Source organism: Zootoca vivipara, chromosome 8 (assembly GCF_963506605.1).
Source record: "Zootoca vivipara chromosome 8, rZooViv1.1, whole genome shotgun sequence".
NCBI lineage: Eukaryota > Metazoa > Chordata > Lepidosauria > Squamata > Lacertidae > Zootoca > Zootoca vivipara.
The window spans coordinates 56,815,610-56,870,224 of record NC_083283.1 but is presented as its reverse complement, the minus strand read 5'-3'; the positions used below and the strand labels follow the sequence as shown (position 1 = coordinate 56,870,224).

General features: G+C 41.5%; 1 protein-coding gene across 1 annotated transcript; it reads right to left on the bottom strand.

The window, feature by feature from the left end:
• Window positions 1-1,655: 1,655 nt before the first annotated feature.
• Window positions 1,656-50,380, bottom strand: KCNG2 (potassium voltage-gated channel modifier subfamily G member 2). The gene is made up of 3 exons (XM_035125801.2): window positions 50,191-50,380; window positions 11,450-12,282; window positions 1,656-3,696 (listed from the first exon to the last, which is right to left on the bottom strand). The coding sequence occupies exons 2-3, from the start codon at window positions 12,203-12,205 to the stop codon at window positions 2,872-2,874; spliced, it is 1,581 nt and encodes a 526-aa protein (XP_034981692.1). The 5' UTR covers window positions 12,206-12,282; window positions 50,191-50,380; the 3' UTR covers window positions 1,656-2,871.
• Between the last annotated feature and the right edge of the window lie 4,235 nt (window positions 50,381-54,615).

Below are 54,615 nucleotides of genomic sequence, written 5' to 3'. Positions count from 1 at the left end.
AAAACATCATGTCTGGAGGTATCCTTACTGTTGAATGTGGAGATGAGACCAGCTGGAGCGAGACTCTAATCTTTTATTATTCTAGACACCATGGTATTTAGTAGAGCCCAGTTCATGGAACAACTTAGGCTGCATATAGGTGCATTTCACAAGATGTGGGATTTTCTATTACAGGGTGAAGTCTGCACCTCTAGTGTTTGCCTTTCTGCTACATACACCTGGTTCCAGCTCCAGCAGATTCTTGTCCCTCCTACACCCCCCATGCTTTGTGCAGGCTTTTGGCCGATTCCCTCCCAGCCCAGCTTAAACGTCTTTGGTTTGTTTAGAATTAACATACAGTGGTACCTCTACTTACGAATTTAATGCGTTCCGAACGCACATTCGTAAGTCGAAAAAAATTGTAAGTCAAATCCCATAGGAACGCATTGGGAGATTGGCTTTCACCCAGTACTTAGGATATGCAGAACTGTCTTGCACATTAAATAAAGAGCCTATAGTTGCATCTATAGTTCAGGACAAGAAATTGGGAGTTTGGTTTATGCACGATATAGATTGGCTTTCGTAAGTAAAAGAAGAAAGCACAATTAGATGGGGGTGCTTCAAAAGTATTTTATTTTCAAATATCTTGGAACAAGTGGTAATGAGAAACAGGAAATATTAATTCAAAGCTATGTTTAAAATTGATTATTATTTACTAAGGACAGAAGCATTTTGAAAAACAGCAGCTATTTTGTTAGTAAAAAAACCCCCTGAAATCAATAGACTTCCATGGTCCTGAATATGATCTGGAATGTCATTTTTCTCACAACCTTGCTGACCACAAATTAACTCATCTGAAGAGAAGCTAACAGCCTTACTAGTTACTACTTTCCTCCACTAGAAACTTAAAAAAAAAAAACCCAAGGCTGATGATGTTCTTTTTTTTTTTGCTCAGATCTGAAGCACTTCCTTTTGTAGGGTGATGGGGTGAGGCTTATGGCAACTAAGAAGTGTACCCAACTGCTGCTTGACTGTAGTAGGAAAATAGCAGTGCCGACTCCTATTGCCACTGCTCACTTTGTGTAGGACAGCCATGAAGAAATTGTTTGCATGCTCCACATGTAACCAAGCCTGTGGTGAGAAAGGAGTATTGTTGATTTTGTGGCTGGGTGTGTGTGTGTGTGTGTGTGTGTGTGTGTGAGAGAGAGAGAGAGAGAGAGAGAGAGAGAGAGAGAGAGAGAGAGAGAGAGAGAGATTTCTCAATCCTACCACAGCATAACTTCTTTCAGAGACTTTGTTCTACATCGTAACAGCAGCTGCTGCATATTAAGCCTTGTGCTTCTTCTCTGCATTTTCACAATGTTGAAAGTTCAGCTTTTTCATACGCTGTCCTCTGCACCATGAGAACTGTGTGCCCTTTTCAATAGTGGCTCCTCACTTGTGGAATGCTCTCCCCAGGAAGACTCACCTGGGACCATCATTACATGTCTTTAGGCACCAGGCAAAAACAATCCTTTTTCATTACGCCTTTGGCTTTTAATTACCTGCAGCGTTTATCTACTTTGAAAAAAAAAACAACCAGAAAGGATTTTTAGATTTATTAATTTAATGTTTGTTTTTTGCTTAAAATTGTTGCTTTGAGTTGCCGTGGCAAGAAAGCTACTAATAAATTACATCCCTTACCCTCTATTCACATCCACATACCGTACCTAATATCTCTCCCCTCCTGCCTCATCCTCCTCGTGTTCTCCCACCAGATGCCCCCCATCCTGGTGGGGCAATTAGGCATTGGAAAAATAGCTCTCATACACACAAATGGGAGTTTTTGGCATGCTACCTACCCCAGGGGCAGGGGGAATTATGGGTTGCACCCAAATGCACTACAAACCACCCCTGCTATACAGTATGTATTATCACCTCTCTGTTCTTTTTCCTACCTCCTCACCTATGTTCACAAACTGTTTGTACTGGGGGGGACGGGACGCCATCCTGCCCTTTAGTTATTCGTGGATAATGGGAGGGAACTAAATGTCCTCCAACCAGACACTGACCTTTCTTAGATATGTTTTCTTCAGTTTTGAAAATCTTGGCACCAATGGGCGCCACATCCTGAGAAGTGCAATAAGATAGCAAACGTTGGAAGTAAACAGCATCATTTTAAAACGATATACATTCAAATCTGAGCAAAAAGGAACATATTGTATACATCTGCCATCCAAGCTAGGATGCAAAAGCTTACTGCATGTTTTATTAAATAATGCATAAAGAGCTAAAGCACACGTCAGACCTGTCAGCAGGCAGCCAGAATTGTGGTTATTGATTTTCATTCTATTGAAGAAAAAAATTAAACAGAGAGGTAAACTAGGGGTAGCTTTCGTCAGAAATGGCCCTTTGTCCCCATACTTTCAAATTTACCTTTAACCCTTTCTGTGCAATACTCCATGACTTTTTACAAAACCATGAAACCACCTGTGGTACAGGGTTTAGGAAAAAAAATGTTCTTGTGCAATCTATCTCTTGCCCCCAGTCCTATGGCACATGTACTTTACCCTGAATTTGGGGTGCTTATTTAAAAACATACACACAACTGTTTTAGCAGTGTTATTCCCCGCTATGTGCACAGTGGAAACCTGTCTTTTAAACTGCTGTTCCTTCAAAATCACTCATGAGTGCTGAAAAGTATCTTGTGTTCTAAGGATGCTGCAGATGAATTGTCTTCAGTATTATTTTAAGAAACAGCATTGGTCCAATGCTTAAAAGGGCAGTCTTTCTCCAACACTGTGTTTGGCTGAGTGCCCTGATATGGGCAGTTCAGGGGCTGTTTCAGATATGACAAATATCCACTTGCCCTTGTTCCCAAGAAGTTCCTACAATACTTTAGTTTCACTAGAGTCAGCAACTCTTAGTTCCCTGTTCAGTCTCTGCGTGAACCACCTCCGCATCAACCTCTTGTGAACATGTGGCATCTCCTTCATGGGAACTGTCCTCATTCAGAGTTCTGGTGCTTTCTTCCACCTGATGGAACTGTCTGCTAGCAGCTCTCTGCTGTTGCTCTTTAAGCTCGATGTACGAGCGGGAAAAAGTGTGGAATATGGACGTGACAGGGAAAGCCATTAGCAAAATGCCACTCAAGATGCTGCTCAGGGCGACCACCTGCCCGGGAATGCTACGAGGTACCATGTCGCCATAGCCAACAGTTGTCATGGATATGACAGCCCACCAGTAACTGCTGGGGACGCTGGTGAATTCATGCTTGGCTCCCAGTTCACTCTCCGCCAGGAAAACCAGTGGGGAGAAGAGTGCCATAGCGACACAAAGGAAGAGGACCAGGAGCCCAAATTCCCGCGTGCAACGGCGTACAGTAAGCCCCAGGGTCTGCAGCCCCAGTGAATGCCTGGCCAACCGCATGACGTACAGGATACGGAGGGCTCGCAAGGTGCGCAGGACAAGGCCCACTCTCTCCAAGTACTTGTTTCCAACGCCGCTGCCTCCGCCACTACCCCCAGGTTTGTCAGTGTTTTTGGTAGAGGCTGTATCTATAATCAAAGAGATGTAGAAAGGCAAGATGGCCAAGATGTCTATAATGTTGAGCGGAGTCTTCAAGAAGGCGCATTTGCTCTCGGCCTGGATGGAGCGCAAGACGAACTCAAAGGAAAACCAAGCCACGCAGACCGTCTCCAGAACAAAGATGTCATGGCACTTCTGGGAACATTCACCCTGTGGAGAAGACAGAAAATTAAAGAGTCACGTAGCACGGCAGCAACATTTCCAATTCTATTTTATTACGTTTCAACGTTTTTAACGTATACAGTCAAAACACAATTTCGTGATTTTTGTCGAAGTCCCACCCCATTTCCCATGGAGTTATTGTTTCTCCCCTTCTGCTGCAGCCTATCTTCTATCTATCAAATCATAACCACAATAATATAACTGAATTACTTGTTACTCATAGTTCAAATCCTGCTCACAAGTACATCATACTATAGTATTTCTTTAAACACTCCAATAAAGGCATCCATTCTTCCATAAAACACTCATCATTAGAGTCTGTTAATTTTACCAGTTCTGCATAGTCCATTATTATGCATTTATCCATTCTTCTTTGGTTGGAACTACTTCTTCCTTCCATTTCTGCGCATATAGAATCCTAGCTAGCAACATTATTTGTCGGTTGCTACATTCACAGAGAAGCCCATGCTATGCCAGTGCATATGCATGTTTTTTGAATGTTATACACAAGTAATTTCCTGTAGAATTAAAACTGTAATTAGAAAGCCAAGTGCATCTTGAATATGCATGCAATGACCTCGTCCCTAAAGTGATGCTCCATATTCTTTATTGCAAGCCCAACATTTTCAGGATTTAGTCTTGGTGGTAATGCTTTAGTTTAGAAAAGTTCTACCTGCCCCCATTGGGGGGGGGAAGCAGGTGATGTTCTAACCCTTAGTGTTGATAAGACCCCCTGCTGAATCCTTACATATCTTTATAGCAGCTATTTCCACAGGTCAAAATCCCACAGATGAGTGTTAAAGCATTGTCAAAAGTAGCACACAGAAATAGTGAGTTTCATGTCCAGGCAAGAGACAGAGCACAGTTCATGCATGAGTCCTGACCCTCTGCAAAAAAAGCTGAGAACAACTCTATCCTCTACTAAAAAGTGCTGCTGTACTAAAGAGTGCTTTTCTATGAGAACAAAACGTAAGTTCTGTTTTACAGAACAATTTCCCCTCCAATATATAAATTAAAACTAATCACTGCTATTTTAGTTACAGGAATCACAAAACAGAGAAAGCAGTAGGAGAACACTTATGGACATAAATCTGACATCAGGAATCACAAGACAGAGAAACCAGTAGGAGAACACTTAAATCTCCCAGGACATTCTATACAAGATCTCAAAGTAGCTGTCTTATAACAGAAAAAAATCAGAAACAGACTAGAAAGAGAAGTTTCTGAATTGCAACTCATTACCAAGCTTAAAACCATGGAGAGACCTGGTCTGAATAAGGACATTGGATACATGATAAAGCTTTCTTTAGCCATCTCACCCATTGCTTTTTCCTGCAAGACCAATTGTAGTCGTTAACAGTCGTCAACAGTTACAGGTAGGTAGCCGTGTTGGTCTGACGTAGTCGAAACAAAAAAATTCCTTCCAGTAGCACCTTAGAGACCAACTAAGTTTGTCATAGGTATCAGCTGTCATAGGTATCTGAAGAAGTGTGCATGCACACGAAAGCTCATACCTTTGACAAACTTTAGTTGTCAACAGGTTTACCACTCCCATCAGCCTATCACCTATTCCCACCACCCTTCTGAATAATACCCCTCCCCACCCTCTGACTATACATAAGGGTCTGATGACTTCTGTTTCAGTGTATCTGAAGAAGTGTGTGCGACGAACCCCCTCGCCGACGCTGCCAATAGATTATGAGACGAAAGGGTACAGGGGTAAAGCAATCCCCACTCAATTCCTTACGCCTTAAAATAAACCCCTCAATTCTGGGCTTCTCAGTAAAGAGAGTCTAATTCCAGCTTTCGTGGCCCGATCTCACAAACATTCAGGGCTATTTGAATGAACAACCTCTTGCCTACAGAACAGGGACTCCATCAATTCAGATCCCCACTGTATCAGTCTGCCATATCACCCTGGCAAACTTGTGGCACTCTAGGTTTTCACCATACTGCTCTTCCTGTGTGACTCTAGGACACAAACTATCCCCTTTTCCTTAGGTAAGTTTTGCGCTTCTCTAAGTCTCCACCTAAGGGACCCAGGTGGCTCTGTGGGTTAAACCACTGAGCCTAGGGCTTGCTGATCAGAAGGTCAGCGGTTCGAATCCCTGTGGCGGGGTGAGCTCCCGTTGCTCGGTCCCAGCTCCTGCCAACCTAGCAGTTCGAAAGCACATCAAAATGCAAGTAGATAAATAGGAACCGCTATAGCGGGAAGGTAAACGGCGTTTCCGTGTGCTGCTCTGGTTTGCCAGAAGTGGCTTTGTCATGCTGGCCACATGATCTGGAAACTATACGCCGGCTCCCTCGGCCAATAATGCGAGATGAGCGCGCAACCCCAGAGTCGGTCACGACTGGACCTAATGGTCAGGGGTCCCTTTACCTTTACCTTTAAGTCTCCACCTCTGAGTTTTAATACACTGCTGGAATAACCAAGACGATACTCTTTGGCACGAAAAGAAGATAAATTTTATTTACTTGAGAACATAGGTTTTTCTTTTCTTAATGATGCATAAGTTTACAAGCTTAGTTACAGTTATACATTAACTCTGTCAGACTTTAACTTCAAGTTATCCTAAGCCTATCCTAAACCACCACTATCCTGGCCCCACAACCTTCTTCTTCTCTCTTCGTCACTACTCTCCCCCTCTTCCAACTGCCAAAACGGTTATTCCCTCCTTTTTTAAACCGGGCACCATCCCGCCTCCTAAAGATGCGCTGTCAGTTAAGCTGGAGGTGGATTAATGCTGTCTAATCCAGGGTGTAATAAATCTTCCATCCTGGGGCTAATCCATTACAGTGTGCATGCACACGAAAGCTCATACCTATGACAAACTTAGTTGGTCTCTAAGGTGCTACTGGAGGGAATTTCTTTATTTTTTGTTTCCACTGCTATTTTATTTTATCTCCGGAGCAAAACCTTGCTTGAATGAGTGATTATCAGTTCCTTACTAGAAGACGAACAATGCCCTCATTCGAAACGCAACAAACAAACTCAGCTTCACAGCACTTAAGCACCAATGAAGAATAAGAACGATGATTTTTTTTCTGTGATTGCTCTTCCACTTCCAAATATAGCTGCAATTCACTGTTAGCTTTTTTTGCTATTAACTTCCCTAGGAGTGTTAATCACCTCCAGAAAGTAAATAGATTGTATGACAGATACAGTTTATTAGGATGATAAGCATGAGTTGTTTTCACTTACAAATTTCACATAATATATTGTTCTTCTGCCTCAGGTGAAGAGAGATGCATGTATTTTAAGAATATAAAATGAGCCCTGCTGGATTGGATGAAATACTGCCTACTTTCATCCTACTTTCACTGCAGCTGACCCTGGGAAGCCCATCAGCAGGGCATAAGGTCAAGAGCAGTCTCAACTCATGGTACCCAGCAATTGGTGTTCAGAGGCATATTACCTTGGATGCTGGAGGTTGTACAGCTCTACTGTATATAGGCGTTCTTATATAACTAAAGCACTTGTCAGAGAACACCTCCACATTTTTTTTGCCTTTGCTTTCTCCCAACCACTATGTTTAATCCAACTCAGAATGCTTTAAGCCACTTGATATTTTTTTCCCATTTAAACAGCAACACAAGAGCCAATAATATAATGACTGGATACAGCGGTTAAAAAAAAATCCCCTTAATCCATTCAGAGTAAAACACCTGGTCCTCAATAAAGGTGATAATGAGAGCTGAACAGAGCTCATATACACACTAAAAGCCACCAGTAAAATCCTGAAATACGAAGTTTTCTGATTTCTTTCACAGTAAGTAGAACAGCAGCTGATACAGGAACAAAGAAGATTCTATAGTGGAGTCTTGTCACCACTCCTCTTTCTCCCTCAAACTAATTGCAGCAATTCTATGATTCTGCGGTCAGCCTGCATAGGTCTCCGCATCAGAAGATGATAATCTGCTCCTGATAACACACAAGGAGGGACAGAATCACTACAGCACCCTGTGATTTGCCACTATTTGTGCTCCACTTTTTTTGCACGAAACCATGCACCTTTTCAAGAAGTACTACCTGTTTGTGGGATTCAGGTCGCTCAATAGCACTATGCAGGCATTCCTGCTGGTAAGGAGAGCAGGGGCGCATGGGTCATCCCATTTCCAACATCCCCACACATGGCAGCAGCACCCGCTCCAGCACACACGCATGGGGAATTGTAACCTGACCCTGCTCCTCCTACACAGTTGTTTTTTTTGTAACCATTGTCCCTTCTTCATTATATGATTTTTGTAAAAAATAATAATGGCAGGCTTGTACAACTCCCCAGATATTCTAGGCAACTGCAGTATTTGGATGCTTTTGAATTATGGTGCTGGAGGAGACTCTTGAGAGTCCCATGGACTGCTACAAGATCCAACCTATCCATCCTGAAGGAAATAAGCCCTGAGTGCTCACTGGAAGGACAGATCATGAAGCTGAGGCTCCATTACTTTGGCCACCTCATGAGAAGAGAAGACTCCCTGGAAAAGACCCTGATGTTGGGAAAGATGGAGGGCACTAGGAGAAGGGGACGACAGAGGATGAGATGGTTGGACAGTGTTCTCGAAGCTACGAACATGAGTTTGACCAAACTGTGGAAGGCAGTGGAAGACAGGAGTGCCTGGCGTGCTCTGGTCCATGGGGTCATGAAGAGTCAGACACGACTAAACAACTAAACGACAACAATAAGTTCAGAACATGACAGCCCCACGATTCCGAAGTCTTATCATCTCTTCTCAAGCCACAATGACTTCCAATCTCCAACTCCATTTTTTTCCAGTCAAAGAAAGATGTATATACATCATTTTCACAATTCATGTTTAAAGATTATACTGTGCCATTTCGTATGTGTTATGAGAAGCATGCAAAAGGAGGGACTCATCGCCACACTAAGGTGACCCTTCTGACAGAGCAAATGTTTTGGCTTGCCTATCAGAACAATCTCCCACCTCCCTTCCGTGTGTGTCATTCTGGCGGTTCTTCAAACGCTCCTAGAGTTGATTTTGGGAAGCACATGGGGGAGGACAAGCGGGGAAAGCCCTGTTGAGCAATCAGGAGTCCTTGTGCATCGGTTCTGCCCGACAAGACTCATTAGTTGAGTCCTGCTCAAAGATTATATCTGGTCCTGCGAAACTGTGACAAGTGTTGATGAGGGCACATACCGGTAATTATGTTCATAGTTAAAGGCTTGGACTGAGAAGGAGAATTAGAAAATGGAGGTGAACACAAGATGGAACTACTGTGAGCATGGTCAACAAACCCATATCAAAAAACATTTGCTCTCATTTAGTTCTGTACATTTAGTTCTGTACAGTAAAACCAGTGAAGTGTCCATTTTGCTTTACGCTGATGTCCTCGTCCTGCTCTCTTTGAACAAAACTGGACTCAGAAGGATGCTGGTCAAATTTGGCCAACTGTGTAAAAAAGAACACCTAAAAGTTAAATATGCCAAAACTAAGGTTGCCATATTCGGTAAGAGGGTTACCGAGTCCAAGTGGACATTAGATGGTCATACACTCGAGCAAGTACATAGATTTAAATACCTAGGATTACTTATTGACGAAAAGCTTTCAAGGAAACCCCATCTGGATGCAATTAAGCTATTATCTGTCCCCTCTACTGGACAGTTATACAGGTTCTTCCACTCGAGAGGGGAGAACTTAATCAATCCAGCCATCAAGATCTACATGTCAAAAACCATCACACAAATGCTTTGTGGGGCTGAGATGTGGGGAAGCGGTATCAAATCAGTAAAACCACACTCCTGCAATATCTCCAATTTCAAGATGGCGAAGTGTCCTCAATATTTGTGGTACCCTCTGTAGTTTAATTTGTATCCTGGAGTGTTTGCTGAAGCCGGAAGGATGAGGCTCTAAGCCATGCTTCCTGCCAGTGAACTAGAAGCCTAACATTTCCTCTTAGAAACAGTCTGTTTCAAGTGAGTCATCTGGCTCATGAGTGACCTACTGCATGAAACTAAGCAGCAACCAATCATTTTGACTGAAAACATACAACTGGAGCGAGCTTTGGCTTTGGCTCGCTCTTCTGTGCCAATACTGGCAAAGGCATTCCCTCCACCCTGCTCTTCTGTTAGTCCCAGCGCTACTATTTAAAAGACACAAATTGACAGAAGCTTTCTCAACAAAGGTTATGAAGCAACCAATTGCCTAAATGTTAGGCTGTCATTTTCTTTGCAAGGTTGCAGTTTGACAAGAGCTGCTTCCACACTGTGGCAATTGCTAAATGCATATTAGCCTGGGTATAGTATTCTCACAAGTCCTTATAGCACTATGTCCCAGCTATTAGTTGTGGTAAAGGGTACTTTTATATGCCTGTTGTCTTTGTCCATGGAGTTTGGACAGTGCTCTTGAAGCTACGAACATGAGTTTGACCAAACTGCGGGAGGCAGTGCAAGACAGGAGTGCCTGGCGTGCTCTGGTCCATGGGGTCACGAAGAGTTGGACACGACTAAATGACTAAACAACAACAACAACAAAGGGTACTTTAGCACTTCCTATTATTTTTGTAGGTATGGTTTACCAAAACAGATGAAGACGGTTGGGATGCACAAATATGTCAACTTTAGTTTCTCATTTTTTTAACCCTAGGTTCAGTTCTTCACATTTCCACATTAGTCTGAGATTTTTTTTAAGTCCTCATGAAAATTAACCAGCATTTGCATGAGAATTTATCCCAACATACACGTTTGTATGCAATTTCCCCTAAGATAATACCTTTTTGAATTTTATTTTCACTAATATACACATTCTTATGGACACTTCACCCCAGTATATGCAGTTTTGTACACATTGAGTGGCTAGAGAACTGCATTAGAGAGCCGAGTCCAGGTATACATGAGTCAACTGTTTGACTTAGTTAAAGGCAGTTTCACATATTCTTATGACTTACCAGGGCACAGATTTCTGACTTCTTGGATCCTAAAATTATAGCCTAAACTGCTTCACTTAGTTACAGTAGATTATATATCAAAATGATATATAAACAACAGAAACCATTTTAGTAAAATTGCCAGTTGGGTGTGAAACAAGGTTTGTGCTTGTTTTATGAAGTAAGGCTTCTAGTTCCCAGTTCTTAAAACAAGGTACTTGTTTTCATATGCATCTCCTACCATGGCTGTTGCAGAAAACAGGAAAACAAGAAGTGTAATAAAGTATGTGTAATATAATGCAAAAATAAAAATAAAAAATAAAAAATCCGACAGTATCAAGTTCTCTGTATGAGTTATAATGCTTAATACCTACAAATCTTCCTCCTCTAACACGGTGTCCAATTCAAGACTACTGAACCACATATTCCTATTAAAATTTCATTAATTGCAACAGTTTTTCACTTGTAAGTTGAGAAAAAAAAAGAGAGAATCTAGCAGCGAGGCTCCTTTACACAGATGATACTTAAACAGCAATGTTCCTATTATAATAAACGTTGATATGGGCACACAGTACCTTTCTCTGCATAATAGGCCAGCTAGGCAGTTTTTTCTTTCTTTCTTTTTTTGGCCTTAGTTTGGGGGAGGAAGTTTCTTTTGTTAACCAAATTTCTTTCTCTCCAATATTCAGAAATTTAGTATCTCCATAATAATGTACTAGGTTTCACCTATAGAAAACATAAGCTGATGCACCAAACATGGACTTATCAGGATGTATGCTGGGGATGAGGTGGAAACGTCACCAACACTGTTATTTTCAGCATCATTACTTTTTATAAAATGCATTTCTGTTCACTTACCCGATCTTCTTCTTCTCTGAGATCTGGCATGGTGCTAATACAGAGACTAACTGCAGTGATGGCAACAAAGGAAACGGATATGCAAGCAAAGATCTTTCCAGGGATCCCCGAGTGAGGATTTTCTACCATATCCCTGAGCTTTCTCATGCAGAACTGCAAACGGCTACTGTCCTCAAAGGCACATTGCGGCTCTTCACTAGCTAGCATTTCCTCTTCAAACAGTGCAGCCTCCACCATCTCTTCCTCTTTTTGTCGCAACCTTTTCTTACAGCACCACTCCAGGTGTTCCTCTTCTATCCCCCAGTAAACCAGCTCATCTTGGAAAGAGAGGGCACACATTTCTCTCAGGAGCCTGAGCTTCCCAGCCGTCACAAAAGTCATGATGGTCCTGAAGGCACACGGGTTGCGGTCAAAGAAAAACTCGTTGCAATTGACATCATAGTCATCACAGATATCCATGATCTCTTCGTAGTTGTTGCACGATTTTAATTTTCCAAGCCTGGTCAAGGGGCAATTCTCTAATGTGGTCCATGGGATTCTGTATTTGATGCCACCTACATTGATGATCACATACCCAGTTTGGTCCTCTCGGTGGGCAAAGCAACACAAGTCTTCCCCAGGATGCAGAAGTGTGGCTTTTTTGTAGAAGAATCCTTTCTTTGCCTGCACTTCGCAAAGTGTCTCCAAGTTGTTGTAAGAATATGAGGTGAATTCGGGATCTGTGGGCCCAGGGAGCAGTGCCATTTCCTGATACATTTGTTACGTTCATGGGGGTGCCTAGCCTATTCGAAGAAATGGTAGATTCTTGACTGGTGGGGACAGAAAAGGCCAGTCTAAAAATAAAGCAAGAGTGGCAGAGTTAGCATTTTTATATGACCAAACAAATCTCATCTGCATTTCTTAAAACTTTGAGCAACTCTGCTGGGATCATTCCAACTTCCTATTGTCCTTAGAGAAAAGGAAAACAGGATTTTTGAACATCTGAATGTAGCACATAAAATAAGCAATGACACATCATTTGCAAGAGAAGCTTGCGGGATCAGGCGCAGGAGACCTGCGGCCAGCAAGGTCCAAAGCATGGGATGATACAATAGACACACTGGACAAACATCTTGGGTTCAAATAGACCACAACTTTATTGATTACAGATGTAAGTAGGCTTTGACATAGGCAGTGGGTATGTACAGTGGTACATCGGGTTACAAATACCTCAGGTTACAAACACTTTGGGTTACAGACTCCGCTAACCTGGAAGTAGTACCTCGGGTTAAGAACTTTACCTCAGGATGAGAACAGAAATCTTGTGGTGGCAGTGGGAGGCCCCATTAGCTAAAGTGGTGCCTCAGGTTAAGAACAGTTTCAGGTTAAGAACAGACCTCCGGAACGAATTAAGTTCATAACCAAAGGTACCACTGTATGCTGAATCATTCAGCCCGACTGCTGGTTTAATACTTTGCAAAGTCTGTCCTGGGTTAAGAATCTCTATGTGGCATACATCCAATAGGGGTGATCCCTCTAAGACCATCATTCAGCTTGGGGGGTGTTTCTATGGCCCATCGGCCTCCTTTTGGACATCTAGAGAGCACCTCCACCTGGACCCCTTTAATGGGTTAACCTCAATTGCCTGAAGCAGGAGTGGGTGGGCTCCCAGCTCCCCTACCCACTCCTAGATAGATTAAGGATCCAGCCAAAGCTCAATTTGCCTGCAGACAAATTTCTCCCTGGTTCTGAATATGCAACCAACTATTTCTAAAGCAAGGTCTTATGAAGGACCTTCCTGCTCACCTTCAGGCAGGACCATAGGATGGAAGGGTAGGGAATCCAGGTCCAACTGAGCTATTGAGTCTGGGACGCTTCTTTATATGCCTTGTGAGCAGACCCAAGTAAAGACTAGGGGCTGAAGTCTTCACTCAGGTCCACAATACAAGCCATGCCCCTTTGCTTGCCCATGATAGGTCCATTTAAATGCATGCACCAGCAACCTGCCTGGCCAGAGGAGAAGGGAGTGTTGTCCCCTCCAAGGCAATGTGGGACCAAAAGTTGTCCCTGGCTCGGACTGCGATCATGCCGGGTTGCGGTCACAACTCGCCATCAGTAAGTGGTCCTTAAAGCTCATCTACAATAAGAAAAGGTACTCTAACCATCCATTAACCAGCGAGATATACTGATGTACATCTGTAGAATATGATTTATTATATTGTGTATTCTTCACTTTAAAAATATTATTTGTACGTGTACTAAAAATGTTTTAAGCATTTAAAGTAATTTAATCAAACTATCTAAACAAGAATGTTAACCTAAACTTGCTTAAACTACACAAGATGAAATAATGTTTAGTCACTGTGACAACATAAATTAATGAAGAGACACAAAGCTGCCCTAGACCAATTAAGCCACACAATGCAGAGCACAAGTGGAGTGGAAACAGCAAGTGTCATAACTGCAAAGTGCATGAAGAACAAACAAGTCCAGACAACTTACATTAGGAAAGGGCACTGTCAACACAATTGCATGCTTCGTCTTAAGATAAAATATTCAGAGCTAAATATGTGGGTGCCATCTTTCCATTGTATTCCTCGCATTGTATCTCAAGAGTTGAGAAGACCAGAACATGATTTCTTTTTTCCATTTCAGCATACTTAGAACAAGTGTTCATGTATCTAAACACCTAAAAGAATCTGGTAAACAATCTTGTTTTGGCATGAATGCTGATGTGTGTATATTTTACTTTACAGGTATGTCTGGCTTGCTACTTCCATTCCACAAACAGTGACAATTATAGTCTTTCATTTGTGTATATAAGCTTAATGACAAAAAATGCATTAGATCTACAGCTGGTTTACATCTTCACTCGACCTCAGGCACTTGATAATTTAATTCCCAATATTTTAAAAACACAGGCATGGAGGAACCACTAAAAAGTTGCTGAAGCACTTGTTGCTGTTATGAATGGAATGTTTCCTGCTCCCAAATATGATTCAGAATATAAAGGTGGGAAGCAAAATTACATCCACTGACCTATGGGAAGGCCCCAACCTATATCTCAAGACAGGGGTAGCCAAGGTAGAGTCCTCCAGATGCTAGCTTACAACTTCCATAATCTTTGACTAGTGTAGCCAATGGTCAGGGAAGATGGAAGTTGCAGTTCAAATCCATCTGGAGGGTACAACATTGGTTCTAAAATACAGGAACTGCTATATCCGTTTAGATAGGGACAGCCAGAGAAGATGGGGAATCTCGGGGAACTCTGGTCCTACAAAACAAGTTTCAGTCTTGGAGTACCTATATCCGAAAAGAACAACAACAATCCATTGCACTGCTAACAGAAAATTGACCAATTTTAACATGTTGATTGCACCCTGAAGATAACTTCTTCATGTTACTTCCCCTTAATCTAGATCAAAAAGAACATCCAAACAGTTCAGTTGGGCTCAGAGGAACTTTGCAATATGAATACTCATAGCTATATTTATCAGCCACATACATGGAAGCCTGCATCCACATACAAATCTCCTTTTGTAGATCAAGGCAAATGTCTGTGAATGAGAGCCATTCTACTTCTAATATGACACTAACCTAAAACTAGCTTGAAAGTAGATACATAAATTGCAGGTTAACATACAAATACTGTACAATTCTTTTTCTAACATCAGAATACAATATTGGCCTGTTCAAGCTTATGAGCAAGAGCACCATGGAACAGAATGCATTTCAAAACACAGTTTATTTTGTTGTGATTTAAAGCCACAAACATGAAACATACATAAAAAACAGAATGTGAGGAGTCCTCTCCAGAGAAATAGGAGAGTTCATTCAGAGTATATGGTAGCCTGAAGTGATTAGTGTCATATAACAGCATCGGCTAGGAAACATTATTACTCACAATAAGCAATTTCTATATCACACAGTTGATTGATTCATGCCCTAGCAGTAGTGAAACATCACAGAAACTACCATACTTTACCGTCTATAAGATTTTTATTTTTTTTTACCTTAAAACAATGCTTAAAATTGGGGTAGTCTTATACGTGGGTAGAGCAGAGGGAAATGATTTCTGTCTTGAGTAATAGATTGTTACTGGTGTTATTGCTGCGACAATGTCCGCTTGTGATTGGTTGCTGCTGCGAGAATGTGCACTGACAATTGGTCGATGCTGATTGGGCTCTGCTGCGGCAATTGGGCATGTGATTGGCATGCGATTGGCAGCGGCTGGTGTCGATTGGAAATGTGATAGGAGGCTTCTGCATTGTGTTCAATTGCAAGCATTTGTAATTTGGGTGAGCTTTTTTCCGGCATTCCTCCCATTCTGGACAATCTCCCCCCATTTTCTTAATATTGAGTCCCGAAAATTAGGGGGCATCTTATCCATGGGGGCATCCTATAGACAGAAAAATACGGTAATTTGAGGACGAACCTTGGGTAGTACTGAAGTTGCATCACTAACCTAAAATGCAAAAGCTTCCAGGTGTATCATATAGGATGCTGCAAATGAAATGGATTACAAGTAGAGGTACCTGTACTAATAACATGCCCAGATCTATGCTAGCAGGACTTATCTTATTTTCTGGCACTACTCCCCAAGATACAGTTGCATCACTACACCAAATACTACCATACAATAATACTATCATGCACCACATACAAGAAAAATAACTTTAGAGGCATTCCTACAGCAAACCTCAAGCACACTGTAGTAATCTGAGCATTAGGACATTAAATTATTTTATTATGGGTTAGAGCAAGTCTCCACTTTTGGACTTCTCTCAGGGAAAACCTTACTGCTTAGTGAGCTGGTCATCTGTATTGGGCCAATACAATTGGGTCATATTAACATCACGGTTTTCCCAGTAGTGATGTATGGAAGTGAGAGCTGGACCACGAAGAAGGCTGATCGCCAAAGAATTGAGGCTTTTGAATTATGGTGCTGGAGGAGACTCTTGAGACTGCAAGAAGATCAAACCTATCCATTCTTAAGGAAATCAGCCCTGAGTGCTCACTGGAAGGACAGATCGTGAAGCTGAGACTCCAATACTTTGGCCACATCATGAGAAGAAAAGACTCCCTGGAAAAGACCCTGATGTTGGGAAAGATGGAGGGCACAAGGAGAAGGGGACGACAGAGGACGAGATGGTTGGACGGTGTTCTCGAAGCCACCAACATGAGTCCGGCCAAACTGCGGGAGGCAGTGCCTGGCATGCGCTGGTCCATGGGGTCATGAAGAGTCGGACACAACTGAACGACTAAACAACATCATCATCATGGAAACTCCAGGACTGGTTGACACTTGACGACTGACAGCTGTGAAGCAGTGTGTCTGAAATACAGACTAGGGTCGCCATCTTTTAACAACAATCTTCTACCTTTTACTGTATAGTGTGGCATACACAAATTAAGCAGGTGAAGCTTTTCCATTAAGTTTATCAATATGCCATGAAAAGCTTCACTTGCTTCATTTGTTAGAAGCACAACATCACGGCCTCTGAGAAGTCACCAACCATAGTAAACATCTCCACATGCTCACCCACTAAACAACTTCCTGAGAGTGAGTCTTGTAGGCATGATCTACTTCGAAGAAGATGCCACATTAAAGAAGAAGAAGAAGAAGAAGAAGAAGAAGAAGAAGAAGAAGAAGAAGAAGAAGAAGAAGAAGAAGAAGAAGAAGAAGAAGAAGAAGAAAGTCTGTGAATGTGAGTTTGTAGAGTGGTTTTACAGCAGTCCTTAAAAGAGCTTTGTAGCATTGCTATGACCAGTGTAATCCCTTTCCAAAAGGCCACATTTCAACTGCTCTGCAACAGTTGCTGGAGTTGGAACCAGAGGCTAATTAATAATTTGTGGTTGTAACAAGTAAGAAGAGGTCATGGCTGTGTTTCTGCAGAACTCCACAGGCCAAAGGCCAAAAGAAAATGCTTCAGGGAGACATAGCTGGGCAAATACCTCATTGCTGCAAATGGCGGTAGAACTTCATTCTAGCAACAACATCAGGGCATAAGTCACCAGCATGTCATATTCTCCAGGGACCCTTGAAATAGGAAGGTTACCTTGTAACTGATGAGTTTATAAACAAATCTTCTGGTTCAAGGAATAATCAGGGCCTTTCACAAAACACAAGCTGATTATTCACATTTCACTTATAATTTTCAAGGCTTCGTTACTAAAGGGGCATGCCCTCTATACAAAGAGCATTCATCTGTTTGGAAATATGTCAAATTGCCTTCCACTTCCAACTTGGAATGCAATAGGATGGAAGAAAACATCATAATTTCTTCTTTAGAAATAACAAACTGAACCCGTTACAGAGGCCCTTTTTTTTGTAAAAATCACTGTGAGTGACAGGGTTTTGTTTCTGTGCATTTATTTTCAGCTGCAAAGGATATGTTGTTTCTCAAAAAGCATATATTGTTCTGCTACACATATTGAAATCACTCTGTGTCAGTTCAAAATGCCCCACTTCATGCTTGCCAAGGTTTTTATTCCTCTCACCCCATCAATGGTGTCGTGTTTGAAAATCCAATTACAATTGGAGGAAAATAATCTGCGCTTTCAATTCCTTCAAACAAAAAAACCAGCCAAGCACCTTATTTTTGAACAGATGTTACTAAGAGATATGGTGTACCATAATGTGAGACCTAGTTCATGATATAAAAAAGAGATGCATTCAGAGGAATCCATACCAAAGGCACACACACATCCATTCAGCAACCATGACCCGGAAAATCTTTAAGTACACAATCTCAAAAATTCTCGTATGTTCTTAAGAGACAGTTCTTCTCCTTCCATGCATGCACATGCATCCGGTGTGGTGTGGTATCTGAATCAAATGTCTGTAGATGGGAGCAATATAGATTGCCCCATCCAATGAATTTTTGAGAAAGGTTTTAGATCACAACATAAATGTGTTCAGCTGACCCTAGTAGCAAGTCAGGCTCTCATGAACCTGAAACAGCCTGCATGCAAATTAGGCTGCATGCACAATCCTATTTACAGTGGGACCACCAATTATGCAAGGGTTCTCTGTCTCCTGAGAAGCAGCAGTGATGCTACTGGCTAGAGGTAAAGTGAGTGGCAGTGCCCCACCATGCTTTTATTGGCTGCCTCACCCCTTTCTCCTTTTGAGGAAGGAAAACTCAGAAAGCTCCTACTTCATACTCCTGATAAGCATCAGTTAATCAGGGAAATAAGCTCTTGAGTTGGAACTAGGGATGGATAAATTGGTCAATTCTGGTTTCTTATTTTTCCAATCTTTAAGATCAGTTCTTCCAAATGTGCACATCAGTATGCATATTTTTTTTAAAAAGTTCTCATGAAAATTCATCAGCACTTTAGGGAGAATTTCTCCTAATATATCCTTTCTGTGTGCAATTTTACCTAATGCAAATATTTTTTCAAAGCAATTTCCCTTAATATAATGCATTTTAATGCTATTTTCACTATGCATTTTTATGCACTTTAGCATAGTATGTATATTTTTGTACACGTTTTTGCCCCTCTTTTCCTTTACCTAAAGAAAACCTAGACTGTCCCTAAAGTAACTTAAACTACAAAAACAATTCTGCAGATTGCCAACAGAGGTGCAGGTTTCTCCCCACCCCACCCCAGTATTTAGCACTGTCTGTCACATATACCTAGGGATGCGGGTGGCTTGCCGATCAGAAGGTCGGCGGTTCGAATCCCCGTGACGGGGTGAGCTCCCATTGCTCGGTCCCAGCGTCTGCCAACCTAACAGTTTGAAAGCACCTCAAAGTGCAAGTAGATAAATAGGTATCGCTACAGCGGGAAGGTAAACGGTGTTTCCGTGTACTGCTCTGGTTCGCCAGAAGCGGCTTGTTCATGCTGGCCACATGACCTGGAAGCTGTACGCCGGCTCCCTTGGCCAATAATGCAAAATGAGCGCTGCAACCCCAGAGTCAGTCACGACTGTACCTAATGGTCAGGGGGGGGGGTCACATATACAGATATCTCCTTGGTGGGCAGAAGTTCATTGGTGTGTCCAAGGTGTAAAGAGATCCTGGAACCCTGGTATCAAGTTTCCATGGCATGGAAAAAGCGGATAGAGAAAATTATCTCTCCGTCTCATAATACCAGAACTTGTAGACATCCAATGAAGTTTAATTCTGCTTAATTCAGGATGAATTAAAGAAAGTACTTATTCATGCTGGGCATAGCTAAACTATGGAACTCGCGCTCACAAAAAGGCAGTGATGGCCACCAACCTGGATGGTTTTAAAAGAGGAATGGGCAAATTCATGGAGGAGAAGGCTATGTTCTACCTCCACTGTCAGAAGCATTATGCCTCTGAATATCAGTTTCTGGGAATTGCAAGTGTTCTGGGTACTGTTGTGCTCATGTCCTGTTTGCAGGCTTCCAAGCAGGCATCTGGTTGGCCACTGTGAAAACAGGATGCTGGACTAGATGAGCCATTGGCTTCACTCAGTTGATTCATTCTTTGGCTGGAGAAGTGCAATGCAAAATTCAGAGAAAGGATGTTAAAGGATGGCTATGTTTTGGAAAGTGTGAATTAGGTAGCGTCACCCCCATCGTTCTGCCTGGACACTGAGGTCCAGCACCGAGGGCCTTCTGGCGGTTCCCTCGTTGCGAGAAGCCAAGCTGCAAGGAACTAGGCAGAGGGTCTTCTCGGTGGTGGCGCCTGCCCTGTGGAACGCCCTCCCATCTGATGTCAAAGAGAACAACAATTACAGTACCAGACTCTTAGAAGACATCTGAAAGCAGCCCTGTTTAGGAGGCTTTTAATGTTTAATAGATTACTGTATTTTGGTTTTTTGTTGGAAGCCGCCCAAAGTGGCTGGGGAAACCCAGCCAGATGGGCGGGGTATAAATAAATTATTATTATTATTATTATTATTATTATTATTATTATTAATGTGAACTGAATCAAATTTCTCCCCCAACTCTAGTTACGGTAGGACAAATATCTAAAAACCTAAACAGCACCTGCAGAAAACCTGCAGCTTTTGCCTAAGGAAAGTAAATTATGATACACTTTTAATCACATTTTTAATAAGAAAATTTTTATCTTACGGTTGTATAGGCTGTTATTTTAAGATTCTGCTTGCCTATGTGTCACATCTATTAGCTTAACCTAAAATCTAAGTCACTGATATGGTGTTAATGAACTTTCCATATGCAACGACAAAAGGAACAAAAGCAGTTAAATGTTGGCCACCCTAATCTTTCACTAAAAGCAGCAGAAAGGAACTCAGAGCCCTGTGTGCTGATTCTATATAGTTAGCAGTGCACATTATGAAGCTAGCTGACATTGTGAAAGCTGAAATGACTTCCTTTTTTTAAAAAAAAAAAGAGGGAGTGATGTGATTGCCTTCCCGTATTTTATGATTCACGAAACTCCTACAGTACGGTAAATTGCTAGCTCTGTGTAGTGCTTATGGGGGCATTTTTGTAGTGGTAAATGATAGCTGCAAGATCTACGAGGGAACCAAAGCGTGAGGAAAATAGTGGATGAAAGTGGATAAGCTTACAGTACAATTATTTCAAAAGGGAGTGGGAAGAAAGAGCATTCCGCTAAACCTCTGGTGGTCAACTAAAGAATGCAAACTGGAAGTTTGACATATTATAATAAGCCAAGATCCTTTAGTGGTTAGCAGTGTACTTACAGAAGCTGTCACTATTAGTGGGAAGGGAAACAACAGACAAGTAATCTTATGAAAAATTCTAGGAAGCATGCATCAGTGAGGAAAGATGATATACATGAAGAATATGTTGTTTGATGGGAAATCAGCAGAGCTTATTTCCTTGTAAAATATATTCATGATTGAGCCATAACAATTAAAGCCTACATCCTATATTGAAGTCAATTGTGAAACTCCAGGGACTGAACCACAACTCTACGAAGATACAGTGGTACCTCGACTTATGAATTTAATTCGTTCCGAACGGACCTTCATAAGTCGAAAAAATCGTAAGTAGAAGCCTATTGGGAAAAATATTTTAAAAATTCGTAAGTCGAAGCAACCCCTATTAAAAATTCGTAAGTCAAAAAAATGCTATTCGTGCCGCATCCAAAATGGCGGATGGAGCTCCGTTCGTAACTCGAAACATTCGTACGTTGAGTCATTCGTAAGTCGAGGTACCACTGTATTTTACAAATTACAACCAACTAGCATTCTTGTGGTTGCCATTTGTCTAATAGATGATATACTCTCCCTCCCAACTCCTCTCAAAGGCGGCTGCCACAGAGAAAGAGATAAGAAGCAGGACATTTCCACTGGCTCTGCTGAGACACTAATGGCCTTTGACTCTACCTCTCACTAAACCATCACCTAGCAGCAGCCATTCCACCAGGTTACAGAAGAGGTGGATGGTAGGGTTATTTCCCCTTGGAAATGCACAAATCGTACGAATCCGCATTTCATAATGCACAAAGCCATATTTAATAAAGTACGATAGCTTGAATTAAAACCCGTTTAACCATACTAAATAAATCTGATTATCTAGACATAAATCCTACACAGGACTGGCTATCAGAATGTTGGTCTTAATCTTAACAGTCCTATGTACTTTCACATAGTTTAAGAGGCACATGTAACCTCGTAAAACGAGGACTGCACTAGGCATGAGAAATGCATTAAATTTTATCTTTTCCATTCCTGTTTTCTAAACCAAGCTGCAGGCTTGTAAATATCATTATTTATTCAGTAAATGCAAAACATAGAGAAGCAAATAAGCAGGCAGGCTCACATTATGTCCAATAGAGAAGATTATCAGTTGCCAACCTTTGGGCCCATTTCCAAACTGGATAAACTCCACAACCTATTCGGTTAGCCACAATCAAATGCTTCTTACAAGCCTTCTTTCCATTTTCAGCAGGGAGAGGGGGGCACCAAGGGTGCAAGAGAAAGCCTCTATAGGCACCCATTGGTACCATGTTGGCAATCCCTAGAGAAGAATATGAATTTGAGACACTTTGGATATCTGACACAAATACCTTTTAAATGCATGAAAATTGCACAGCACCAGACCTTGCAGGACTGAGACTTTTATCTATATACTTTTGGAGAAATTTAAAGGGGTTCCTAGGTTAGATATAGATATATCGGAAAAGTGATTCAGTTAAACGCATTGTAAACCCATACAGGGAAATCGGGTAGAGAAATACGGGACTCCACAGCGCCATCTGGTGTCACAGTGTTATATCACATATAAAATGCATATAAAACACTTTTTCTTTACCAATCTAGCCGAGTCCCTGGATTGGAAGTATCCCTTCACTGGAACCCAAAATAAAGAGATGCATGCTCCAAATGAAAATATAGGCCTTTATTGAAATACAAATGTGCATAGGGTCAGCCTCAAAAATAAGGAGGTGGCTGCAAAGCAATGTTTCTTATACACTCCCAAATTACACCTGTGATTCTAGTCACCAATCAAAGGGTCACAGCAATCTTAGCAGTTGCAACCCAACGTCACCATCCTAAACCTATCAAAACCATTTATCTCTTCAGAGGAACCCTCATCAAAATATCATCTAATCACATATACTCATTTTTCAGTATCTTTACTAAGATTTTGACTAATTTCCTCTTCATTAAATATTTCCCAATATCCTCTTTCATCTGCCTACAAAACAATTCAAGATTAAGCACAATTGCCTTGCCCATACCGCTCAGAAGTCCTGATTTTAGTGGGACAGCCTGAAATTACAGAAGCCAACCCCAGCTTCTAATTGGATCCTGGAATTTCCCATTTTTTGGTCTGGCACTCTGGAACATGTCAGCTGAATGCCAGTCCAGAAAAAGGCCCTTTTTTCAGTCCAGTGCTCCGACACAAGTCACCTGGCTTGTGCCAGAGTGCCGGACAGAAATGTGCTCATTTATTCCTCTTGATTTTTGGCCTTGCTCAGGACCTTCCCAATTTTGGTTCCCAGGTTGCTGGAGGGTATGCATGCCTTGGTGATTTTCTTTTCATGCACTATGGATTCTAACAGTTTAATCTTTTCAGTGTTCCAGAAAAAACATCTGCTAAATACAGTACCCGAAAGTACCCGAAAAAACATCTGCTAAATACAGTACCCGAAAGCAGTTAGTTCTATACTGTAAAAGGTAGGCAGGGGCCTTTCCAATTTAGCTAGGCCATAGGCTCAAAAGAAAATGGAATCATCACAGCAATGCAGTTTTATGAAATTAACATTTTATCCATCCATGCAAATAGATATACCTACAAAATATTACGGAATGGTTTTTTTTTTTGGGGGGGGGTGTCCCTACCTACCTCATAGCTGCCAAGTTATCCCTTTTTTAAAGGGAAATTCCATTATGCTGAATAGGCTTCCTCGCGAGAAAAGGGAAAACTTGGCAGCTATGACCTACCTACAGAACATTCATGTTATTTACTCAGCAGATATTCACATTATTGGGCCCACTTAAAACACTGCACAATCCTAAATCGACACTGAAAATACCAAGGATCTTATCTCAAGTGTGAGAGTTGAATGCAAAGATGGTGTGTCTAGCATCAAGCTCCTAGCTTTCTGCATAGCAGATGCCTCCCATTGGGACGCAGGTAGATCTAAAATGTATTAGGAGGCTAGAACTTTTTAAGAGAATCAACTGAAGCACTCTTAATTTTCCAGCAGTAGCAGCAGCTGAACAATATGACATACTACCGGTAGAAGAATCGAAGTCTTTCAGGCAAAAACTCCAGAAATTGAATCCTAGATAAGAAAGGACAAAACCCCAGACTATACACTATCGATTTTTTAAAAGCAATGTAGTAGATAAAAAATAGTATCAAATAATGCTTAACAAACAGGTGCTTATACCTCTATTGCATGATGCTTGACTAAGAAGAGTAACATTGGCAAACATGCACCATGTTCTGTCAAATCACTACTCACCCATTTAACACAGCGCTCATTCACTTCTACATAAACTGTAACGGAAAGCATATTTTGCTGCAGGGTGTGCATACAAGGGACTGATACTTTCACTGTATCCCGAGTAAGTTGCAGACGTTTTCTTGTTGGAAGGACCATGAATAGAAAAAAAAAGTGTGTTTTGCTGGTATTCACTTAGACCTCGTTCTACATGCCTGTTGCTCAGATACAGCAGAAATATGTTCTATTCAGGCATGCAGTTATCATTATATCTAAAGAAATACAGTTTATCTGAGAAATTCAGATAGGAACGGACAAGCAAACCAAGGACGCAGTGATACAATAGTAGCTGAAATTAGGTAACTCTTAAGTACGAGTGTGTGTCACTCACTATAGGACAATAACTTCCCATTTGAAGGTTACAGCATTTTACATTGTTGGTTTTTTTAACCAACACATTTAATACACACAGCTTAGGTCTAAAATAGCATAAAATTAATTCCCAATTTTCTGATAGCATTAAATATGGGCACTAAGCACTATTAGAGGATGCTCAAGCTTGAGGAAGTCTCTAGGCTGAAGGAGTCTATAGCTGCAGTGCAGTTACTACAAAAACACCTCTCTCTATGTTCTTGCTTTCAGGATTTGGTATTCAGAAGGTAACTTCTAAGAGTGGGCCACCCTGAGCACCATAGCTGCCAAGTTTTCCCTTTTCTTGCGAGGAAGCCTATTCAGCATAAGGGAATTTCCCTTTAAAAAGGGGGGAGAACTGGACAGCTATGCTGAGCACACCATCTCTTTGTTGTTACAAATAAAAAATGGACATTAAAAGAAAATCTGGTGCTCTCCCTGCACTGTCATTCTTATTGTTTTAACAGCACTGCTTATCATTTTGTGAAATTTCCTCTGCTCAGATCCAGTGCTATTATTTCCCCTTTTCTAACATCAAAGTCTTACTAATTTTTGTATTTGTGCCCCTGAGAACAAATATATATATAAACTGAACATGGGCCCTGCGGGCATTCTTATTTACCATCTTAACTTGCCATTAAATATATTTATGTCACATATATATTAGCTGTACAAGTGAAAATGCAACCATTTACAATGAATTATTCCTTACAACAATGAGATGGCAAGGAAGCTACTGTCACATTCAAATGATAAAGGACAATTGTTGCTTACATAATATTATTAATTTCATGCTATGTAAGCACTAAAGTTAAAATTGTCCAAAACCGTAAGTCCACCTCACAGTTCTTTTTGTTTTAGCTTGTTTTTAAAACAAGAAAGTTTTTGATGAGCCTCCATTTCTTCTAAACGTGATGTACTGTATTAATCCACTTATTAATCATCTGGTACCAAGTTTATTAATTATGTAGGCTTATCGATTTTGGTAGGGTTGGTTCCGTCGGAAATAGAGCCACTAACATACCCACGGACTCAGGCTTCTCAGCAGCGGAGGATCGCTGGTTCTAGCGCCATTGAAGTTTTCCCTCTCCCTGCTCATGTCTTGCAAGCAGTGTCAGGGTCCTCTTCTCTGTGCCGCAGCAATTCCTCATCATCTCTGGATACCCTCCCAAGACTTCGAGGTTCACGTAGCCCTGTTCTCCCCTTTTTTGACCCTGCTGCTGAATGCGTACACCCCGACTGCAGCAGCGTGGGGAAAACACGTCCGTTCGTAATGACCCACCGGAAGTCCATCTTTAGATATTTCCAATGAAGTAATGATTTACGATAAATCTGTGGCCCTCCATATATCGATGAATTCCAGTTTCCATCAGCCCTATCCCAGCATGGCTGATAGGAATAATGCAAGTTGTAGTGCCACAGGTTCTCCAACATTGCCATAAAGCTATATCCTACACATGCACATAACATTTTTATTATTGAGGAAAAGCTAGCATCTTTGTAAACAAATGTTTTCTAAAATACTGACACACACACACACACACACACACCCTTTTGGAGTTAAGAGGCAGCTTATTTACTTGAGTTATTTATTGAAGATATTTAGGGCAAAAGCCCTCTCACAGCAGCTTACCAGATAAAAGCAAACAATAAAACACAACAAATAGATAAAACCAGCAGTAAACCACGAAACAACAGCAGCTCAACAAGAGCATTTCAAGGCCAAGGAGAACAGTGTGTCTTCAGAGGTTTCCTAACACTAGCATTAAATACCAAACACATATTAAAGCAACAACTAAAACATAATAAAATACAAAACACTAAGTCAAGAGAATTGATCGACAGCAGAGAGAACTCTGTATTCTGAACTCAAATCACACCAAACATCCTCAAAAAACTAAAAAATTGGAGACAGTCTAATTTCCCCCACCCCACAAGAGGAATTCCTAAAGCCTTGGTTGAGAAGGTCCAGTTCTGATAACTCCACCACAGGGGGTAGGGGTGGGTGACCCAAATAAGAGCCTCTCAAACTGGGGAGAGAAGACAGTCCTTTAGATATCCTGGATGCAGAAAATAGATGACTACTAAAATCAATGCACAGAGTGTAGCTTTCAGGACAGAACTCTTGGAAAGAAGTTAAGGGCCCATTCTGAGCAGAATGAGAAGGGGTGCCCCCCCAATTTAGCAAGGATGTGAGGAGGACATACCAGACATGGTGGCCAGAGATGTATCATGCAGTGGGAGGGAAATAATCCCAAAATATTGTACCCCCTTATGCAAGATCCCCAATTTCAGACTGCTGACTCTCTCTCACTGCAGCCACAAAAACTGCAAAGTTTGGTAGGGATTTTCAAAGGAGCATGGGGGCTACAAAGGGGAGGGGGGAAATCAGTAAAGCCAGCTACTTAGGAAGGGCAGACCCATTAAATCTAGTCCTTGCTGCCTCTCTTCTATCCCCATTTTTCTCTCTAAAACTTTTGAAAATAGCTGCTCATACCCTGAGCAGCTAGCACAGAGGACTCATTGCTGCCATTAACCTTGAATGAACACAGAGCAAGTCCACCTAGAGCATTCAATCTCTCCCAAGGCCAAACTGTATGGGGGGAAAACCATAGCTCTCCATATGTAAGCATAGGGGGTAATCGTGCTTTTTTCTGCATAATTCTCTCCAAGAACGACAGAATGACATCAAGCCTTCTTATTCCCAGGAGGACTTGCTCCATGTTCATTCAAGGCAGCTGGCAGTCTTGTAGGCTAGCTGCTCAGGCTGTTGATGGCTGGTCATGCAATTTTCAGAATTTTTAAAGGAAAAAAATCAGTGGCGGGTGGGGAGATACAAAGGATGCGTGCAGCTTTATTTGAGAGATCGCCATAACATTTTTGTAAAGTAGCTTCATATAAATAACATCCTGTTTCAGTTTGTATGTCTTGGAGATCTCTAGCTCAAAGGCAATCATTTTGTAAAGAAGAGAAGCTTGTTTTTCTTTTCAGCTTTAATCTCTTGCAAATTCCCTGAAGGATCTTAAGGTCAAACTGGAATCATCATCAGCAATAACCATCTGCAGGTCAAAAGCTGCCTTGCTATTCTCCATGTACATCCTTCACGAGGCCTGTACAATCATTTTTTGAGTGGGGTTGCAAAGATATACCTAGGGGCATAATTTCACAAAATTGAACCACACAGCTGGCCTTCTCATAATATACAAGCCATATAGTACCTCACTGCTCAGTGATAAAGTTTTCTGAGTTTAAAACTTCTGTTTAAGAAATTTTATATACAGCAAATGTCTATCATATCTATCTTTGATTTGGAGCCCTCTCAAAGAAGCATCTAAGTCCATTAGTCGTATCAACAAATAATTTTTAACAAGATAATGAAGCCAGCATGGATAACTGATAGGAAACTGAGATCTAACCACGATTGCTAAACAATATAAACCAAGGAAACACAGAATTGATGTAATAATCCAGATCTTGTTGACCTTGCAGTAAGATTAACAGGTACTTTGGTTGATTTCCAGGGGTTTTTTTCAGCCTCTCAGGTGGGCGCCATTGCAATTATAAGAGAACAATAGCACTCTATATATATTTTCCAACAAACTATTCAGTACAAGATCTATAAGGACTACACTATCAGCAGAACAAGGTAACAAAGGTGTGATATCAGAGTGGACAGCCGGAGTTTGGGCATTTTTGAATGCTTCCTCATGTTAAAAAAAAAACCCCAAAAAACCACCCAAATTATTTCCCATATGAGTTACACACAAAACTAACACAGGAGGGTTAAATCAGGGGTCAGCAACCTTTTTCAGCCATGGGCCAGTCCACTGTCCCTCAGACCATGTGGTGGACCTGACTATATTTTTTTTGGGGGGGGGGAGAATGAACGCATTCCTATGCCCCACAAATAACCCAGAGGTGCATTTTAAATAAAAGGACACATTCTACTCATGTAAAAACACGCTGATTCCTAGACCTCCTGTGGGCTGGATTGAGAAGGTGATTGGGCCGCATCTGGCCCACGGGCCCTAGGTTGCCTACCCCTGGGTCAGATGTTCACCAGCCCCCTTTCTCATGTTTTATAGCTGTAGGCACTTCTAATTAACTCAAACATTTACCAGCACAGTGTAAGGGTGTGTGTGTGTGTGTGTGTGTGTGTGTGTGTGTGTGTGTGTGTGTCAGTATTTTAGAAAACATTTGTTTACAAAGATGCTAGCTTTTCCTCAATAATAAAAATGTTATGTGCATGTGTAGGATATAGCTTTATGGCAATGTTGGAGAACCTGTGGCACTACAACTTGCATTATTCCTATCAGCCATGCTGGGATAGGGCTGATGGAAACTGGAATTCATTGATATATGGAGGGCCACAGATTTATCGTAAATCATTACTTCATTGGAAATATCTAAAGATGGACTTCCGGTGGGTCATTACAAACGGACGTGTTTTCCCCACACTGCTGCAGTCGGGGTGTACGCATTCAGCAGCAGGGTCAAAAAAGGGGGGAACAGGGCTACGTGAACCTCGAAGTCTTGGGAGGGTATCCAGAGATAGTGAGGAATTGCTGCGGCACAGAGAAGAGGACCCTGACACTGCTTGCAAGACACGAGCAGGGAGAGGGAGAAGGCCTAGACCTCCTGCCTGAGAACCATCTTTAAGTGTATGCCTTCCACACCATACATCACTCTGTTACTGTACAGTAATCTAGGAAAGCCATACTACTAATGGAAGGTAGACTCAATAAGGCATTTTAAACTACACTTTAAAAAATGCCTTATTGAGCCCATTTTGTAAAAAATGGCTTTATTTAGCCATTGCTTCAAGGGACACTAGACAGCACACATAGATGGAACCCTGCCCATCCTCGTTGCCTTCACAAGAAAGATGAGAAAGATAAAGCTAAGAGAGAGTTAACTTGGCCCAGTTTGTTCTTACTCACTGAGGAAATATCTAGAAACTTATAGCATTCTCATGATTTTGCCAAAATGACAATGGAAACCTATTAACTATTCATGATTATGTTAACAGTAGACGATTTTATGAAGAGAATATAATATAAACACAAGCTTCAGCACATTGCAAGAAATCTGACATAGAACAAGTCTGAAAACAAACATAATAGTCCTCCACACTGGCCCAATCTTTCATTTTTTCCATGATTTATTCACAAATTATGGATTTTTCCTCATGGTTTATCCCTGAAGCCTTTCTCATGCATGAGTATAGGCAGCAGAGGTTTAGGATCAGAGTTTTACTTCTCCTAGATGGGTTACCTTCCCAGGTTGACATCTGTTCCTAATTTCCCTCTGCAGCCTTCTTGACCGTTAGACCCACTACTGGTCTCATCTGCCCAATCCAGCATTAGAGGAGAGTACACAATACTTCAGCATCTGTCAGGAATTTATTTACTTTAGAATTCTTTGTAATACAGCAGTCCTTATAAAACGTTTGTGGCCAATTAATGCATAGCAACAGTCCAACAGGGCCCAGGTTTTATAAAGAATTTTATAAATATAAGCAGTTTTAAATTTATATCCCTTGTTATATAGATGCAAACTTGTAAAGTTTGCAATCTATGCAGTTTATTTATAAACAATCAAAAGCAACTAGCCATGTTTTTAAAAAGAAATGAACTCATTACACTCTTTCCTTTATTGTTTAAAGAATATTGTAACAGATGCTGTTTATTGGCAAAGCATACCTTAAGAATTTGAAAACTGAAATATGTGCCACTGTTAAGTAAAGAAGCTGTTGACTCTTAGTTGAAACCTTTTCTTCTGAATTTCAGTTCACAGGCTTCGGCTCAATGTGTCCCTTCTTAGTCCCATTGCTCAGATGTTATGGTTTTGCACACCAGTTAAAGAACTAGGCCAAAACTCAGCTCCATATCAAGCCTGCTTGCTCTTCGGAGACGAGAAACTTTTGACATATGGAGGAAATGAAGACTACAGCTCTCCCACTTCTGTCCTGAAGAAATGTTCAGTGGCCTTTATATACAAAATGTGAGCACTACCCACATTGATGTCACATCCAAACAGTACATTTAAAGCAATCTTATACCACTTATGCTACGGTTTCCCCAAAACAAACCTGGGAACTGTAGTCTTGTTCAGTGTCAGCACGCTTAATAAACTACAATTCCCAAGAGTCTTTGGGAGAAGCCAGGATTCTTCAAGTAGCATAAGACTGCTTTAAATGTATATTGTGGTCTGTGTGTGTATGTAGCTCACTTCTATAAAGGACAATGTAAGAACATCAGACACCACAATGCAAAGGAAGGTTTTAGTTAAGAACATACACATTTACATGAAACCTATTAAAATCAACTATCAATCATTCAGTCAGTCATAGAATAATCGTAGAGAGAGCAAAGGAGCTAAAACTTTACACAAATAAGTATATCTGCATATACAATATTTGCAACTGCATCAGCCCTGTTTAGGGAAGTTTTGTTGGAAGCAGCCCAGAGTGGCTGGGGAAACCCAGCCAGATAGGCAGGGTATAATTTTTTATTATTATTATTATGGCACAGAATTTAGACTTCCTATTTTGCAGAACATAGTAATGAAGGAGGAGGAACAGGAACAGCTGAGCCTTGTGTTTTTATATTGCAAACCGTCCTGTGATGATCCTCTGATGAAGTGCAGTATAGAAATAATAATAATAATAATAATAATAATTCTTTACCATCCTTTTTATAGCACTTCTTGACAAGGCACAGTATGATAACCTGAACTTCCAAAGGACTGTTGGTTGCATACAGGCCAGGCATTCAACAAAATGAAAAATCTATGTGAATACCAATTTCTGTCCGTCACTGTGAAGTCATCTTTGTGACTTCGCCTATGTCTGCTGTCTCCTCTAAGCAGATTTGGTTTTAGATTGATGTGGCTTAGCCAAGGAAGGCAGACAGGCAATAACCAGGTTACTGACAAAGGAAAGGAACAAATAGGAAGACTGTTATTAGTTTATTGTAGCTTTTATGTTGAAGTTAACTATAGTGACTAATGTGCAATGGCAGCTACTTTCAGAGACAACTAACAATATGACCGTGAGCTATCTGGAATATCTTAAAAACAGATATTAAGTTCACACTTGCCAAGCTATTAGCACATGAAAACAATCTACCGTATTATGGGTCACCACACTTCTGTGTTCTCCAGAGAGAACAGTGTGTGAACTTGAAATGAAAAAATCTGCACAACTAACCAGGTTTAATGCTTTAATTTCATTTCAGGGTTTAATCAGCTGCTCTTCACTTTCCCCTTGAGTAGGATTTGTTCCAAAAGCAATTATATTTTCAGAGTTAAATGTTAATATATATGGGGAGGGAGAAAGTGTAAATCCTGCCTCCAGCAGCAGCAGCGAATGGCTGCCACTTGCTAGCCAGCTAGTACAAAATGGGCTTGGAGCAAAGAATTCTGGACCACAAAAGGCCGGTGAAGATTTACAGTATCACAAGGGGGCTGCTTGTTCTTGTGCAAGTAATTTTATATGCTTAAATGAAGGGCACACGTAACTTTTTTAAATAACTGAAAACCAGAGTCGTTCACATTCTAGCATTATTCTAATTTATTTCTTGCAAATGACTTACAAGCAGGCAATGTGAATTCCTTGTAAATTTGCATCAGGCTGCAGGCCAATTAACACCATCTGTGTATAGATGACTACACAAATTAATCATTCCAAACTATCCATAATTATTTTTTCTGGACATCTTGTATGACTAACCAGAAGAGAGGAATCTGTACAGGTGCCACAGACTGATGTGGGAAGAAAGGGAGGGCACAATAATCTCCAACATTTGGTCTTGCCTGGGAAAAGTCCTTCAGACTATTCTGCTGAAGACCAAGAATGAATGATGGTAAAAGTTCAGCCAAGCCAATCTCTCTCACCAAAGAATGTTCAGGGGTCAGGCGACTGTTGTTAACCGGTCCCTGCCAATTCCCCATAACTAACGATTTAAAGCAGGCAATATGATAATTCTGTTTTCTCCCAGACCTTTTGTTTCCATGAGGTATGTGCCCTAAGATCCTAAACCAAGCTGTATGTTCTGGCTCACTTTCTGTTTTACGTCTTTACATTATTGCTAAATTTGTTAAAATTTATACGTGGGAGCATAAAACATTCTGTCATTTGTTAACGGAGTCCAATGTTATTATTAACAATATTTTATCTACAAAGTTCCAATCAGCAAATATGAAGACACAACCAATTTAGAATACTGCATTTCCCTTGCAGATGGAAACACTGAGGCAATATATACCCTGCAGCCAGTTTTTGGCATTCAGTTTTGTTGTACCTTTAGGAAATAGCTTTTAAATGATGTCTCTTGAAATCTCTGTACATTTTCTATTAAAATATATAACAGTTTTCGATCCAACTTGTGATTTTCTTATATTCAGGTAACAGGGGGAAATGGTCTTCATGAGAGAAGAAGATGGTAAAGATCTACTTAGACTTTATTTATATTTGAAAATATACTGTATTGACAGTTTGTATCAAATATGCATGTTGTGGGATTTAAATAAGCATTCTACAGCAAACGCTGGATAAATACAATGCTTATTTAAGATAATTAGATGGACTTATTGGGATAATAAAGCTTAGGGGGTTTGAATAATTTACAGCTATGAGACTAGATAACTATTATATCATTTCCAAAAATTCTTATTGGAGTTAAAAACCCAACACCATTATGATTTGGTACAGAATGTTGTGGATGTGCTGACTGCAGAGAATTAGAGAAATAAAACAGGCAAAACAATGTATCTGCTGGCGCTCTATATAACAGGGTGCAACCCTCCCCTTCCAGGGGCAGAGTGAGTCTTCTGCTGCTAGCATTTTCCCTTAACTGGAAGTGGAAAGTTCTGCCACCATGGCTGCTCCATTGGCCATCCTCCATAGAAAGGCGATAAAGGAGTATGTCTGGAGCAGATTCAGGGACCCCCAGCACAGGGAAGAAAAGGAAGACTGCCCTGAAGTTGGTATGGTTATTTCCCTGCCCTTTAGAACCAATATGCTTTGCTATTCCATCTAAAAAAATTATTAGATTTGGAGTCTGCACCACATAATAGCATTAAAGGTAAACATCCTGAACTTGAGAATGCATTTACATAAATTAGAGAGAAACTTTTAAACTTTTCAGTATGACTGAAATGAGGCCTCTGCAGCACTCCCTAAGTCCTGCTCGTCAACAAACCTGGTTTTGAGGTTCATATGAGGATATAAGTCAACGCCACATAAGAAAAGCCAGTGCGGCAGGTGGGGAATGGAAGAGAGGGTAGATCAAGGTTGTCTATTGCAGAGGGTAAAGGCTATATCAATAACAACACAGAAATTTAACTAGGTATGTACTGTAGGTCTTCCTACATTTCACTGATAAAGTGATTATTGTTAATGTTCTTGTTAAACACTGGAAGCTGGAAGCCTTGGCAACTCTAAAAGAAAGCATATTAGATATCAAAATTAAAAGCTAAACAGACTTTAAAGTATTCCTCTAAGGACATCCTATCTACTTCCCAAGAGTTAACTTTTACAATATCATCAAAGGCATTTTGTGAAAAGCGACTAACCACTCTTGGGCAAAAGCCAGGTTTTCAGTGTAATATGAAACATGACAGCAGAATCCAAGGCCAAAAAAATTAAGGTTGCACTCCTATTCACAATTAACTGAAATGAAGTACTATTGAACACAGTGGATACTCTTTTAGGTAAATATACATAGGTTTGTGCACTTAATCTTAAAATAATCCCCCTGCGCCGCCCCCCTACGAAAGAAGACAAAAGAGACTTAATTCTGAATGGGATCCCCACCCCTACTCTCATTAGCACAATTAACTGTTCCATCTCCACAAGAAATAGTCTCCCTCTTACACACATACACCCACCATATACTCGTTCCAGGGGGATACTCTTACTATCACTTGTAGACTAAATTGGAGAAAAGCTAATTGTGTTAATTAGCCTACCAGTGTCAAGATGCCTGGTTACAAGCAACAATTATTTGTTTGTTTTAATGAATTATCACTGTGAATAACTTAATAATTTAATTATCACAATTCCATATACTGTCTGACCTCAAAAGAAACCTCGACCAACCATGTGCCTGGTATAATAATAATAATAATAATAATAATAATAATAATAATAATATCTTTATTACGGTCATAGACCAGCAAAAAAGAAAAAGAAAACCAATAACTATATTCCTGTAAATCTGGCTGATGATGGGCTGTATTTCACCAGTGTTTATTGCTGAATCTTCTTAAGGTGCAGTCACTCCCTTTCAGCAACTGATGCTATTCTATGATCTTACAAAGACACCATAAAGCTCCAATGCTCTTTACCGGTGGAACCTCTAACTGTGGAAGATGCAGAAAGCATGGGACAATACAAATTACTGAAGGAACTCTTTGAAGTCCAATTAGACATTATATAGCTTTCCTGTACTCATTCTGCCCATCCCAAAGGATGCAATCCTACACCCAGCACATATGAAGGGTGGAACTCAAGTACAGTGGTACCTCTACTTACGAATTTAATGCGTTCCGAACGCACATTCGTAAGTTGAAAAAATGTGTAAGTCGAATCCCATAGGAATGCATTGGGAGAAAAAATCCGTAAGTCAAAGCAACCCTATCTAAAAATTCGTAAGTAGGAAAAAATCCTATCTAAACCGCATCCAAGATGGCAGACGGAGCTCCATTCGTAAGTAGAGTTATTCGTAGAGTTATTCGTAAGTAGAGGTACCACTGTATAACCTCTTTATTTCTGTCTCTGGTATACACCAGAGCAGGCACCCCCAAACTTCGGCCCTCCAGATGTTTGGGACTACAATTCCCATCTTCCCTGACCACTGGTCCTGTTAGCGAGGGATCATGGGAGTTGTAGGCCAAAACATCTGGAAGGCTGCAGTTTGGGGATACCTGCACCAGAGCTATTCAGGTCATGCTGCAATACAACCAGGTCATTAAGCCTCTGCTCTGCAGTGGTTTTTAAACAGACCTCTGCAACTTGTGACCAATCAGAATCCAACCCACAAGCCATGTATGACAAGTTACCCGGGGGGGGGGGGCTGCCTGATATGGATAACAGAAGAGCTGTGGAGCCCCTGGGAAGCCATGATCCATTGTTAGTTGGCTATGCCTTGCTTTGTGGATCCCAAATTTGCAGTTTTTCTTGACAATCAAGTGGAATATAAATCTTATTGGGGGGGATGCAGGCTTCATGCAGTTGGTCAAGGGAACCGTGGACTCAAAAAGGTTGAAAACCTCTGTGTTAGACTATTACCTTTATCACAAAGTGAAACTGGAAAGGCAACACTGCAAAAGTGATGGCTAATATTCTACTTTTCAGAGAGCATGTAATGGAGAAAAGAGGGAGACTGAAAAGACAATGCTGAGATTTAAAAACTAGCTTTACAGGCAACCTTATGAAACACTCAAGGAACCTCTGCTCATCCACATGACTTGCCAACTAGAGACATTTGATGACTCAGAAGATGGTAAATGTTATATAGATTTGGAATGGCAGCTTTCAGAAAACACACACATTATCTGTTCCTCTCACAGGGTCCCAAAGGAACATGCTCAAGTCTAGGCTGTGCTGAGTGGAGCCAATACTTTTTGATATGTGGTTCCGGGGGGGGGGGAATAAAACATACTTCGGTGGCAGAAGGAAGATACCATTATTATTCAAGACAAGATCTGCACTCTGTGTGTGGTTTATGGCTTGTCACAGAAGTAGGCAAAAGGTACAAGAGCAATATGTTCCTTGTGGGCTGTGAGCCAGTTAAGTCCCAGGGCAGCTTGTTAAGTATTGCTGGGTTATCAGAGCACAAACAAATAATAGATCAGATGTCCTGCATTTGATTGAATATGATACTTTATTGATTTGTGGAGATGAATTTGATACAGGCTGGAATACAAGAGTTCATGCCATAGCAAATGTGTTGAGTGTGTAAGGTGCCACAAAACGGCTGATTTTACTACTGTAAACTAACGAACCCTCTTATGGTTGGATTATGGAATTCAAAAAAAGTTCTCCATCAAGGCAATAACAGGTATCTCAGTGTCGTAATCAGACTAAATCAAACTGGTATTGTTCTAGAAACCTGATGCAATTCAATAGCACCTGCTTGTCCAACAGCCTGCGTCAAAAAAGGAAAGGCAAGCATAGTTTTTTTGAGCCAGAACTGAATTGCAAAGCTGGCCTTCTACTTTCTCTTAATGAGGCATTAACAACCCCTGACAGCAAAGAACCCAGCCTCCAATAAGTTGCACATACTACTCCACAATCCAGTCTGCTTTAGGAAGAGCGAGGCAGGCTGAAAATGATCCAAATGAACAGGACAAAACTGAGGTGAAGAACATTCAAACTCCGCATCCTAACTTGGGACTCCCAAGCTGAACTGAATTCAAAAGATTTTGCCTGCACCATCAACAGCAAATTCGTTCCAGCCAACAGATGATGACTCAAAGTTCAGATGAAGAGTGTTGGGTCTTACCAGGTCATGCACAAACTGGAAGAAGCAAACACAATGACAAAGCTTCAAGGTGGCACTGAAAAAAATGCATAAAAATTTAGTGAAACAGCAAGATGTCCAATGTTAAATGTCCCATTTTTCCATATTATTCTGAGGTGTTGTCTTTCTTGCTGCTGTTGTCTGCTCTGCTTTGTTTGTGTGGCTATGTCCCTCCTTCCCACATAATCAAGACTCATGACACAGAGATTAAGATTTAATTGGGTGGTTAAGGCCACAACTTTATTGATAAGCATGTTGAGCGGAATTGGCTTAGGCGTTGGAACCTAACAGACTATATCCGACTCCAACCCGTGTGTTGGAGTCCTTGAGAAGTTAACCACCAGAAAGGAGCCCCGCGATGTAGATCTACTAGAGCTCCTCCTGTGGCCACCGAAGGGGCGTGCCCTACGGCCCAGGCAACTCCAGGCTCAGGACCAAGCGACGCCCCCGGAATCCTTTAACGGAATTACTTCTCCCAATTTGGGCAGCCGTTGACGTAATCTGCCCCTCCTCCTTCTATTGTTATGCAAATTTCCAACGCCTAACCGCCTAACCTAAGTTGTGACGACATGCTACGGGGTAGGCGAAAAACCCATCATGGCTAGCCCAGTATGGGAAAAGTCCTACCCGGCCCGCTGACTAACCAGGCAACCGACTCCCGTCCATAGCAGCGTCCCCTTACCTCTTTTTAAGGGGTGGGTGGGCGGGTGAACTGTTCGCTCCGGCGAACAAGGGAGAAAAAGAGGTCGGCTTCCCGCCTGCGGGGAGCTTTAAAACTGCCGGCTCCGCCCCGACCATTCTCATTGGCTGGTCGGGGATGACGCAGGCGGGAAGCCACCATCGCGCAGGGGCTGAACTCGCAGCCCCTACGCGGTGGTGCAGTCGGTCGGCCCACAACGCCGCTTCCGTCGCAGGCGCGGAAGCGGCTTTGCGTTTGGTGCTGCTCTCTCTCTTTCTTTCATTTACCGACCAGAACAGCTCTACTGTACAAGACTTTGCAGACACATTGGCAGCCAAGAAGGGAAGTTACTTTGCAGCCACGACTGCCACAGCGTAGTCTTTCGAAAATGATATATTTAGCAATTGGCCAGCTTCAGAGAAAGATGAGAACTACTTGTGCTCTAGTTGTCTTTCTTCCTGCTTCAGCTGTCTCCGTCGAGGGAGACATGTTCTGACAAAGTGTGAAAGGGCATCTCAAAATGATTGTGCCAGTGATCTAAGACAGCCTTTCCCAACCTGGTGCCCTCTAGATGTTTTGAAATACAGCTGATGGGCACACCAGGCCCAGCCGCCACAGCTGATGGGCACAACATCAAGGAAGGCTGGTCTATTTTACCAGTAAACTAATCTGTCAAGAAGTACTATCAAGGTTAATAGAGGTCTCTGCCAGAGAGTCCTGCAGATGTTGGATTCATGGGTTATTCTAAGTCAGCATAAAAAAGATACTCATATGTACCTTCTGAATATGGTATGGCAACAGTGCTCAATTACAACTGGAGAAGATTGCTCTTAATGACAACATTAACAAAACAGAAGAGGAAGAACAGGTTTTAGAAAAGTTTTCAAAACCAAACAGAAAAAGAATGTAACTCTTTAAAACACACTCCCCACCCCCCAATGTATCGCATCATTTTAAAAAGAAACCATCCTGTAGTACAACATAAGACATTTTCTTAAGGAACTAAAAACAAAAAATGCAACAAATATCTATAGTAGAGTAATTCTCAAGCTGGGTCTAGAAACCTCAAGAATTATGAGGAATGGTTGAGGGAACTGGGCATGTTTAGCCTGGTAAAGAGAAGACTGGGAGGTGATATGATAGCCATCTTCAAATGATTGAAGGGCTGTCACATGGAGGATGGACCAAGCTTGTTTTCAAGCTACAAGAAAGGAGATTCTGAGTAAACATCAGGAAGAACCTTCTGACAGTAAGAGCTCTTAAAAAGGGCAACAGTCTCCCTCAGGAGGTTGTGGACTTGCCTTCATTGGAGGTTTTAAAGCCAAAGTTGGATGGCCGTCTGTCATGGGTGCTTTAGCTGAGATTCTTGCATTGCAGGGGGTTGGACTAGATGACCCTTGGGGTCCCTTCCAACTCTACAATTCTACGATTCAGCAATACTGATTACACTTGGCAAGAAATTCTCAGATCACTTATTCTGGAACAGCCTCGCAAACCCCTCACAGTACTGTACTGTTAATAAGGGGGGGGGAGAGGTAAAGGACCCCTGGACGGTTTAGTCCAGTCAAAGGCGACTATGGGGTTGCGGTGCTCATCTCGCTTTCAGGCCGAGGGAGCCAGAGTTTGTCGACAGACAGTTTTCCAGGTTATGTAGCCAGCATGACTAAACCACTACTGGCGCATGGAGGACCGTGACGAGTGCCAGAGTGCACGGAAACGCCATTTACCTTCCTGTCGCAGCAGTCCCTATTTATTCACTTGTACAGGCATGCTTTCGAACTGCTAAGAAGCAGTGTTTGTCAGGGGGGGGGTGTCATACTCTAAAATCTCTGGCTGTTGCCAAGAATTGTAATGTCCATCAAATTCAAGAAGGGTCAACTTTGGGTATTCTTAACTTTTTGAGGAAATTGGTTGGTAATGATTGCAATGCTAGATAGTTTTGCAAACTATACTGGAAACATACTGCAATTCTTTGGTCATCCTAAACAAAAGGATGAATCCTTACAGCATAGTCACATGAATTTGTGATACATATGCCCCGTCTCAACATTTATTTTCTGGAGCTCTGTGCTTTTGTATTATTTTCCTATTTCTGATTAGCATCTTTCCTCAAAAGGTCAGCCTAGGACAAAGAAACATTTAAAGTCAGAGGCAATCATCTTGATTGCTATACTTTAAATAAAAATGTTCAACTGGGGAATGTCCATCGAATATCACTTCAGTTTATGACCTCATTAAGTAAATAATCTTCTCAGTTCAAAACCATGCTTCAGTCTGCAACATTGGCATTAGGCCTAAAAGGTCATGAGGGTTGTTTCAGTTGCAGGACCTTGATGATGAAGAATTGAGAAATATATATAGGAAATGACATACTAGTATACAGCAGAAATTGGGAAACTCTGACCCTCAAGATGTTGGTAGACAACAAATCTCTGATCAGTAGCCATGTTGGCTTTGGCCAATGAAATATGGAGTCTACCAACATCTCGAGGATCACAGGTTCCCCTTCTCCAGTCCAGCGGTTCTCAAACTTTTTTTTCCTAGGCCACACTTTCAGAATAAAAATTTGCTCATGTCACACCATTATTATTTTTTTGATAAGAAAGAAATACATTGGAAAACAAACAACTCCTAGCAGTGTTTGATTTATAACATAGAACACAACTACTTTATAATATGACCATGGGACATCTAGAAAGTATAAACCCAAACAGCTACAGAAGAACATGAATCATTGCCCAAATATAATTATAAACAAGCCTCTTACCTACGTACCTTAGGTATGTATACAAATTCTATGAGAGCTGTGAGCTTACTTTTGCCAGGTAATCTCATTTATATTAGGTCTAATTTGAGACAAAGAAACTCATCTCATCAACTAAAAAGAAGCCTTTCTCTTTTCTCAACTTTCATTATTTGTCAGAGTTGAAAAACCCTGTTCACAACAATATGTCATGGAGAACTGTAGACTAGCTCACGCTCTTGAAGAGAGGCATGGATGCTATTTCTGGTTGTATAGCCCCCAAAAATATTATTTTCATACTATACCATACTGCACTGAAATGTTTAAGAGTTCCTTTGATTGCTGTTGAATCTTCCTGCCACACTTGCCATCCTCTCCTGCCACACCAGTGTGGCACACAAAATCCTTTGAGAACCACTGCTCCTACGTCTCTTGTTCTCCCCTCTGCCACCCCAAAATTGATTTGTATCAAGCCAAAACTCCTGATTCAGCAGTTTGCCTTCAACTTCTCTGTAGAGGTTACATCTGCATGTATGGTCAACCATAGGTTTTCAGAAACATTCCACGTATTCGGTACATTTGAATGCCGAAAGTGGGTGGGAATAAAGCTGGGCACACACTAAGTCCCTACATTGACCATCCTACCTACAGTATTTGCACCCAGACATTTGCAGAGCCTTAAGACTGCCACACTTGGCAAATTGCTTAATAATAGTCACTGTGGCTAGTGCTATACAGGGTCCTGCAATCCCAGGGTAGGCAACACCCTCATGAGATTGTTCCTACTCTAAATTGTCTCCCTGGGGCCATCTGTTCAGCCTCAATGTGATGCCTTTTATGTGTATTTTTTGTTCTCGTCTCTTTGCATAACAAGGGATTGGTAGCAGCCTGTGCATGGCAGTATAGTGTATCAGCACTTCTCTGAAGCAACTGCCTTGTTCTTCACCATCTGAGCTTTCCTCAGAAATAATTAAGTCTCTAGATGCTACAATGGTGGAGGAAACCTCAGAAATGTAAACCAAACATAACTATATGCAGCAATTTATGTGTAAAACTTTATAGAGCCTTAAACTATTAATACACTCAGTGTACCCCAGAGATATGTTATACTGTTTATACTGGAGAGAGGTTAACTTAAAAGCTGGAAGTATTTCTTTAAAAAAAGAAGAAGAAAGAAACATACAAGCAGAATATGTGCAGAACTTTTTTTAGGTGGAATTTGGGAGATCATCAGTTCTCTTTCTCTCCGATGTAGATTCAAGTACTGTAGATACTACTGGACAGGAAGAACATAAAAGTCATACCTGCACCATAGTGGTTCACAGATTATTGGGGCAACTCTTGAGATACAAACAACAAAAATTAATAAAGACGTCCTTTATAGGAACAGATCCACTGCTTATCCTGATTTACAACAAGCTGTGTCTTCCTCCTCCACTGGCCAGGGTGAACCAAAATAATTTTTTTATGGATAAATAAGGAAACATTTAAAAACAAATATATCTTTTTAAAACATGTTAGATCAGTTGTGTTTTTTAAAAATTATATCAAGTTTCTACAGGATGCAGATATAAATTCTGCAGTGCAAATACATAAATTCTGCAGATATATATATTCTGTAGTGGATAATATAACATCTCTATTTAGTTGCAAGCAGATATGTTTTACTTGTTATGGCAAGCAATATGTATACATTTAGGATACATATGTATACATTTAGGATATTTTGTACTCAGTACAAAATATAAAAAACTTGATTTATATTAGAACTTTAAACTGTTAATAACTTAAACTCCCCTGATTTAAATCAATATAACCTGATACTAGTTTCCCATAAATCAACACTGAGAAGGACTGTGATGACAGGGCAAGGACAGGCTCAATGACAAGAATCATACAGGAAATAAAACAAAAGCAGAACAAAATTGTTTTTCAAAGCACCCGATTGTCCTCCAATTTAGCAAACAGTAAACTGAAAGCAGATCAAGCCTGCCATCTGGACATTACTCTTATTATTTCCATCAGGCAGCTCTCATTAATTTTCTAAACCCATTATGTCATACTCAAACATTAAAAAGTGGGTTCCTTTCTCTTTGGGGCTGTCACCTTTTCAACCTGCACTCAATTTTCCAGTAGGAAGCAGAACACTCTAGAATCTAGATGCAGCAGAATCCTGTGCAGTTCTACTCAGAAGTAAGCCCCACTTAAGTTCAATGGGACTTGCTGCTAGGTAAAGATGCACAGAACTACTGTATATTCTTAAGACTCTAGTCCTACACACACATATCTGGGACTCACCAATGAATAGCCATGCCTAAAACTGCATTGGCAATTGCAAGCAACGATCTATTTTAAGACTGCATATATTTAAGCTAATTAATATTTAAGTTAATTAATGTGTGCAAAAAAGCAGCAGGCTGAGGCTCTTGAAGAGATTGCAGTTGGCTTCCTGAGTTCAACACCCTTCTGGAGGAGCCAGAAGGACAGAGCTACCCCCTGACTCTTCTATCTTGGTTAGGGTTCCAAATAACACGAATGTTAACAAATGTGAAAGCTAATTAATGCAAGAATAGTATTTTTCTCCTTTTTCATTTGCTGTGAGAGCTGTTGTAGCTGAAAAGCGACTAACCTCAACTGATTCTATAGGCACTAACCAATAATGTCCCCAACACAGTGGTACCTCAGGTTACAAATGCTTCGGGTTACAAACGCTTCAGGTTACAGACTCTGCTAACCCAGAAGTAGTACCTCAGGTTAAGAACTTTGCTTCAGGATAAGAACAGAAATGGCGTGGCGGCAGCAGGAGGCCCCATTAGCTAAAGTGGTACCTCAGGTTAAGAACAGTTTCAGGTTAAGAATAGACCTCCGGAACAAATTAAGTTCTTAACCAGAGGTATCACTGTACTACTACATAGCTCACTGAGGCAATGGGTGAGCCAACGAACAAAATTGCACCTTTTCGCCACATATGAGGAGATTCTGGTAAAATCAGATAGAGGCTGGAAATTAAAATCATATGGTGAAATAAAAGAGGTTTCGACTGGATGGTTGCAGTACCACCAAGTGAATGACGCATTTTCAAAAGATAAAAAAATTAGGATTTGAAGATAAAAGGTCCAAATTCCAAATAGAATTGTTGGAAGGCAGAGTGAAATTGTTATTGAAAATGTATAATTTTCTGTTAGAATGGTTTACAAAAGATGAAATGACAAAAGATGTGATGATAAGATGGGCAAAAGATTTTGGGCATAACATTGAATACGATGCGTGGTTGAAATTATGGAATGAAACATTGAAATTTACTGCATCTACCGCTTTGAAAGAGAATGTAATTAAAATGATGTATAGATGGTATTTAACACCAGTAAAATTAGCTAAAATGTATAGGATGAGTAGTAAAACATGTTGGAAATGTAAAGATAAAGATGGTGAATTTTATCATATGTGGTGGACATGCAAGAAAGTAAAAGGATTTTGGGAAATGATATACAATTAGTTGAAAAAGATGTTTAAGTACACCTTTCCCAAAAAACCCCGAAGCTTTCTTATTGGGACTAATGGGAGAGGAAATAGCAAAGGGAGATCAGAGACTATTTATGTATGCTACAACTGCGGTGAGGACTTTATTAGCCCCAAAATGGAAATTACAGGAGATACCAACGATTGAGGAGTGGCAGATGAAAATGATGGACTATGCAGAACTGGCAAAGTTGACCTGTGGGATCCGAAACCAGGGAGAGACAAAGTTCCAGAAGGAATGGAGCCAATTTATTGACTATATGGAGAAAAACTGTAGAAGTTTAAGGACACTGGTGGGACTGAAATAAATCCTACGAATTTCATCTATACATTGTTTGTAAAAAGGAACTGCAAGATACGAGTGAGAAACAAAGCCGAATGACGGGAGGGAGGGAAGTCACAGCTCAGCAGAGCGTAAGGAACTGAGGGGGGAATTTAAGATGGAATGTAATTGTTTTTGTTTTGTTGTTTTTTGTTTATTTGGAAAATCTAATAAAATTATCTTTTAAAACAAAAACAAAATGGCACCTTTTCAGGAGCTCAATACTGTGGGCTGGATGCTAGGAAGCTACAGACCTGCTATAGGACAATGCTATCTGGAATGCACCACAAAAACTTCCAATCTACCCCTATTCCAGGGGCCTCAAGAAACTAGGCAATATAAGAAGACCCTGTGACAACAGTCAAGAATGAACTGGGATTTTATGTCAGGACAATCCTAGATCATCTAGTCAGAAGCAATCCTCGTTTTCAATGAGCTTAAAAGGTAAAGGGACCCCTGACCATTATGTCCAGTCGTGACAAACTCTGGGGTTGGTCATCTCGCTTTATTGGCCAAGGGAGCCGGCGTACAGCTTCTAGGTCATGTGGCCAGCATGTCAAAGCCGCTTCTGGTGAACCAGAGCAGTCCGCTGTAGCGGTACCTATTTATCTACTTGCACTTTGACGTGCTTTCAAACTGCTAGGTTGGCAGGAGCTGGGACCGAGCAACGGGAGCTCACCCTGTCGTGGGGATTCGAACCGCCGACTTTCTGATCAGCAAGCCCTAGGCTCTGTGATTTAACCCACAGCGCCACCCGCTTACTCCAAGATTTTAGAATTGCAGTCTAAGTGCCCATCTTCAAAGGTTATACGAAACACAAAGAAAAACTGTAATTCTCTTATCTTGCATGAAAGTAATTCTTTCCCTCTCATCATTCCACTTACGTGGTAAATAGGGGTAGGGAACCTGTGGCCCTCCAGATGTTATTGGACTACAACTCCCATCATCACTGACCATTGGCCATGTTGGCTGGGACTGATGGGAATGGGAGTCTTGAGGACAACAAGTTATCCACCCCATCTAAAGTATTGCTAACTTGGGGGGGGGGGCAATACCACTGTGTTCCCCTGTTGCTGTTATATTTTAAATTATAATACATGTTTATTTGATGCAATCTTTCAATCTTATATTTTACTGCATTCCAATTTGTAAGACATATTCAGTTCTGAAAAAGGCAAGGTTTACCTTTTTTTAAAAAAAGCAATGAAAAGCTCATTCTTGATACAAAACATATAAAGTGAGAATATTCTGTCTCAAGGTGTCGTGAGCGCCATGTTTTTTCATCTGAAATGTACTGGTATGAAAAAGAAAATTAATTGAAAAAAGCGCAAAAACACCTGAATAAAATTGTTTTTCCATTCCACATGATTAGGCACAATGTGTGTAAATTCTGGTGTATGTTCTCTCATTTCTGCTGTCATTCGTTGCCATTTCCACCAAATAAAATGCATTAACAGTGCAAGGGTAGACTACCAAAGGTAGCTGAACCACTGCAATCCAATGGACTTATCATCCTTGCAGGATGGAAGTGAGGTCAGGGACCATCCATTTCTGTTTATTGTGTGGCTGGTGGGACTGTTAATTAACAATTTTCCTCCCACAGGGAACAAGAGGGAAATAAAATATGCCAGTTCCTGGACTGGCACAGTTTCATCTCTTGTTTGGTTCTGTGTTTTTCGATCCAAGCCTCCTTCTGGTGTGTCCTTAGCACACCCCAATGCAAGTAGAAAAAGACCCATGCAAGTTTGCGCAGTGGTAGGTAGAGAACATCTAATATCAGGTCTCTCTCTCCAAATCTGGAGAAGGAGAAGCTTTCTATGGATGCTGGATCATCATATCAGGGGCTATAGGACTGCAGGATCTGGCTAAAATCCTGTATCCACTTTCCTGGGAGGAAGGCTCATTGAACTTAACAGGGTTTCTTTTTGAGTAGACATGTACAGGATTACTCTGTGAATTATACTTTGTAGAATAATAATAAAATACATAAATGGAGAGCTCGTGTGGTGTCACCAGAAGTCTGAATGATCGCACATAAAGGGTCGGATCAGGCTGGGTCAGCCATGAAGATCACAGTGACACTTTGAACAAGGCACCATGTTTCATCCTAACCTACAGTGGGAAAAGAAACATAAAATAAAATTATGCCCACTGCCCTGGGCTCCTTGGGAGAAAGAGGGGAGATAACTGGGAATAAAAAAAAATGAATAAATTTTGAGTAACTTTCCATAAAAGGAAAATGCCATTTCCCAATGGATCGACAACTGTGAAAATACATTGGCTCAGGTAATAAACAGATATTACCAAATGAAAGATGTTTTGTATCATAACATGGAAAACATTTTCCCCCATATACTACAGAAGGGGATACTGTATATCTCTTTGGGGGATATGACATACTCTACAAGCAAAGTCTGTGGAAACATCAAGGAGAATGAAAATGGAGATGCAGGTACAAAGTCAAGATTGCTTGCTATAAAAGGACTGGCAGGGGGCACGCAGGGGGGGGGATATGGATGAAAAACCCTTGGAGAAACTCTCTTAGCGTAAAATGGCCCATGAAGTCAGATGGAAGTCAACTGCTTTCTCGCAGCTAATTTTAATCTCATCTCTGAAACTGAGTCTATACTCATTTGCAGTTACACCATTGTCAAATCAGAATGTGTCATAAATGATTAAACAGGCAAACTTATGCCGCAGCCCTTTACACCCTTACTTAGCCCTATGCGCGTTACTTCCGAGTAGACCTGCAGAGGACTGAGCAGCCAGGATGCTTTTTTTTATGATAGTGGTATGAGTTTGGTATGAGGGGAGTAGGCTGTATGCTGGCAACCCTTCTAATCTTTGGATCCAGCAAGAGTTACAAGTGTTAAAATATAAGCAAGGATTCAAATTCCTGGTGAGCGTATACAGCCTAGGAAATGGGCCATTAAGGTAACAAAGGAAGTGGCTCAGCACCAGAGGTCAAATGGGTAGGCCCCCTCCCTCCCTCAACTTGTTGGTAGTTAGAAAGACATAAAGCCAGAGTGGAGAGTTAAGTGATAGGAATTAGAAGCCAGAAAGGGGTGGGGGGGGTGGGGACAACAAGCTGGGAAGCCAGAGAGATGTTTGATTTCTGTTTGAATCTAAGGCTGTGACTATGGGGGCAGCAAGGCCATCTTGGAGTGTTAATGCTGTGATCCCCTCCATCACAGGCTGGATATACTGTATGTGTAAATAAACCATGCATCGTAAAGACACCATCTCCACTGACCCTCCTTCTGAAGGAAACATGAATACCTGAGGGAGCGTCTCCTCCCCCATCGTTCTGCCCAGACACCGAGGTCCAGCGCCGAGGGCCTTCTGGTGGTTCCCTCGCTACGAGAAGCCAAGTTACAGGGAACCAGGCAGAGGGCCTTCTCGGTAGTGGCACCCACCCTGTGGAATGCCCTCCCACCAGAGGTCAAAGAGAACAACAATTACCAGCCTTTAGAAGGCATCTCAAGGCAGCCCTGTTTAGGGAAGCTTTTAATGTTTGATGGATTTCTGTATTTGAATATTTTGTTGGAAGCCGCCCAGAGTGGCTGGGGGAACCCGGCCAGTTATTATTATTATTATTATTATGAACCCTGTGTAAGCACCCAGAACCTGGAATATTGCACCACTCAAGAGTCTGGGGTGGCATGCAACTATATATATATATGTCATAATGACACTGCTTGCCTCTGCAGGTGGCAACTTCATGCAGGGAACAAATTCTAAGAAGCTGCTCTAAGACATAAACCAAGTTAAGGTCAACTTTACCTGGGCTTGACAAAGACAAAAAAAGGGACTGTGTCTCACATACACATACACCAATGTACAGAATAACTAAAACAAGTTTATCCTGAATATAAATAAGCAGCTGACTTTATGCTTTCAGCTCTTGAAGGATTAGCTCTTACCATTTACAATGCTCTCTCAAACAAAACAAGCCCAAGTCCCCTTTGTCACTTAAATTTCAAATAAGACCTTAAACAACGGACACAATGGAGCTAAACTACAAGCATTAAGATTCCCAACACAGATGAAATCTTAAATTATATTGTTACACACAGTACAGTGAACACAGTGCATGCAACCAGAAAGTATACTCTATAAATACTAAGCATAATATGCACAGTATTTTGGCATCTAGCTTTTAAGTGAAAACACCATAACCCCTTGTTGAAAAACATACTGAGCTCTTCCATTCTAAGGACGACCGATTTCTTCTACATTTGATTAAAGTGAAGTTTTATTCTTAAGGGTCACTTGGTTCATCCGTGTTCATCCACACATTATAAAATGCAGAGGCAGATTCACTTTAGGAAAACAAAAAGGCACTTTGATGACAACCAAGCCCAATTATCTGAAAGCCAAAACAGTGATGATCAATTATAGCTTACACACATAGCGTTCTCCTTCTAAAAATAAAACCCACTAATTTTTCATCATGCAACTGGTTTCTTTTTTACTAATCTTTGATGCATACCACACTTATAAATTATATGATACCATTTTAATTTATTTACCTATCACAGTTCCAGGAAAACCTACTTTCATATGGGAGTAAAGTGGGTGCATTTCCCATGTGGGCAGTTACTAGTACCAATAATTTATCTTATGGATGGATGGAGGTGATGAGAACCTGGCAGCAGCTTGGCTCTGGGTCACAGAAACTACAAGTCACCACCCGTTCCATACGAATTCAAGACCACCCTAAACATACCATGCAAGACACGGTGGTCTTTTCTAAACCATACACACCTTGGTCCTGCAACAGAGCAGATTTTGAGTAAAGTGAGGTCTGGACTTTTGGAGGAAAAAAAGAGAAAGTAAGCAATCTCACTTTTTGGTTCTCTTCTGTTTCATGCCCTTGTTTATTAAGTCAGAATGCAAAATATCAACTATAGCAGCTCCTGAAGTTTGCTTTCTTCCTGCCTAATGAGGACCGGAGGCCAGGCATTGAGAAGAAAGGAACCTCACTCCACTTATTACATGTGATGTGAACCATTAGGCTGATAACAGGCGATGCACCACAGCATTCCATTTCAGCAGGAATCTGAGGAGTTCAAGAGAGGGAAAGTCCATGCCAACGCCTTTACAGACAATCTAGCCACCCAGCTCCTTGCACCCAGCAAGAAGGAAGGGAGACTTGGGGTTTCCTTAGAATCTTGGTAACCTAAAAAAAAGCAAAATTAAAAAAAATCCTTCCAGTAGCACCTTAGAGACCAACTAAGTTTGTCATTCATTGGTATGAGCTTTCGTGTGCATGCACACTTCTTCAGATACACACGAAAGCTCATACCAATGACAAACTTAGTTGGTCTCTAAGGTGCTACTGGAAGGATTTTTTTTTATTTTGTTTCGAATACGGCAGACCAACACGGCTACCTACCTGTAACTAAAAAAAGAAAAAGCAGGAGGCTTTTAGATGCTGGAACTGGTTCTCTCTTTGAAATCAAGTTGGACCGGATCTCATGCAGATATCTAGCCCCCTTCGCTAAGCTACGGCACTATCCTCGCGCTTAAAGGCTGCAATGCTTCGCCGGGAACAAGCAGGACTTGCACCCGAGTACTCATGCCGCAAAGCTCGGGCTGCGCGTGGAGCCCTTTTTTAACGCATCTGGCCAATTCGCAGCTCCTACCCAAACTTCCCGCTCGCCTCGGCGCCGGCTCCTTGGCTCGCTCACCTCCACTTTCCAGCAACTCTCCTGCTTAGCTCCTTCCCTCGCTGCGAAGCCGCTCCCAAGCTCCGGCAGCAACCAAAGACGGACTTTCCCCTCTCCCTTTTTTTGCCCCGCGGATGGATAGGAAGGAAGGGACGAGGCTGCGCGCTCCCCAGCCCAGGCTCCTTCCGACGCTTCAAGCCCCGGCAAGCTGACCCTCTCGGCGGCGGCGGCGCGCTGCAGGTGCTTCCCCAATCCCGTCCGTCCACTAGTAGCAGGAAGGCGCCCTGCCGGCTCGGAGGAGGCAGCCCAGAAACGGGGCGGGGGAGCAGGACGCCGCCCCGCGCCACCTCGCCTCAGGCGCCGCCTTCTGCGCGCACACTCGCTTGCCGCTAGAAGCCCCGCAGAAAGGGCCGTCGGGTGCAGGAGCGGCGCCTCCGTCGCGCTTCCCGGAGCGGCGCCTCGCCCGGCATTGCCGCGCGTTTGGGCGGGCTGCGGAGTGCGCGAGCGCTGCGTGTGCCCAGGAGGTTGGCGAGGGCGGGAAAGCGGGAGGCTCGCTCCTCCCGCGCGCCCTGAAGGGGCTTTTTTGGCAGTTCCCCCGCTGCTACGAAGTCCTAAGCAACGAGAAGGAAAGCGCCTCTTGAGCCTAGCACTGGAGGGGCTGAACTTTTCTTGACGCGCACTCAACGTGTTGCAGATATTAATATTGTGACTGCTGGAAGCATAAGAACCGACTCCTCATTGTCCTCCACACCCATAAAATATTCAAACTTTTACTGGCAGAACTCTTTGAACTAAAGCAGAAAATGTCAAATGAAACGAGCCCCAAATATTCATACGATGTCCAGCATAGGCTTAAAGGTAAAGGGACCCCTGACCATTAGGTCTAGTCGTGACCGGCTCTAGGGTTGCGGTGCCCATCTCGCTTTAGTGGCCGGCGTACAACTTCCAGGTCATGTGGCCAGCATGACAAAGCTGCTTCTGGCGAACCACAGCAACACACAGAAACGCTGTTTACCTTCCTGCTGGAGCGGTACCTATTTATCTACTTGCACTTTTATGTACTTTCAAACTACTAGGTGGGCAGGAGCAGGGACCAAGCAACAGGAGCTCACCCCATCATGGAGATTTGAACTGCCGACCTTCTGATCGGCAAGCCCTAGGCTCTGTGGTTTAACCCACAGCACCACCCAAATAAACATAGGCTTAGCATCTTACAAAATATGAAATAATCCAACCAGATCTAAAAGCTCTCTCTCTCTCTCTCCCTCCACAGCCTGCATACCAGCCTCCAGACTGTTTACTCTCCCTTCAGAAGAGCTTCTTTTACATATTCATTGACTTTGGGAGAAAAGACTCCAAAGGCAATTCCCTTCAAAATGGAGATTTTGCAACCCAGTACCTCTCACATGATCTCGGGTTACAACACTCACATGTTAGCTACCAGAGAAACAATGAAACAACCACCAGTTAGTTAATCAGTAACCTAACGAGATCTCAAAGTGCTCTCCTTGCTTTCAATATAGCCCCATGGGGGGGGGGACCCATGTTGAACCTTTTCCCCAATATACATTTAGTCATTTTTCATTTCTGTGTCAATTACCGTAAACAAATTATACTTAACAATGCCTGCCCAAATAAAAGCAGCCACAACATGACCATATACCTTTGTCCCGCCACATCGAACAGGAAGCCATGACCAATTTCCTTCAACCTCATTTCAACCTGACCATGATCCCGTCGCTTTTTGTTCTAACACCTGACCCTGACAGGCCCCACCCCACCCCCAATGCAGCAAGTAGCTCTAAAGGTCTCCTGCAGATTTTAAGAGACTGAATAAAACAATTAGTCTCACTTGATGCCGTGATGTTCTCGCCTCCATGTCACAAGCGCGGTGGCCCCAGGCTCTGCAGCTCTCTCAACTGCTTTCCCACCACTCTCAAAGTCAGCTTATACAACATACCTGGAGAGTTCGTGCTGCTGTGAGACATGTTCAAGCGGTTGCAGTGCATTATCTAACATGCAAGAGACGGGGGTCTGCGTGTTTTTCAATCGCTTATGAATTGCTAAGTAGGTGCCTGTGACCTTTCGAGGTATTACAATTGGCATTCCAGTTCTAGCTAAAAGGAGCCAGCTTTTTGTACCATTCAACAGGAACAACTCCCCCCGTTGCTCTGGTGAACCATATCCATTAGCTCGTCCATTTGTGCGATTTATAAAACCTTGAAAAGCCTTTCTATAAAGTAGGGATGAATCACATTTCCTGCCAACACAATTTTTGCAGCCACCGTTAGTAATAACTTGCAAAATAACTTACAAGTTATTACCTTCAACATACAGTAATTAAAATCAGTACGGAAACATCAAATTTCAACAGTATTTATTCCCACTGTCTGGCTTTTAAAAATCTTTTAAAAAATCTTTTAAAAACCCTGTATCTCAGCCTGTTCTTGATGAAAGCATAAGGGCTGTTGTTCTCAGATTTGGAATCTTACCTCCTCTTGCCCATAGTTTTGTCAAGCAAGTCTTGCTGCTTTCAGTTGGTAAATATATTGAGAATTTCCTTTCTTCACTCTACAGCCACCACTACAAGTTTAGTTCAGTTTCTTGTTATTTCCTTCACTGCTTATTAGAACATTCTACATTTGGGCCTTCCTGTTTCTACTCTTAAGCCACTGTCTTAAAATGCTCTTGCTTGGTGGATATTTTTTTGCTGCTCATTCAAATATTTATACTCTCCTCTCCTCTGAACTCACTTGGTAATTCATCTCCAGTTTAAGCTTCTTCTACTTACTGCCTACCGTATTCCTCTATATCACAGGTGAGAAAGCTTCATTTTATGTGACCTTGTTCTTCCATCTCATCAGAGTTGATGAGAGTTTACTTTATCCCCAATGTTATGGCTTGGGGGAAATAAGTTTCCTCTCCACCCCTACCCCCCATCTGACTGAGACCAAATGGTTGGTCTTGTCTCACTCTCTCCATATGCATTGCGTGCATTGCGTCTGTACTAAAGAAATGAATTATTTTTACTGTATGCTTTCTAGAATAGTTGCTGTAATAATCTCTTGTACTTCCAAACCCCTTCTGTGCACATATTTGAGAGTAACCATCAAACTCATTAGGGCTTACTTCTAAGTAAACTGCATAACCTGAGGTAGCCATAGTGAAATTTGAATCCTGTTGGTCTTTATTTTGAATTAGGTAAAAATAAATTTCTTCTCTGTCTGCCAGCATGCAAACCCTTGGCAGCAAAAAGGTTGCCCACTCCTGCTCTTTATCTTTAATCCCAGACTTTTTCTTTATATGTAACAATTTTTTAGCTAAGTCTAAGATTACTGTATTTCCTCTCCTTTTATTCCCTTTCCCTTGCTGCTTTCTAGCCCTGGAATGCCCTTGCAGCCCTGAGAGACATCAGATTCTATTTCTCTTTTTTACTTTTTACCTCTGAGTACCTGAGGAAACATCTGTTCATCCTGCCTTTTCCCCAGTTGATCTTCCTTTTTACACCTCTTCATTTCCTCTTTAAAGTGTCTTACTTTTACTTTTAGACTGTAACCCTGCAGGTGGGGGCTTCTTTATATATATATATATATATATATATATATATATTAGGTAATGAATACATAAATAGCAGTCACATTAACCACTTGAAACCATCATATTTGTATCAAAGAACACCTACACAAAACAGAATAAAAGCTTGCCTGTCAAGCATTACATTTCTAGCATCTAGAAGTGTCTAATCCAAATATTTGATTTAGCAGGTGTCATATATCATCTATAAGGTAATCTGAACTAAGCTACCGGTACCTTCAAAGAAGAGCGAAATGAGTAAGTTTAACTGATAGGACTTAAGCGAATATTCTCTCAGATCTTATCCAGAATAGTGACACCTTAGTTGAGAAACTTGTTTATCACTGTAATAAAGAACATAGGTAAAGGTACCCCTGACTGTTAGGTCCAGTCGCGGACGACTCTGGGGTTGTGGCGTTCATCTCGCTCTATAGGCCGAGGGAGCTGGCGTTTGTCCACAGACAGCTTCCGGGTCATGTGGCCAGCATGACTAAGCTACTTCTGGCGAACTAGAGCAGCACACGGAAACGCCATTTACCTTCCCGCCGGAGCGGTACCTATTTATCTGCTTGCACTTTGACATGCTTTCGAACTGCAGGAGCTGGGACAGACCGACGGGATTTCTGTGGTTTAGATAAAGAACATACAGAAAGGTAAATATGAGTGCCTTTTTGGTCCCATCTCCAAGAATATTTATTTCATTTATACCCCACTTTTCCTCCAACAAACCCAAGAAAGCATACATGGTTCTCCTACCCCATTCTATGCTCACAACAACCCTATAAAGCAGATTCTCACCAGGCTGAGAGCTGGTGAACGCTGAGCATTGCAGTTAGATGGTGATCTGAACTCAGGTCTTCCTGATCCTAGACT

What these genes read in the sequence shown, in the direction of transcription:
- KCNG2 (XM_035125801.2), bottom strand. Translation starts at nt 12,205, where the DNA reads ATGTATCAGGAAATGGCACTGCTCCCTGGGCCCACAGATCCCGAATTC. An exon ending in TCAGAGAAGAAGAAGATCGG is followed by an intron (nt 3,697 to 11,449) that starts GTAAGTGAACAG and finishes TCTTCTCCACAG; the next exon opens with GGTGAATGTTCCCAGAAGTG.